The 72,089-nt window shown below is 29.6% G+C and overlaps 4 protein-coding genes and 1 pseudogene across 5 annotated transcripts in view; 3 read left to right on the top strand and 2 right to left on the bottom strand.

Annotated features, from left to right (window-relative positions):
• The first annotated feature begins 23,744 nt into the window (after positions 1-23,744).
• On the top strand, positions 23,745-25,072 carry LOC111316626 (transcription factor bHLH36-like). The gene is made up of 2 exons (XM_089766197.1): positions 23,745-24,137; positions 24,339-25,072. The coding sequence occupies exons 1-2, from the start codon at positions 23,847-23,849 to the stop codon at positions 24,681-24,683; spliced, it is 636 nt and encodes a 211-aa protein (XP_089622323.1). The 5' UTR covers positions 23,745-23,846; the 3' UTR covers positions 24,684-25,072.
• An 8,954-nt stretch (positions 25,073-34,026) lies between these two features.
• LOC111316620 (carboxylesterase 20 pseudogene) lies at positions 34,027-35,378 on the top strand (annotated as a pseudogene).
• Positions 35,379-35,465: 87 nt separating this feature from the next.
• Positions 35,466-37,156, top strand: LOC111316614 (carboxylesterase 20-like). The gene has a single exon (XM_022918636.2). It carries the CDS (start codon positions 35,970-35,972, stop codon positions 36,975-36,977), a length of 1,008 nt encoding a protein of 335 aa, XP_022774371.1. The 5' UTR covers positions 35,466-35,969; the 3' UTR covers positions 36,978-37,156.
• Positions 37,157-44,280: 7,124 nt separating this feature from the next.
• On the bottom strand, positions 44,281-46,657 carry LOC111316607 (gibberellin 20 oxidase 1-D-like). Its single transcript, XM_022918622.2, has 3 exons — positions 45,771-46,657; positions 45,302-45,623; positions 44,281-45,224 (listed from the first exon to the last, which is right to left on the bottom strand). Exons 1-3 carry the CDS (start codon positions 46,322-46,324, stop codon positions 44,961-44,963), a joined length of 1,140 nt encoding a protein of 379 aa, XP_022774357.2. The 5' UTR covers positions 46,325-46,657; the 3' UTR covers positions 44,281-44,960.
• A 21,646-nt stretch (positions 46,658-68,303) lies between these two features.
• Positions 68,304-72,089, bottom strand: part of LOC111310405 (phosphoglucomutase, chloroplastic-like) — an 8,848-nt gene continuing 5,062 nt past the window's right edge. The window contains exons 14-22 of one of the 2 annotated variants that reach the window (XM_022909842.2): positions 71,260-71,378; positions 71,112-71,186; positions 70,881-70,996; positions 69,370-69,511; positions 69,163-69,244; positions 69,025-69,071; positions 68,823-68,900; positions 68,641-68,746; positions 68,304-68,572 (exon numbers count right to left, since the gene is read on the bottom strand). In XM_022909842.2, coding sequence (XP_022765577.2) covers positions 68,505-68,572; positions 68,641-68,746; positions 68,823-68,900; positions 69,025-69,071; positions 69,163-69,244; positions 69,370-69,511; positions 70,881-70,996; positions 71,112-71,186; positions 71,260-71,378 — 833 coding nt within the window. In that variant the 3' untranslated portion in view covers positions 68,304-68,504. The remainder of the gene's footprint in view (positions 68,573-68,640; positions 68,747-68,822; positions 68,901-69,024; positions 69,072-69,162; positions 69,245-69,369; positions 69,512-70,880; positions 70,997-71,111; positions 71,187-71,259; positions 71,379-72,089) is intronic. The other variant, XM_022909850.2, reaches the window with a different exon arrangement.

Raw genomic sequence — 72,089 nt, 5'->3', positions numbered from 1 at the left:
TAATCTTGACAAGAATAGATAGGGATGATTTGCCAAATCTAGTCAATATTGATACAATAAAAAAATATTATACTTAAAAAAAGGGTAAAAAAGTAAAATAAGCTAAAAAGATATCTGAGTTGAAAACTTGAAAGGGCAACTTGGATAAACAAAAGTATTGAATGAAGTGGGCCAAATCTCAATATATGCCAGAAGATTTCATTGGTTTTGGGCTAGCTTGGTATGTTGCATTTTTGAAAAATCAAGGGCACCGATTAAGAGTTTTCATAAAAAAATTCATGATAAATTAGTTCATGATGATCTAAGTATTCATTATGTGATTACTTATTTTCTTTGTTATAATGCATGAAATACTTCTCTTTTTTACTAGAATAAAATACCTCTTTGTTTATGCTTCCTCTATCCCTCTAATTAAAAAAAATTGCAATGTGTTGTAATTGTCATGAAATTCAAAAAATGATGAAGGAACAATAATGACCATAAAAGACACACACATTATTTTGAAGGAGATTTAAAATGATAAACAAAATAGTAAAAAACAAAGATCAATGAGAAAAAAGGCCTATAAGTCATAAAAATAGTAGACATTGAATATGAAAAATATAGAGAGAAATCTTTTTTATCTAAAGTTAATCAACTGCTGGAATGCATGGGATTCAAGAGAATTAAAGAGGAAACAAACATTGAGAAATTTTAAGGATTAAAAAAAATGACAAAAAAAAGAAAAAAGATGGTCTCTTCATGTGCATCATAAATGAATTTGCATCATGGTCACCATTCATTGGATGACATTGCAAAAATATGAAAATGTCATTCATGCATGCATGTGATACAACAAATATATGGGTTTAGGACAATCCTAAACCAACAAAAAAAAAAGTCAAAAGCAAAAAAGATGTGAACCCTCTATTTAAAGGAATCTTTCAAATACCATTACCTCTAATTAAAGTTTCATTGTTTTTGGTCAAAAGAGCCATTTAAAGTTTCGTTGCCTCTAGTCAGAAGAGCTTTTTAATTTCAAGAGCCTCTGGTCAGAGGACTCTATCAAAATTAGGCATGATTTGTAAGATCAAAAGGTATAATCTATAAGTCTTATTAGATTTTTAATTTAAAGTTTGTTGCCTTTGGTCAAATCAGCCATTTAAAATTCGTTACCATTGGTTAGAAAAGCCTTTTAATATTTAAAGTTTCATTGCCTCTGGTTAAAAGAGCTTTTTAAAATTTAAATTTTTATTGCCTTTGTTCAAATAAGCCTTTTAACTTTTAAAGTTCATTGCCTTTTAATATATAAAATTCATTGCCTCTGGTCAAAGAAGCCTTTTGAATTTAAAGTTTCATTACCTCTAGTCGGATGAGCATTTTAATATTTAAAGTTTATTGGCTCTAGTCAGAGAAACCTTTTCATATTTAAAGTTCGTTGCCTCTGGTCAAAAAAGCTTTTTAATATTTAAAGTTTCATTGCTTTGGTTATAGGAACCTTTTAACATTTAAAGTTTGTTGCCTCTGGTCAGATGAGCCTTTTAACATTTAAAGTTCGTTACCTCTGGTCATTAAATTTAAAGTTTCATTACCTCTGGTTAAAAGAGCCTTTTAATATTTAAAGTTCATTGCCTCTGTTCAGAGGAGCCTTTTGAATTTAAAGTTTTGTTACCTTTGGTTAAATGAGCCTTTTGAATTTAAGGTTTTATTGCGTCTGATTAGATGAGCCTTTTGAATTTGAAGTTTCATTACCTTTGGTTAGAAGAGTCTTTTAACATTTAAAGTTTATTATCTCTGGTCAGATGAGCCTTTTGAATTTAAAGTTTCATTGCTTTTGCTTAGAAGAGTCTTTCAACATTTAAAGTTCGTTGTCTCTAGTCAGAAGAGCCTTTTAACATATAAAGTTTTGCTACCTCTGGTTAAATGAGCCTTTTAACATTTAAAGTTTCATTGCCTCTAGTTAGAGGAGCCTTTTAAATTTAAGTTTCATAGCCTCAGGTTAAAAAAACCTTTTTAAATTTTTAAAGTTTTCATAGCCTCAATTTAGAGAAGCCTTTCCAATTTTTTTTTTTAAAAAAACTTTATGTTCAATGTTTTTTTTTTTTTTTGTATGTATTTGTCCGAAAAAAATTGGTGTTTTTTTATCTTTACTTTATTCCCGATTCTAAAAAATAAACAAAGAAGGATAACTTTAGGCACCAATTTTGTTTGGTTTTTTTAAAATTAAATATAATTTTATATTATTATTATTAAAAAAACGTAAAAAAAAAACAAAGATTTGGGTTTAAATTTGGCAGCTGAAATCAAGTTGTCATAGTGGCTTTTTTTTCTTCCTAACATTGCCTAACTTGGTAGCTTAAAATCTAGAGACCAAAAGTTACCTGATAAGCCTCCAAAATTTTTCACAAAAGATCCCAAGAGATTTGAGATTTGAATATCAAAGGCTCTATAAATGGAGCCAATTTTTGTAAGCAAAATGGGAAAGAATAAAGAGAAAGACAGAGAAGCCTAGAGGTTCTAAAAAAAAAAAAGGAAAACAAGAAACACAGAAGCTAAAAAAAAAAACCTTTGTCTTTTTAATGAGGAACTAGTAGCAAATACAAAAAAAAATTCAGAAACAAAAAAAAACCCCTAAGAATAAAATTCTCAATATAAAAGGTTTCTTTGAAAAATTTAGGTTTCAAAGAGTGTTTAGAAAACAAAATAGATCAGTTTAAGGGCTTTTGGGGAATTTTTAAAAATTTTTTTGGGTCATCGAATTCTGGAAAGCTTTGAAATTTTTGGCAACCTTTGAAGTTTTCATTGATCGAAAAATGAAAATTTGGCCAAATTTTGAGATTTTTAAAAATTTTTGGGCATCAGTTTAAGTTTTCAGCCATCACTGTATGGTAACAATTGGTCAAAAACTAGGCTCCACGATGGCCAACAGAAGGAGATCAGTTTTAGAAAAAAAAGCTCTAGATTTGTGGAAAGAGAGGGAAGAAAGAAAAAATAAAAAAAAAAAGTTGAAAAGGCCTATTTATAGGCCTCCAAAACAATGTCGTTTTAGGCGTTTGACTCATGTCCGACCTGTGCAAGATTCACATGTCAACCCACACTCCGACCTAACTTGTTTTGTAAGTTTTTCTTTTTTCAATTTATTTTTATTTTCAGATTTTATTTTTATTTTTGTTTTTGTTTTTTGATTAAAATTTTTATAATATTCATATTTTTTTTAACATAAATAATTATTAATAACAATAAACAATAAAAAAGAAAAAACTAAGATTTTAATTAAAAAAAAATAAAAAGACAAACAAAATAATAATAATAACTATTTAAGGAAAATAAAATTTTATTTCAAGCAAAAATGTTATTTAAATTTCACCAAACTGTTGGAAAAATTTTAAAAATAATTTTTTCTAAAAAACAATAATAAAATTAAAAAAAGATAAATAAAATAAAAAATGATAAATTGTTTAAATGAATGTTTTAAATGTAATTTTTAGAGAAAGCTGAAAAAGTTTAGTTTTATTTAATTATTACAAGTAAAAATAATTTTTCGGATTTTTTCATAGAGTTAAAATAATCCAAAATTATTTTTACTAGAATAAATGTTTATTTAACAATATAAAAAATAAAAAATAATAATAAAAATAGTAATAATTGAAATTTTGAATAAATATTTTTTTAAATGTAACTTTATTAAAGAAAATTTAAAGTGTTCGATTTTTTTTAATGCAAGTAAAAGATTAATATTCTTAGATTTTGCTGGTGAGTTTGAAAATTTTAAAATTTTAAATAATATAATAAAAAGAAATAATAATAAACTAAAAATAATAATAACAACAAAAATAATCACAATAAAAATTAATTTATTAATTAAATCTTTTAATTATCATAAAAAAATAATTTTATTTATGACCTTGTAAGAAAGTTGGAATGACTCTAAAACTTGTTCAAAATTTTTAAGATTTTGCTAAAGAATGGAAACAATCTTAAAATTTATTTAATAAATTTTCGGATCTTGCAAAAGAGTCATGATGTTCCTGAAATTGTTTAATAAATAAAATATCTTATGATGAGATTTTGAGAATTTTTAAATGGTCAATTTTCTCAAAATATTTTCTAAATAAAGATTTTTTATACAAGATAAAAATAATATTAATTTCACAACAAAAATATTTTTTAATAAATTTTATGAAATTAAATTTAAATATAAAAAAGATTGTATCATCAAAATTAAAGGATTACACATATTTAATTGATACAATTCTTCAAACGAGTGACGTGAGGGTGCTAATACCTTCCTCTCTCGTAACCTTACTCTTGAACCTAACCCTAATTTCATAGACCTAACCTTGATTTTGCATATTTTAATTAATTTTATTAAAAAATGATATTTTTGAGTGGCCAATTAAATCCTACAAAAAAGATTGGTAGCGACTTTAAAAATTTTCACCAAGTCTAGTGATCAAATCTCTCACTAACGAAAAATCATTATAACAATGGATAATCTTACAGGTTGGCATTTTCTTCTACAGCCTCCTTTTGTTCAACTTGTTTAGGGTTTCCAAAATTTTACTCAACTTCTCTTTAAGTTTTTCTTGGACCTTTTCTATTTTTTTAAATGATTTGCATTTTCCCATTCCATTTGTCTAAATCAAGCTATAATGTTGTATTTACGGTGGGTCATTTAAGCATGGTTCTTGGACGGTCAAGCTATCCTTGAACCTTATGTACCATAATTTAGAATTGGAATGATGTCTAGCTACAAATTTATATAAAGAGAAATTATGAATGAATGAATGGATACATGCTCATAAAATAGGAAATAGAGAGAAAAAATTATTAATTAAAAATTAAAAATTATTCTAATAAGAATATAAAAAGCATTCTTAAAACAAATCCTAAAATTTATTGCCTAGTCATATACTTCAGCTTTAAGATCTTGGTGCTGCTGTAGATAAATTCTTTAACCATTATGATTAGGCAATTACCTCTCAATAATCTTGGGCTTTCCATCTTCCTTAAAACTCAACAGGTTAATTTTGATCAAACCCTGCACTTTATGTTTGAAAGTAAGGCAATTTTCTATCGAATGGCCTATATTCCTGAAGTGATAATTACATCGAGCCTCAACATCATACCATTTAGGACAAAAAGGTTTTAATGGCTTTAAAAGAACTAGTGCAATAAGATGGTTTTAGAAAAGTAGTGGGAATAACTCATTGTAAATCACAAGGATTAGATCCATAATGGTTCTCTCTTTTTTCTTACTCAACAATTTCTTAGGTTGAGCCATTAATGGACTTATAGGTACGAATTTTAGAGTAAAAATAGGTATATTGGGTTAAAGGTTTATTGGGAAATTTGATTGCTTTAAGGGTTGATAAGCATTGTTCATAACTGAGAAATAGTATAGGTTTGGGCCAATTTATAGGGGTTGAATAGGAGCAAGTATTGTTTGAGATGCCGAAAAGGATTGTTGAGGTTGGCTGATAAGGATTTAGGTATGAGCCATCTGTAAGGTTGGCGTAAAGTTAAAAGGCCTTATCTTTTTTCTGACTTGATCTATTCTTGGGCCCACTAGCATGATTTGGACCAGCATCAATATTGTGAGAGGCTTTTTGATCTTGGCAAATTAGTTGCTTCATGTACACACAAATTGATAAGGACTTTTAAGAACAAGTCGTTTCAAGATTTTACCCTTTTCACTAGCTTGGCAAGTTATATTTTCACTTTTCATAGGTCATGTACCAATTCTTCTTGGATGAGTTCTAAGGCCTAGATCCATGTTTCTAATTGATTAGCCATTTCTTCTAAACTATTATCCTAGATAAAACAAAAGATTTCTATATTATACAATACCATGATGAATGTATTCATGAATAATGATGTTTTATGAATGAATGAGATACATGGAATGAACAAAAATAGATAATCAAACAAACAAACAAATAAACAAATAAAATAATTACGAACCTAAATATGACTCTTGCAAATAGGAAGTAAAAACAAGAACATAGTAAGCATCCAATATTAAAAAAAAAGGAAAAAAATAAAATAGGTTAGTGCACAACTCACATATAACAAAAAGTATATGACTTAATTTTGGATTATTTCTACAAAAAGGAAGGACATAGCTCTACCTATGGATTAAGTTCATTACAGCTCATTATATGTGGTTTGGGATTGACTCTACAAGTTCTTAAACTGTTCTTCACATCATTGTCTATCACAAATTAGTAAGGACCCCAATCCTTGCCTATTATATACTACAAGCGAAAATGGTTTAATTTGAGTGAGAATATTTCACTAGCCGATGCAAAGACATGAAATCTCATGAAAGCATAGGTCTTTTACTCTCTCCTAAGGAACAGAGCTTGGGTGTAGAGCTTATGTTATGCACAAGCAAATGGATACCAATATATAACATGATTTAAGAAAATAAAACACAAATGGACCAAACAAAAATTTATAAATTTATTAAGTTAGACTTGAATAACATAAAATCATTTACTAGTCTAGCTCTCGACATTCCTAGTAGAGTCGTCAAATTGTTATAACGTATATATCTTTGAACCTATCGCTAAACATGACTTAAAGGAGTCACCGTTATTTTTTTTATTTAGGTGCAATTGGTTACCTAATCGAATCTATCCCATTTTAAAATAATGTCCCAACATTGACTTGGGTATCTTTAAAGGGTAGATTTTAGTTTACGAAATCAGATTTTGGTCTAAAAGTATGGTTATGTATGAAAAAAGTTATAGCACCTTCATAATCTTCATCTAAAAGATAGTACCAGTTTGATTTCATGTTATTCAAGCCTTAAAATGTGTTTGTAATTTTACCAAGTAAATTTAATATTGAAAATTGATCTTAAAGTTACTCTAATCATTTGGTAGCAATTTAAGATAATTTTTTCACCTCAGAAGTATTCACGGAGACTCATGTTTTACTCTGAAAAGGCTTCATAATTAGATTCATTAACATATTTTTCAAGAAATTAATATTTGAAAATGGTCAATAAAATCCTCCAATCATTTGGTAGGACTGAAAATTTATTTTTTTACAAAATTCATTATGAAATCCTCAATCGTTTAGTAGAATTTATAATTCAATATTTAAATTCTCTAATCATTTAGTAAGATTGAAAAGTTTCTATTCTTTTTTTTTTCACAAAAATTTTGTTATGAAATCCTCCAATTGATTGGTAGAATTCTTAACTCAAAATTTAAAATCCTCCAATCATTTGGTAGGATTAAAATTTATTTTTTTATAAAATTTTTTTATTATGAATTTTTCAATTATTTGGTATAATTCATATTTTAAAAATTCCTAAACCCATGAAAAATCCTCAAATTATTTGGTAGAATTTATGGATTTATTTTGAAAATTTCTTTTTTAAAATATCAATTAGAAAAAAAAAATAATTTACATAACCAAAATAAATAAAATAATAAAATTTATTTATTAAAATAAATTAAAATGGTTAAAATTTTAAATAACAAAATAATAGAAAACAAAAAAAAAACCAAAATAGGATTGGCTTGGCTCGGCTTAACTTAAGATATAGATCAACTAGATAGAGAAAAATTGACTGGGATGGTTAGGAATGGCTCAACTCAAGATGATGGCCATTGGGAACTAGGTTAAGGTGCCACGGGTCGAGTTGGACTTCGGGGCGATGCGAGGATCATGAGTTATCCTTACTTAAAATGGAGTCGTTTTTAGACAATATAAAAGATTGAAATTTTGGTTTTTTTTTTTTTTTAATTTTAAAATATACTTCTTTTCTTTCTACTTCCTCTCCCCCTAAAACTCTCTTTTCTATCTCTTAGTCTTATATATTACGATTACCATGATCTTCAATATTGCTAGCAAGGGTCACTAGTTTCTGGGTTAATCATTGAAAATTGGGAAAGGATCGCTAGAGGTATGTCAAATTCTAGGTGTTGTCGTCAGTCTCTAGGAATCACTCCAAAACTTGGCCGAAAATTTTAAATCTAACCAAAATTTTCAAATAAAATCAAGAATTTTCAAAATTTTCCAAAAATTGTAGAAATTTCACCAAGAAAAAACAATTTAAATCTCCTAGCCTCTTGAACACTCGGATGGCTGAATCAAAACCAAAACTCCATAAAATTTTAGAAAAAAAAAAAAATTCTTTGCTAGATGTCTCCCTATTTTACTATTCCCAATTTTTTCTACTTTCATTACTATATGTTGTTGTGCATGATTATGGTGTGACAATGAATTACAAGTCTTATTTATAGGACATAATCATAAGAACTTCATATGAATTCCAACTAAATAAAATTAGCATTACCATAAAAAATAAAATTTATCTTGAAAATTTTAAATTCAATTTAATCATGATAAAACTTATCTTCCACATTATCACCAATTTTTTTTAGCAATCCAACTTTTTTCTTTTCTTTTTTTTGTTTTTCTAAAATAATGGGATAAGATAATTGAAATTAAAGATAAAATAAAAAAGATAAAAGATATAAAGAAAGATAAATGTAAAATAGAAAATTATAATAATAATAATAATAACAATAATAGAATAGGATAAATAATATATACACACATAGATAAACAATAAAAATAAAAGGATAAGAATAATAATAAAAAAATAAAAACCAAAATTTGAAAATTGGGCTTGAATTGAGCTTAAGCCTAACTGTTTAGCTCTTTGGGCCTAAAATTAAGGTCTAGATGATTTAAACCCTGGACTAAATGGGGTGTTTACACTCATTTTACATATGTTAATTATATGTAATTATAATATAAATAGTCTAATTAAGTTATTTTCATATAATTAATTTTATAACTTTGATTTGATAATGTAGTAAGTACTAAATGGATAAGAGTTTGATGCAAAAGTCAAGATTAAGTCAAGAGTATCAAGATGAAATGGAGAATTTCTTAATTTTGCATTTGAGAATCCAAGTGAAGATAATATGATATTATGCCTATGTTTGAGGTGTGCTAATATCGATTCACAAATGCATGAAGCTGTTTTGGAACATTTAATTTGTATTAGATTTCTATCGAGACACGTTAATTGGTATTTTCATGGAAAGTCTGCACCATCAAGGTCATTGACTAGACGTTAATTGATATTTTCATGGAAAGTCTATACCATCAAGGTCATTGACTAGAGTTCTTTCAATTTCAAAGGCTTTTTAAAACCAATATGATCTTATTAGATAATATGACATGAAAGGCATGTTGCGGGATACTTTCAACATCCTTAACCAACATTTGCATAATTCATCCCACAAAATGATGGATTTAATGAGTTACACATTGAAAGAAATGATTTTGGAGAACATAGGATAGGTTTAGGTGACCAATAACTTAGTGAAAAAGTATCAAAGTTTTAAAGTTTTTTGAGGATATGAATAAAGAATTTTATAAGAGATATAAGCTTTTGAAGGTTTTTTTTATGTGCCCCTTTTTTTACTTGAAATGCTTATGTGGATAGATGAAAAACTTTTTGACTTTATTAATAGAGTTTAGGAAAAAATATTTTTTTTTATAAAAATTCATGAATCTTGTAAGAATTCAAAGAAGATGATCAAGGAGTTAGGTCTTAGATATGAGAAAATTTATAGTTGGCCCAATAACTGCATTTTGTATTGGGGTGATAAAAAAAATCAACAATCTTGTCATATGTGTGGTAGTTCTTGTTGGTTAAACACAAACCCCAAAGAAAACTTGAATGAGGATGATAATGAAGTTTATGTTAAAACAAAGCCTATAAAGATTTTATGATATTTTTTATTAATACCAAGACTTTAATGAATTTTATGAAGTGGTATCATGACGAGCGGACAGATGATGGATCATTAAGGCATCCTACTGATTCTTTAGTATAGAAATCATTTTACTCTAGGTTTTCAAACCTTACTTCTGATCCTTGAAATGTTATACTTGGACTAGCATCTAACGAATTTAATCTGTTCAAAGTGATGAGTACTTCATATAGTACTTGGCTAGTTGTATTGGTTCTTTACAATTTGCCACCATGGACTACCGTTAAGAAACATTCAATTACCTTGTCAATGATAATTCTTGGCAAAAAAAGTTCAACAAATGACAAATTTCAAGATTGAGCCATGATATCTTTATGCTATTTAAAGAAAATTTTTCCTCTAAATTTTTTTACTATTATGATACATTTAGTTATCCACCTTCCATATAAAGCAAAAGTCAGTGGACTAATTTATTATTAACGGATGTATGCTATCTAGATGTATTATATGTTAATAACTTATTAACAAGTTAGTATTTATTGTACAATTTTAGTTAAAAAGGTATATGACAAATGTTTCATGTCTTAGGTTTTTAGAAAGGTTAAATTTTTATTATTGCAACAAATGCTATTCAAAATGTTCTATTACTGAAGGATATTACCAGAAGAGTGTATGACATTTTGTTCAAGATATTTAAAAAATTTTAAAACAAGATTTAATAAACTATTAAGAAATCTTGGTATGCAACATTTAACTTTGCCTATACTTATCTATTTGAAAGTTTTGGACAATCAATAAGCAAAGCTAAAGTGGGGATTTAGATGATAAATCTTAAGCATAGGCACATCAATACATACTTTACATCATGACTCAATTGAATTGCTATGTACATAAGTTTTCTTGCGAGAAAATCATTCATTCTACTAAGTAGAATTTATTGTACTTTTTTATCTTAATACTTTATCTTGATGCATATACTGAGTATAGAAATAAGCTAAAAGCTCATGCACATTATCAATGATCAAGCCCTTCGAAGCTTAATAAGTTGTTCATTGAAAATTTTCATGAATGGTTAAGAAAAACTATAAGTAATGCCATAATTCCCAATTTTAGAATTGTACATGGAATGCTTAAGATATAAATAGAATTAATAACATATATTTTATTCCACCTTTAAAGGTTTGGAGAGGAAGGCTTATTAGTGAAGATGTAAAGTGTCTTTCATAAGCTATGAATAGGATTGTGAAATGATATAAAGGTTTTTTCATTAATGGATTTAGATTTCATACTAAATCCCATGAGAGATTTAGAAGAGCATAAAATTCTAAAGTTGTTACTTCGTCAACTACAAGCTATGCTAGTGTTAGGCACACAAACTCTGTGAAAAGAAATATTAACTATTATGGCATAATTAATAATATCATTAAGTTGAATTATTATGACAAGTGGAAGTTTGTCTTATTTCAATAAGATTAGACTAATGTGAATAGTACTAGGGTATTAAGAAAAATCAGGTTAGATTTATAATCGTGAATTTTTTTTCAATTAATTCATATCAAATAGCAACTCATCGATGAATCTTATGTTTTTTTCTCTCAAGTTAAACAAGTATTTTATTCCAAAGATCCCAAAAACACAGGTTGGTTTGTTATTCTTTCTAACACACCTAAGACTTATTTGATATGGGTTATAAACCAGAAATGATGTTGAACATGAAACTAAATGTTTTCCTTTTGCTGAACAAAACTTTGATAAAAATATCTCTAATGCCTCTATTTAGTGGGTCCGCGAAAATGCTAATGAAAACATTTATGAATCATAATGGATCATCTATATTGTGAAATTAGAATGTTCAAAACATATTATACTAAATGCTTTAATGTAATTTATTTAGCATTCGCTTTGATGTATTTAGTGTGCTGTAAATCTTATATTCTCTGTTAATTAAATTAAACTTAACTTTATATATCATTGGTTATGAATACTTCTATGTAATTTAAGGATCAAAATGATTTTATTTACCATGTTTTAACTTCTCAAATTTTAACTGATTCACTATTATGATGCACTTAAGTTAGAATGTCGAAAAGTAAATTAATGAGAGTAAATATTAGAAATATTAGTTTAGAATCGTTTGCGGCACCTGTTAATCATGGACATGGAATGAATACTTTTGAGGGAAATGTGCTTATTGTTGGTTCTCACTCAGTCACTTTTAACCTTTCCACTGATATTAAATCTGGCAATATGAGAGATCAAGGTTTAGATATTATCCTTCCAATTAATTGTACTTTTAATTTGAATATAGGTATCATAAACCTCATATTTAGATTTTGGTTATAATCATTAAAGTTTTGATAATTTAATAATTATCTTTTTTTTTTTTTTGCAGTTGATAACAATGGTTAACGTAGGATAAAAGGTCGAGAAACTTTGAAGGAATTGTTGATACTACCTTTGAACAAGCGTATTGTAGTGTTTACAAACTCTGATAGGGAATCAATTGGTGAAGAGTGTCAACTATTGGCTAGATTTCTAGAAATGATTGCTATAATGAAATGAAATTACCTATTCATTATGAAACATGACATAAAGTTCCACCCGAAGTAAAGACTAAGGCTTTAAACTTTATTGAGGTTTTAGTATAATTAATTAAATTAAGGCATTAATTATTTTAAAGCTGGTAGACCGTGTAACTTTTCTTTTTGTATTGTTACAATTAAGATTTTTACCTGAAATACCTACTTTTATTTATGCTGAAGCCATTGGGAAAGAACTAAAAAAACAATAAGCATAATTTGAAGAAAAAATATTTCGACCGAAATATTGTTATAGATACGACAATGGAAAACCTATCACGTGGTGTGATTAGCTTGCAATATGAACACTTTATTATATTTTGGTTCTCAAGGAAATGAAAGGTATTAATTTATAATTTTTAAGATTTTTTTAATAATAAAGGTGTTTTATGATTTTAGTTAGTAATATTTGCATTTATGCACTATATGCAATTGTTTTTTATGACAAGAAAAAGAATTTATTGGGATTGTTAGTAGAAACCAACAAAAATATAACCATAGGAGTGGATCAAAAAGTTTGCAAGAAAGCAAAAAAAAAAAAGTAAATTAAGCATGAAAAAAGTTATGGTTTATATGTGTTTAGAACTTTTTCTATCATTAAAGGGGAAAAAAATATAAATTTGCTGTTATATTTATGCTTTAACAATTTAGATAACTCCAACATGATGTTAAACTTGTCCAAATATTTAAACTTAGCTGCCATGCTTGATATGTGTGAAAATATTACATTTTATGTCTATGTAAGACTTTTTTATGCTGTTAAATGGCAAAAATATAAATTTGTAGTTATATTTCCATTTTAACAATCTAGATAGCTCCAATACATGATTTTAAACTTGTTCGAATGGTTGAACTTGGCCGCCACGCTTGATATGTGTGAAAATATTACGGTTTATATGTTTTTAAGACTTTTTGTGTCATCAAATGCTAAAAATGTAAATTTTTAGTTTTATATATATCTATTTTAATAGTTTAGATAGCTCAAATATATGATATTAAACTTGTACGAATGGTTAAACTTGGCTACCACACTTGATATGTGTAAAAATATTACGATTTATATGTGTTTAGGACTTTTATACTGTCAAAAGGTAAAAAGTAAATTTGAGTTATATTTCTATTTTAATAGTTTAGATAGCTCCAATATATAATATTAAACTTATCCTAATGGTTAAACTTGGTTGCCACACTTGATATGTGTGAAATGTTATGATTTATGCGTTTTTAGGACATTTGTGCTATCAAATGCTAAAAATATAAATTTGTAATTACATTTCTATTTTAACATTTTAAATAGCTCCAATATATGATATTAAACTTGTTGAATAATTGAACTTGGCTATCAAGTTTGATATATGTAAAAATGTTATAGTTTATATGTTTTTAAGACTTTTTGTGTCATCAAAGGGCAAAAATATATATTTTCAGTTATATTTCTGTTTTAACAATTTAGATAGCTCTAATACATAATATTAAAGTTGTTCGAATGATTGAACTTGATTGCCATACTTAATATGTGTGAATATGTGTTTTTAGTACCTTTTGTGCCATCAAATGGCAAAAATGTAAATTTACTATCATATTTTTATTTTAACAATTTAAATAATTTCAATACATGAAATTATATTTATCCCAATGATTAACCTTGGCTGTCATACTTGATATGCATGAACAAGTTACGGTTTATATGTTTTTAATACTTTTTATTATTGTTCATATGTGTTTTATGTAGTAGATTGAATATGGTAAAAAAAATTGAACTTATGAAATGTTTACAAAAAAATGATGATAATTTCTTGCATTCATTTTGTACAGACAATAAATTTACTATTGCAAATATATTATTAATTAATTATTAAACTTAATAGTTTTATTTGATTAATTTACAAGAGAAAATGAAATAAAAAATGACTAGTGAGATTGAAACATTATCTAATTGTTCTATTAACATTCAGGCCTAGAAGATCAGATATTCACAGAAGTTGCTAGAAAAGAAAAACATGGATAAGTCCAAGGCCTTGGATTGAGTCCAACACCATTTAGCTACTATAAACATAGTTCTCAACAATTTATATTCTTAGAAAGTCAGTCTTTATGAGACATCGCCATATTAAGAGGGATTGCAAACTATGCAACTACCTGTTAAGCAAATGAAAGTAGAAAAGGAAGTAGAGTGTGGTAGACAAAAAGATAAGCATACTAAAATTGTTGAAGAGCATGCTAGAAAGGATCAGAAGCGTGCAAAATATCAGCAATTGCATGAACGATTCAACATTCTTATGAATTTTGTGTAACAATAATTTTCAAGAACCAATCTAGGCAATCCACCACAAAAAGTATTAAATTTAGTAACTGGTTATAGTTTTTAATCTAAGTAACTTATTATTAAGTGTAAAAACTTATTTTACTTTATGCAATAAGTTTTTAAGCACGTTAGTGATCATAGGAGAAAAAAGCCTTCATCAAATTGCAATGCTTCAACTGTTGACAATAATCAATTTCATACTTTTTGAATTTTTGTTGAATTTATGTAATTGGAAAACAATTTGAATTTTATTGTATTTAATATTTTAATGTACTGAAACAAATTATGTATTTAGATATTTAAATATTTATAATATTAAATTTGTGAATTTGAATTAAGTTTTATTTTCATCATTACTTTTTTTATATATAATTATAGTAGTAAATATTAAAAAAATAAGATTTAAATATAATAAATTCTAAAATTTAGCAGTGTTTATAGTAAAAAAAATACTGCTAAATGTAAGATTTTTGGCATTTAAAATATGTTGTTGAAGAACAAAAATAGCTGCTAAATTTAATGACATTTAAGTAAAAAAATACTGCTAAATAGTTAGTGATCTTTTTCTTATAAACACCACTAAATTTAAAGGTATTTGTCTCGAAAACATCACTAAGTTTTTCGACACAAGTGTAATCAACACTATTAGCAACATTTTTATCAAACATCGCTAAATATTTGGAGTGCAAATTAACACTACTAAAAACTTATTTTCCTATAGTGCGAGAACTTGCTATAAAAACATAGGAACTAACCTTCCTCAATGGAAATATCCCTATATAGGTTCTCATTCCTAGTTAAGTAAAACTCATTCAAGTCAACAATCCCCCTAACATCCAAGTTGTATCTTAACCTCTCAACAGAATAAGAAGCTACAAAACAGCCCTACCACCACACCAATTATTCCTATATCCTTCTTTCAGCTCCCAATCTCATCCCACCATAATTACTTCTTATTGTAAGGAACACAGTGCAAAAAACAATTACCATGAAAGCGCTTAACAACCTTTTAGATTATTACTCAATCCTTAAAACACCATATAAAAAATTGATGATAGCATTATGAAACCAAGACAAAAGCCAACAAACCACCAGACCATCTTCTATCTAAACCAAACACCTAGCACTGTAAAAACATCATTTAGCCGAATTGAATCAATCTTTAAATATCACAAAATCTTGCCTTAGACTCCTAACTCAAACACCATCTATCTGCTAATAAAACAAATTGACCTTCACTAGATTTTTCATAATCTTTTCGCTAATCAACTCTCTAATAAACTAAGACACCATCCTCCATACTTACTTTCGCAAAAGAAGCCTCGATTAATAGAGATACTGCTAACATACTTGAAAACCAACCTATCACAAGGTAGAATCTTCAAAAAACATCACCAATACTAGCATCAACCACGCTCTTCCACGACTATCAAAAACTCTACAAAATTTATATTCATCACATATAAAGAAATAAAGACCAACCTTTTTCCAACTTTCCCTACAGTACCAACCATAAATTTATTTAAAACAACTCCAAAAACATATATATTACTACAAAAAAAAAAAAAAGGACTACTCCAGCGCCCTGCCAAACTTTAAATTACGTCTCAAGTATAGTCAACCCCTACATAATCGATTCAAATCAAACTTCTCTAAAAAAAGGCTTCACATTCAAACAAAAACCATTACCTTCCACCAACCAAATTCATTGAAATCACAGTCCAAACTGCAACCCAATATACATCCACCTCACTTAGATTTTTAAATATCTCAACCTATGATAAATAGAGATATTAATAATAGTAAAATAAAAACATGGGCATTAATTAACACACCTCAAATCCGTCCTAACCATCTCTTGTAGCTTCTCAATAATCAAGTGATCCTCACAGCTTACCGATAATCCCAAGAGTTTACCTACCTTCCATGTTTCTTGACCTTCCTTCAACAGAACGTTATTTCTGTTATGAAAATTCCCATTTGATAAGGACTCAATCACAATCTTTTGTCCCTGATCCTTCACACCTTTCATTTTCAGATTCTTTCCCAACTTCTTCCCACACTTCTTGTCTTTCTTTGTTAACTTATAAGCTAATTCTTATTCAATGTCTTCTAATAGCTTAGCTTTCTGACCCCTTATCCCAAGCAACATCTTCTAAGAAATACCTTGATGAGAGCCTGCCAGTTGCTGTAATTCCTCTTTCCCACTTACATTATCGATAGGGTATTCGATTTCTTTATTTTTTATTATCTCGTCTCTTTCAGTCCAAAAACGATCTAAGTCCATCCCATGGACTTTAGCATTCTCAAGGCCTAAAGTAGAAAGAGGTAAGCCCACTTTATTTTTTCCTTTTTTTTTTCGAGATTGACCACAATCTCGTCAGGCCTATGACCTCATTCAATAAACGTCTCTTCCTTCTCTTCCGTAGCTGATGGCACGTCAATACCCATACACTCTGCATTAATAGACGCTAATTTTTCTTTCTAATATTTTTTCCATGTTCCATAATCATTTTAAATTTTAATTATTTTGAAATTAAATTGAATTAAATCTTATAAAAGAAATAAATTTTTTAATATTTATTTTTTTTATTCACAAAATTTAAAATCAAAATTTTACGTAAAGAAAATTGAACTCTTACCATTTGGACTAATAAATTGGTAATAAAATCTAATTTTTCGATTATCATTCTCTCTTTCCTGCATTGAATATTATTACATAACACCAATGCATTTGTCTATTTGGTTTATTGGGAGTCAACAACCATTTCTGAATCTTTTCCTATAGAAAGCCCATCATCTTCCAGAGAGTTATAAAGCTTCACCGATTCATCATCTTCACTGGAACTAAATGATTCTTGAAGTTACTTACCTTATTCATACTTTCGTACATAACATAGTTATGAAACTGTGACACAAGTTTAGAGTCAATCTCACTTACTCGAACTGTGTATACCTTGTCACTAACTTTTAAATTAATAATTCTTCAATTTTGTGTAATGAATCTGTATATATGAGCATAACACCTCGAAGGAACGGTTGAGACCTTAAAGTTTGAGAATCTATAAATACACACTCAACCCATAAGTTGGCTATATTCTCTAATGTATTCAGATTCCAATCATACACTGGGACACTATACATAGTCACCCAAGTTTATCTTTTCAATAGTTTGAAATATATAGACCAAACTTCAACAGACTCGAACCACTTTTTTAGCCACGTCCACCCATCATTTTTCATATTTTCAAACGTACTAGGAACCTCAAAAGTGATAAGGAATTGTTTCCTTGATAATTTCCTTACCCTTAAACCAGCAACTCCCTCCATTTTGAACTGCCACCGATAGCACTACTTTCAGTAAAGCCCTTATAGACAACCACTACTGTTTGGGATAACCAATGCAACGTTTCATTATTAATTTCCCCAACAAAAAATCTCCTTCTCATAGTAGTAAGGCTATTACAGTGTTGTTGACCATATTCAGAAAACGAATAGTCACCTTGAACAGGATCTTGTACACATGGTTTTTGAACATCGTCTTTACTACGATTAATTGTTGTGCTTACAATCCTCCTCTCATCCTAATTATCTCTACCACTTCTCGTCTTCTTTGCTATTTTCGTATCAATATCAAGAACTTGATGTTTTCTCGAAAAATATTCTCTTCAAGTGAATCTTACAATATTACTTCGATTTTGTGATCCCTTAACCAGACTCCATTGAGATTTAGAACCGCTTTATTCGCCCCTCCAAAACTTCTGAATCTGACAATCGCGATCTTCTTTCCAGTTCTATTTTTATTACGGGGAATAAAAACATTATCAACACACCCAAATCTTTGAAAGATGATACCCAACCATCTCCAATGAATATTACGAGGAATTGCAGACACCCCTTCCAAAAGAAAAAAGACTTTTTTCCCCTAGTTTGTGCTTCTATATTGCTTTAAATTCTATTTAGGAGTAATTACCACAACTAAAGGAGCTGCTAAGCAACATCAAATGGTGATAAAATCAAGGAAACCTCTATTTGATTATAGGTTTTAACCAAAATAGTTCATGCACTTTCATTAAGAGATGATTTTCAACAAGATTAACATTCGATGCTCAATAATTACAAATTCTTCTTCCCCATTTCTCTTAGGCCCAGACTTCTTATGTAAAAAAATAAAACCTTTCTTTACGAATTCAGACTTTAAAATAGTATACTTAAATACATAGGACAACCCAAATGGTTTGCATGTTGGCTCTGGCTCTCGTCCAAAACCAAATGCTTGCTACTCAACTTACTCTTCTTATTAAACCCATAGAGTATAACTACAGATAATCGGACTCAAAGATATTTCCCGTAGATATCTGAGAAATTTAGATATTGCTGTGAAAATTTGTTTTGGTAAAATTCCTACTATCCCTTAATATATACCTAAACTAAATTATTATACTTTTATCATATGGTATAATCATTAAATTTTTATTTAATGGAAACATAGTTTAAATATGTTAAATTATAAAAAATAATGGAGTCAAAAATTTTATCTAGTGAAAGCATAGTTCAAATTTATTAAATTACAAAATAATAATAATAATAATAATAACAACAACAATAATAATAATAATAATAGTAGTAAAAAATTAAAACTTCCATATCCCAACATAATTATTAAAAATTTTACAATGTTCTTTGACGTTGTTTCATATTTTGAAAAAGTTGCATGATAGTTTTATTATCAATCCTTTTCAACATATATTTTTCAAATGTACACAATTAAATTATCATTTTATCTTTGATGTTTTATTTGATTATGCAAAGCAGTTATAAGAATATTCATTGATGAAAATACTCTCTCTACTTTAATAATTACTGCGGATAAAATCAATACAAGTCTTAACAACAAATAAATTGGTTCAATGAAATTCTGTTTATCTTTATCTAAGACAAAAACACATGACTTCATATATTATTATTATTATTATTATTTTTTTGGACTCAGAGAGAACTAAAAACCCCATTGCGCACAATAGGGCTCCGCCCTTGGGGATAATATAACGGTGCTAAGTAAGGAAGATATTGGAATAAAACTGAAAGAAAATACTAGATAAAAATATATGAAGTCGAAGAAATAACACACACAAAAGGCAAAATCCCGAACCTGACTCAGTAGGTCTTTACTAATTAATTAGGCAAGGCCTCTCAAACTTGCTTGACTCTTTCAAATACTATTCAAGTTTATAGGGGCTTTTTATAAAATTGAAATGTTAAATTTGAAGTGTTGAATTAGAATTCAAAAAAGATAAGTGAGGGTGTAGAAACCCCATTTCGTCTGGAAAAATTTTTTTGGGACTGAAAACGAGCCTTTGACAATAAATTGAGCCTCGATTAAAAGGATTTGGACCCAATGGGATAAAGGCCCAAAAAATTTTAATTTTGATTTTGATTTTAATTTTAATTTTAATCTTAATTTTAATTTTAATTTTAGTAAAAAAATCAAAAGTCCAAAAAAAGGAAAGTAGAAAATAAAAACGTGTGATTTTTTAAAGGAAACCTGTGATTTAATCTTGGATTCAAAATTTGGAATTAATGATTTCATATGAAAGAGGAAATCATCGAAAATTAGTTCTCAAAAAATCAAATCAAACCAAATTCAATTGAATTGATTCATTTTTTAAAATTGAAAGGGATTCAATCTCTATAAGAATAATGAATTATACATAAATCAAACACAAAAAAAGGCACACACAAAAACGGGGTAGACAAAAGGCAATAAGCAAATTCTAACTATTGGAATGTACAAAAATTTTCTGGGTTTGAATTTTGTTTGGAGATTCATTTTGGGGTTTTCTTTAACTTTTAGAATTGGGTTTTGAGGAAATCGTAATATTTGGGATTGCCAAAGTTTTCTGGAAGTTAGTGTTTTGATTCTTGGTTTTTAGTTTAGATTGAGGTTTGGGTAATTTTTGGAGTTCTAGGATTGGATTTTTTTTTTTTTTAGTGAATTTTGGATTTTATGAACTTGTTTGAATTTCTGGGTTTTCTAGGCTTTGTATGAATTTTTCAGTGATTTTTTGAATTTTTCAACTGATTACACGATAGTTGGAAGGGTTTCACGGTGGTCGATATAAGAGTTCTTGAAATTTTTTGGGTAACTTTGAATTTTTGGATGGCCAGTTGAATTTTCTATGTTTGTTTGAATTCCCCGGTTGAACGTGTAGAAAGAAGTTAGAGAAAAATTTAGTTAGAGAGAGAAAGGGGATTAAGAAAATCTGAGAAAAAAACTAAAATTTTGCCTTTCATACAGAAGAAATACGATGTCGTTTTTGCAAAGCCCAACCCATGTGTGAACCCGACGACTCGCATGTTGACCCATGCTGCAAACCCAATTCGAATCGCACGGTTTGGCTTTTCAGTTCTCTTTTAATTTTTAGTTTTGATTTTTATTTTATTCCTATTTTTTCTTTTTCTTTTTTTTTTGTGTTTTGCATATTTTTATTTTTTGTTTTTATTACGTGATTGAATTAATATGATAAAAAAAAGGGTCAAATTATTTATGATATTTTATTTATTTATTATTATTATTATTATTATTATTATTATTAATTAATTGTATGATAATTTATATATTATATTATTACATGATATACTATATTTTTGCTTGATACTGCAAGAATTTATTTGCATGATAATTTTTATTTATTTTAATTGATTGTTTTTCTTTTAAAATAAAAAGAGAGTTTTCAATTTTTTTTTAATCCTACTAAATTATTGGAGGATTTAAATATTAAATTAAATCTTATCAAACTATTAGAGGACTTAATGAATTTTCTTAAACACATATTTGTTAAAATCCTACCAACTTATTAAAAGATAATTCTTGATAGAAAATATTATCAACATTTTAGAAAACATTTCTGAAAATAAATTATTTCTTATAAAAATTAGATTTTGATTGGTTATCACAAATAAAAGTTTTTTCACAAAAATTAAATGAATTCGATGATGAAGTCTCTTCAAAATAAGATACTAGTCTCCATAAATACTTTTGAGGTAAAAAAATTATCTTAAATTGCTATCAAACTATTGAAGTAATTTTAAAATTAATTTTCAATAATTAAATTATTTGATAAATTATAAAGATATTCTAAGGCTTGGATAACTTAAAATTAAACTAGTACCGTTCTTTAAATGGGTATTATAAGGGTGCTGTAATTTTTCTCTCGTGTAACTACACTTCTAAATCTAAAATCTGATTTAGTATGTTAGAATCTACCATTTAAAAATACCTAAATCAAGTTTAGATTTCTCTTTAAAATATAATAAATTTAATTAAGTAATTAATCGCACCTAAAAAAAAATTAGTGACAACTCCTTAAGTTTATGTCTAGTAATAGGTCTATAGATTTATACATTATGATAGATGAAATTAGTGAAATATAAAAAGATTATATCATATTATGTGGTCAAATTGGCTAGCAAAACTCATTAAAATCATATAAACATTGTATCTTTATTGTTCATGTGTTTATCTTTTGGATGATTGGTTAGCGCAATTAATATTTTATAAAAGGGAAAAAATTTGTAATTGTATAGCACATTTATCTTTAAAATTAAAATGTATAAATTACTTCCATAATCTGAGTATCATTTTGATCTCTAAAATTTCAAAAGGAACATGTTGGTCCCCATATTTTGATGGTTGTGATGAAACAACCCTTTCGTCCACCAAAAAAGGTCAAAGAAAAGTTACAAAATAGGACAATAGATTGATAATATTATAAATTAAGGTTAAACGATAAAATAATTATAAAAAATAAAAATTTGATAAAATCTATTTTTTTGGATATTAAGTTTAACGTATTTTTATTGTTCTTTTTTAGGTTAATTTTTAAATTAATTAATATTTTTATTTTCTTAGGAAAAAATTTACTAAATTGTTATTAAACTTATCCATAAATTGAGCTATTAACAAAATTAATAAGTTAGGCTTGACTCGAGTTTTGAATATGATTTTTAAAGCCTAAGTTTGACTTGATCGAATTATTATTTTATTAATAAAATATTTTAATTTAATTTGTATTTTAAAATATATTTAAAAAAATATAAAAATATTAATATAAAATTTTTTAATATTTTAATTTTTAATAGTAAAATGAGCTTATTCGAATTTCAATGGATGAGTCAAATTGGACCTTAAACGAAACTTTAAAAGTATCATTCAAGTATGGCTCAGTTTTGAAAATCCTTGCTTGCGGTCCAAAATAATTAAATTCATCATTTTCTAATAATAAGTGACAGTGCGAAATGTATAATATTTCATTAAAAATTGTAAACTAATATTTTATGATGATGAAACATAATAAAATAAATGACAAATAAATGATGAAATATTTTATAATTGTTTGTTTTAAACAAATAATAAATAAATTTGAAGAAAAATAGGTAATTTTTGCTTCCAAGATACAAATTTCTTTTTTCTATTCTAAAACTATACCCCAAAAAATATTTATTTAACAAATTAAGGGTAAAAAATAATTTTATCTTTATATAATTATCAAAATTATTAGTACTAAGTAAAAAAGTTTTATTATCATTTTTTTTTTGTAATTTTAGCATTTAATGACAATTTTGTTGATGGAAGGATCATTTTGTTACGAGTATCAAAATATAGAGACTAACATGTTTTCTTTTCTTTTTTTTTTCAAGGATTAAAATGATACTCACATCAAATTTTAAGAACCTTGGAAGTAATTTACCTACTAAGAAACAACTTATCAAGATTTAGGGACCCTTGTCTTCTTTTATTGTTCTGATTGTAATATGAAAAATAACAATATTTGATTTCTTGAAAGATAAGGCTTATAAAACAATTTTTTTAAAAAATTGAGGGTAGGTGGCATAATTATCAGTTATACACATAAAATACAATGTCCACAAGGGATATACTATATAATATGGGTAGAGATATCAGTTCATATCTCATAATCTTTTTTTTTTTTTCAATAAATCTGATCATCTTATTATCCTGATTGAGGATTATAGGGAATCTTGACATCTTCGGACCCATCCAAGATCTCACACCCTAACAAACGTATCCACTGCTTTTGCCTGTCATCTTCTTGCCCACTTGGGAGAAAATCCTGTCCCCAATCCCAAAGCCAAAACAAAGTTAAAACAATCAACAGAAATTGGAAAAGGAATACTCCCAGTCCCCTCTATTGTTCCGTTTACACCGAAGTCATGGATGAGATATTCTTCCAGATTCCTTCCAATTCCGACCCTCAAAACACAACCCCACAAGATAAAATTTTGGATTATGTTCCAGAGGGTGGCAGGAGTGGTAGTAATCTGTACAGCAATATGGGAAGTAGGAGCCAGCAACGAAAATTTTTGGCAAGTGACCAGAAAGAAAATAGTAATGATGATGATAAGAAAAAGTCGATGCATAGGGATATTGAGAGGCAAAGAAGGCAAGAAATGGCCGCCCTCTATGCTTCTCTCCGAACTCTTCTCCCTCCTGAGTACATCAGGGTGAACAGCTTGTATTCGAATTGACCTTGTTTGTTCAAATATTTAGATTTACTTTTCAAATTAATGGATACCTATTTTTTGCTTTTTACATCAGTACTGCTGTATCTACTTGCTACTTTTTTTCTTCTTCTACAATTGAAGAAACTGCACTCCGGGTTTGGCATAATTATGAGTTTAGGGTTACTTTTCATGGGGTTTCAGGGAAAGCGTACCATATCAGATCATATGAACGGAGCAGTGACCTATATAAAAGATCTGCAGAAAAGGATTGATGAACTGAGTGCCAAGAGAGATGAATTAAAGAAGCTATTAGATGCGACTGGTTTTGACCAACGGATGAGCTCTAAGAACTCTTTCCCAAGCAGTGCTGTAGTTCGCCTATCTTTGGATGGCGTTGAAGTTGTGATCAGCACCGGTCTTGGAGCTCAAGCTTTGACCCTCTCAAGGGTGCTAGAACTATTGCTTGAGGAAGGACTTGATGTTGTTAACTGTATTTCTACCAGAATTGATGGAGGACTGATTCACACCATCCAATCTGAGGTATGATCTTTCATTGACTACTAGGTTAGGGTTTTTTATATGGTTATCAGGCTGCTAACCAACTGCAACCCTTTATTTGCCTGTTACAGGTCAGTGATCTGACATGCGTCGATGTACCTGGGCTGGAGCAGAAACTAAATGAAGAAATTTAGTATTTGAGTCAATTTTCCTAGCTACCAAACCGTATATATGTTCTTTATTGGAGATTTTCCCATCACAGCTCCCACGTTTTGATTATGATTTCAGTAAGGTCGTTCCTTTCCATATAATATATCTGACACATTCCATCTTTTGCGAGCTTTTTTGCTTTCAGAAAAACTTGGTAGAAATTAAGTATTAATATTATTAGATCATCCCTGAACATCTCCTGAAACGATAATGGTCCTTCGTCTACATTTGTATTGCACATTTATTTTACCTGTTATCATATGTACCAGAGGAGTGGAGTGGAGTGGAGTGGAGTGGAGTTTAATGTGGTGTTTGCTATTATACCCTCCCTTTTTAGATCAATGAAGTGATAAACTAGGCAAACATTAACTGTCTTTACATGCATTGCACGTTAATGAGAACCAGATTAACTTCATTGTTTATCCATTTTTTTTTTCTTTTTATGCTTGAGAACTGAATTTAGCTCCACCTCATGCTGATATCATCAAAATCTCAAAACTTTTTAGTTGAATGGATTGTAGGATAATTTCAGCTATAGAGAGGCTTCCTTGCTGCATAATCAGCGAAAGCTAATTGTACTTTTCTGTAATGTGGCTGACTAGACACTGATAGAATCGCTGTATTCAACTCATGACATACATCCACAATCAAGTAGGCCGGCCTTGGCTCCTTGCAGTAGAACATGATTAGAAGATTTGCAATTATAATATGTTGATATATATACAAATTAAATTTGCCATTGCAGTTTTCTTTCCCAGCCGCTAGAATTAGGATTTGATCTACTAGGTACAAGTGTTGTGCTTTCCCTTTAGCGTCAATATTTACCAGCTTCTTTCTCTCTCTCTCTCTCTCTCTATATATATATATATATATATATATATTCTAGCTTTGAGTTAATATAGTAATTTCAACTTAACTTTTTGTCAAGAAAAAGTTTAATTGACAAGTGGAAATGTTTACATGCATATGCATGTTTGTCAAGAGGTTCAAACTATCATTTGATTAACGTTCAATACTTTGAATTTTTGTTAAGATACATTGATGACTTAAAAGTGCAAGCGAGTAGCAATAATTTAGAATTGGTTTAATGTTTCTTTTAAAGGCATATGCAATTTATAAAGGAATTTCCTGTAATCTTTAAAGTTATAATAATTATATGAGAAAGTTTGCCTAATTCAGCGGCTGTTATCTCAATTGTCATATCTGCATATTGCAAGCTGCTTAAAGTCAACAAAAAAAAAGTGAGAATAAAATTTAGATAGAAAAACTTATATGAGCTCTTCAAACTTAAAAACATACCACCAGCTTGTATTTAAAGAAATTGCATTATCTTCTTCTTCTTTTTTTTTTTTTTTTGGTCATTATCTACACAAGTTGTAGTTGGATGATATATAGAAGAATAACTTTCAAACATTCAAGAGATTCGAGTTATTTGAATGGAGTTTTTTCATATATAAATCCATTTCATACGATTTTCCTAGGTCCGATTTCTATGTTCTGTTCGAAAATTTAAAGCTTAGAAGGTTGCTCCTATATGTATGTATTGAAGAGAGCAAAGAATTATTAGGTTACTGTACATTACCTTTTACCGCATGCCGAGTTTTTTTAGACTGGGGATAATTGGGGTAGATGATCCATGGTCAAAAACAACTATTAATATTAGAATCATGAGTTGTGTCAAATTTCTGGCAAGAGATTTTTAAATCCAAACTAATTAAGTTCCATTTTTTTTTTTAATGAACTGCAATGCATATGTTGTCCTACACGTTAATTTATTCCATTTTCGTTCTATTTATTGTTCAGCTTAGTGATTGCTTTCTTTGTTGACTACCAACTTTTATGCAAAGCTTGCCGACCGCCGCGTGTGATTTGTCGGTACAATGTTAAACCCTTAGTTCTACTCTTGTCATTAGTGTTTGATCCCAATAGTTTAAAGTACCAAAAAAAAAAAAAAAACTTCTATGCATAGCTGGATTCAAATTATTTTTATACGTGATTGCCAGCTAGGAAAGTTCAATATTTTCTGATTGCATATCATAGCAGATAATTAGTTAAGTATGTATAACATATTATAAGATACATCCACTCAATTAAATTCATTTTGGAAAAACATATGTGAAGCTATATGCATTTTCTGCATTTGGAATGTATGTGGTTGTTTATAGAGGAAACGCCTACGGTAATTCAACATAGATATGTACACATTTAGGGCCATTAATATATAGCATATATGTGGAACCAAAGAGTAGGGGAATGAACAAAAAAAAAAAAAAAAACTACAAATTTCGATTTCTATGTTGTGGCTTAGTTTAAGGAAATGAACTTTTTTTATTTAATTGTGTTAGTATATATATCATATATAATATTATATTACAACATACATAAAAATTTGATAAAATTTACTTATGTGGATGCTTAGATAGACAACCTATATTATTGACACGTAAGATTTTTTTCAATAACTTTATTAAATCAATTATTTAATTTTTAAAAATTTTAAAGTTTCAAAATTTTCATTTATTAAAATCTTTCAAAATGTATAAGATTTATCTTAATTTAAATCTAATAAAATATATCTTTTCATAGTTCACTCTTATCCAATTCAAATAGTTTTTAAAGGTTAAATTCCTAAATCTTAGAAATAACAAGAAATTATATACCCTCTAAATTAAAATTCATATAAATTTAAATAAAAAAAATTTATGGTTGAATCACTGTTATTTACTAAATTTTTGTCTTTATTTTTTTATAATTTAAAATAAAAAAAGAAAAATATTTTATCTTAATTTAAAATTACACACATCTAAATTTTAAATTATACTAACTTCTTTTATCTTAATTTAAAATTAAACTTAGATAAGCTAAATTTTTAAAATTTTAGATATTTTCAAATTAAATAATTATTAAATATATATTTATGATTTTTTTTCACAATCAATATTTTCTTTTTTTCGTCATAAAAATTTGATAAGATAAAGTTTCAAAATTAAATATGAAAAAGTCTTTCGTGATATATTACATGTGTAAATTTTAGTTTTTATACTAAAATAATATATTCTTTTAAAAATTTATATAATTGTGAATAAGGGATTAACTTTCTCATTGATATTTGTATATAATTTTACTTTCATAATTTAAAACTTTCATAATGCTTATTTAGAATTTTTCATAATAATTTATATATAGACAATTTTTTTAATTTTAAACTACAAATTATAAATGATTATGATTATTTTTATTTATCTATATATAATATAAAAAATAATATAAATTAAAATTTTAAATCTAATATATATATATATATATTATATTACAACATACAAGGTTATATAATCAAAATTACTTATGTGAATGTTTAGGTGGATAATTTCTTTTAATGACACATGAGATAATATTTATATTATTTTATTTATCAAATAAAATTTTTTAATAAATTATTTAAATTAAATATTTTAGATAATTATTTAAATTGAAATCAAGATCTACCTAAAATTAAAATTTTTGCATAAGATTTGAATTCAAATATATTAAATCATAATTTATCTTTTCTTTTTAAATTTAATGACAGTTTCAAATATATATACTTAATAAAATTTTATTTTTTGTCAAATAATTTTATTTAATAAATTATTTAAATTTAATATTTTTAGATAATTATTTAAATTCAATCAAAATCTATCAAAAATTAAAAATTATTTAATAGACTATTTAAATTTAATACTTTTAGATAAGTTAATAAATTATTGACTAGAAAGTATTTATTTTCAAAGTAATAAAAGCTTATATCTTTATATGAAAATATGAAACATTTGAATGTTGATTAAAAAAGTTAGATAAAAATATGTTTTTACTTTGAAAACAAATATAATGTTTTATTTATGTTCTAATTCAAATATTTTTATATTATATATTTGGTTAATTTATTTGTTTCTTCTTAGTTCATAACTATTTTTAATTTTGCTTAGATTGATTATAATTAACCTTTTGTATTATATATATTTTTGTTTTATTCATTTCTTTAATGTTTTTATTCTCTGTTAATTTATTAACATATTTGCTTTTATTATTGTAAATATTTAATATTGACAAATTAATATGTAAATTTATATTCTCTATTTTCTTTAGCTATACTTTTTATTATTAAATTTTTTTGTCTGCAATGAATGATATGAGAAGAATGATGATCACTACTACTATATCTAACTCACAAAAAATACTATCAATTATGTTAAAAATGATTAAAAATAAAAAAAAAATTCAAAAAATTTTTTAAAGCATAACATAAAGAATTATTGTTTTCCTTTTATCTAAAAAATAATTTTATTTTGTTAACATATATAGAAATAATTGTTAGCCCAATATATTTGTATCAAAATGAGAATTAATAAAAAGCAAATGGTTATAACAAAATTAATAATTGTGATTTGTTATTCAATCAAATATATATATATATATACACCACCTAATCAACATTATGATAAAAAAATTATTAATTTTAACTATTTAAATATTGATTCTTGATTTTTTATCAAACAAGAAAAAAACGATAACAACATTTTCTATATTTAACAAATAAATTGAAAAAAATATTTTTAATGAAAAAATTTTATAATTCTTGAAAATTTACAAAAGTTTAGACTTTTTTTAGATGAATAATATCATTTATAATATGTTATGTATAAATTATCAATTAATTGTAATTTAACATTTATAAATATATGATTATATATTAAATAAATAATTAAAAAATAAATTTAAATTTATGAAAAAATTTTATAAAAATCCCGTACATTGTATGGTTAAAAAAGCTAGTTTTTTTTTTATATATTTATATATTTGAGATTATCAGAGAAATCTAAATTAGTTATGAAAATTAAGAGTCCAATATTATTCACCAAACTATATAACTATTCATAGTTATATCTTTCTTCTAAATCTTGTTTCTTAAAAATGAAAATTTCAATTTCAAACACTTGATAGATATACTTATTAAACATTTTTTTATCAATTTTTTATCCAAATGAAAATTATTGAATAATTGAACCTACCACTTCTCACTATGTGAAACCTTTTAAAAAAAAAAGGTTTTTGCCTTTTATCTTTTGATGATTGTAAATTTATTTAAAGACATCCTTCATATGGCAAAATGATTTTTTATTTCCCTCTGTTCATTGCTGTTTTGTCTTAGAGTTTTGGCATATCAACTAGAGATTACAGTTAAAAGACAAAGAAATGGCTTGAAATTATGCTGAAGCTATTTTTTTGTATGTGCCAATGCCGCCAAGGAAGAGGGAAAGGAATCCACGAAACAAGTGATCAGATTTCTCGTCATTCTTATTTGTAGTATAACCAAAAAAAGTGTATCATTCATACATATAAGCATGCCTGTTTAACGTTTTCATTTTTTTTTTAATACTCGTGGGAAAAAAAACAAGAGAAACTGTATTTTATAGTCGTTAATTTCTCGATGACAATTACTTAGATTATTTATAATTCAGCAATAATCATTAAAATAAAATAAAATAAAATATTCAAAAACATAAAAGTGACAACAATACCAATCGACCCATGATAATTATTTAGATTTTATAAAATGTGAGTATTGATCAATTAATGTTATCTCATGATTGGTCACCAGTGAATAATCTAATTTAGCCTCAATTCATCGTGTGCCCATCCGCTACTTTTTTTTGGCTTAACAACATTCCATACATACCAATATTCTTTTGGGTTCAATTTATAAATGTCGTTAAGCGGTGGATGAAACTGAACTTTCCCAAAAGAGTAGGATGGCATAGGAGAAAACTAAAGCTACCAATAAGGAAAGGGTAGGGGGAAGTCGCATGCATCTAGACCTCAAGTCATTGTTTGGTATCACTTTTTTAAAAATAAAGGATGAAAGCCACTCATTGCCCACTTTCCCCATTATGGGATGCTAAACTGGCTGTGCCCAACAATCCATTTCAAAGATAAGTTATTAAAATTGAAAAGCAAGGAGTTGGTCCTAAACCAAAGTTTATGAGTTAACAAGATCCCGGATTTTATTAGTAGTTGGGGAAACATAGGGCATTAGGAACCCCATTTGCCTTAATTGATCGACTCATCCACACTGATTCAAAGCCCATACAAACTTTCAAAAAGAATTTTACTTTTTCAATAAGGGAAAGGAATCTTAAAAGATAAAGGGGTTGGCCATGATCACGAGGGAGAGTACTAGGCGAATAAATAAACAATTCAATAATGGAAAGTCTTGGGCACACTCTTTATTATGCTTCTTAGTTATTTTTTTTAAATTAATGATCATTGTTTGAGATCAAATTATAATTAAAATCAAGTGATAGTCACCCTCTCAATGACATTGGTTTCTCTTTCTAATAGCAATTAGTGCTTGCTCGATGGACATGATTAATTACATATGACCTAATTAATTTTTTTTCTAATGATAACCACTCCGTTTATAGAACATTTAATGTATACGAAACAGCTAAGCTAATGTTTGTATTTTACATTTTTTACAATCTTTATAAATCATAAGCCGGTCAAACATATATATAGTTTTTCCCATAATTATATGAAATTCGTGTGTCATTTAGATATTTGTATTGACGCTGCTGCCCTCCTCTGCCATACATAGGCATTATTTATAGATTTCTCCTCTTATAAGATCATTGCTGGGTACAATTTTAATTTTTGTTTAGCTTTTTTCTTTTTTTTTTGAGAATGATTTTTATAATAATGGATAAGGAATTTGTACCTCAAAAACAATATCTCACGTGCATGCTACATTAATTTATACAAATTGACATACAAAAATTTATGCACAGTATAAATTTTCTAGTTGTGGACAAATTCAAATTGCGGCAAAAAACGTAGTTATTGAAGATTCCTTCTTGTTTTCATTTGAGATTGTTCACACTGACAAACTTTTTATTTAGTTCCAATTTTAAAATAATATTATTCAATTTTATCATTTGCATATGATTGGTAGGTAGTATCATTGTTTGATTAGAGATTTAAAAAAAAAGACTGAGAAAGAGAAACAAGGCGTATCCGACATTATTATACTAAAACAAAGCTTGAGGACAAGAGCGCCCTTATACAAGTGTATCTTTTATTCTGTTTACTTAAACTACCATTATCCCTGCAAAGATAAGGCTTTGAACCCTGGAAGAGTCTTTGTTCAATGTTCCCTTCTAATCAACGTGATGACTTCCTGTGCGAAATCTCAGATATTCCCCACCATGAAGATTTTCTGCAACAAAATTTGAGATCTGGGGAAGCTTCCATAGAGGGAAGTAATCTCTGATATTCCTCCATCACATGTCGATTGACTTTACTAGGTTTTGAGTAGTGTTCTCAAGAAATAGCTACTCTTTACACATTGGTACATATTTATTCAAAATTAACTATCTTTGAAGTTTGGAGATCATAAGATTTTTCTGTAAGGAAATAATTATATATTGCTGGGGTTTTTCTTGATGGGGAGAGGGCGTTACAGGGGAAGCGAGCTGTGTCATGAACGAGGCAATGAATTACAGAAAATATTTGAAGAAGAGGATCCAAGAATTACATAAAAAGATGTCAAATTTGGGTGCTTTCGATCAAGGACGAGCATATACATACATACATACATATATCTATATATATATATATATATATATATATATAAAGAAAAAGAAAAAGAAGAAATCAGGATAAGCTTTTCTTGCATCCATGTTACAATTTTGAGAAGAGAATTTCTGGGTTAATTTGCTGTTGCTTTTTGAACTTTTTTTTAATTGTTTTGATTAAAGGGTGAATAAGAGAAGGGATTAACCCTGGGAAATCTACTCGCTCAAGGAGCTTCTGCACGCAGCAAACAACTTCCACATCGATAACAAGATTGGCAAAGGCGGATTTTGATATAAAGGCTTCGAGGGATTACACGCCTAAACACAGCTTGATCACTCATCTGCATGGCCAACTTGCCTCTGATGGCTAAAGTTTTGTTTTTAAATGTGTCCTTTTATTTATTTATTTTTTTAAAGATACTTGCATGATCTTGAGGCCAATCCTCATATAATACACAGAGATATAGAAGGCCAGCAAGGTTCTTAATTTTAGATAAAAGTTTCAAGCAAAAGTTGCTGATGTTTGGCTTTTTGCAAAAGTTTCCATAAATTTCTTCTATTTCCATGGCATTAGGAACTTCCCATTTAGCTTTTTACGCTGTTATTTTTATACAGTTGGCTTGCAATTTAATTACTTAGTATATTAATATTTCTCAAAATTTTTACTCTTTTTTATGTTAAGATACTTCTTTCTTTGTTCACCCCCTTTCTTTTGAGATTAGAGATGTCAATAGATAAAGTATAAATAAAATAGAAAATTTTTTATCCCTATCCTTGAATTTTTATATTATATGCATTTTTATACTCATACCAAATAAATATTTTAAATTTATTCTTATCCACATCTCTGTTAGCATTTAATGAGTAAAGATAATCTTCATACTCATAATTTTAAAAAAATAATAATAAATTTAATTTTTTTAATTTTTATCTTGTATATTTACATAATTTTTATAAATATATATTAATATATATTTTTTTAATAAAAATATATTAATTTTAATTAATCTAAAGTAATAATTTATATTATTTAATAAAAAATTATTTACTAAATATATATAAATATATATGTAGACTATAGGTACAAGACAAGTACTATATTACTTGTTTCTATCTCCTTACTCAATAAAAATTTAAAATTATATCTATCCTCATCTTCATTATTATATTTTAATAAAAAATCAAATTTCTTATTAAGTATGATAAATTGGATATCTTTGTTTGCGATTGATTTGTATAAAAACATTAATAATGATAGCTTAGAGCGACTCCATTTGGGTTTCCAAAGCCCAAATTAAGCCACCCCGTGCAAGGGCCTATTCTTCTTAGGCTTGTACTTTTAAAAGAATCAAACCTGAATCATCCATTTGGACTTCGTTTCCCGTGATGTAGTAATCATAGGCCAGGCCCTGTTCTCTGTTTGAAAAGATTTAAGATTTTTCTCCAACCTCTGTGGTTATCAGAGTATGAGAAAATGAATAAAAAGAAAAACGAAGCTTCATTCCAACTTAATAAGCCATGTGTTCTCCCAAAACGTCACTACTTGCCTTGCACGGAATTTCTAAAAAATTGTTTGACAAACATGGCCAGTGGCCACTCTGTCAGGACGAAGAGATTGGTTGAAGAATCCTTTTGACTTTCTAATATTGCTCACCGAGCAAATCTCTTAGCTGTCTTTATAATTTGAGCCACGCCATAGAGTTCAAAGAAAAAACAAAACTAGAAACCTCATCAAAATACTCTGCAATGTCAAGCCAAACACCAACAGTCCCTTCTCCCGATCCCATCATCGTCGATGATCCCTACAAGCGCCTCGAAATCACCCTTAATCCTGACGGTTCTCTTACACGCAACGCCAATAGGTATCCTAACACCTCAGCCACACCTGATCCAAACCAACCCATCCCAGTTCTATCCAAGGACATCATTTTCAACCAAGGAAAACACACTTGGGCTCGCATATTCCTGCCCCGGCGGCAAGTACTTGATACTTCTTCCAGTGCAAAGAAGCTCCCTCTCATAGTCTACTACCATGCAGGAGGGTTCATCCAATGCAGCGCAGCATCAACAATTTTCCATGTTTTTTGCTCAAACATGGCTTTGGAGCTCCAAGCTATAATTGTGTCCGTTGACTATCGTCTTGCTCCTGAGCATCGGCTTCCAGCAGCTTATGATGATGCCATGGAAGCGTTGCACTGGATCAAAACTACCCAAGAGGAATGGTTGACAAAGTATGCGGATTTTGCTACTTGTTTCCTTATGGGGTCAAGTTCAGGTGGCAACATTGTCTACCATGCAGGATTACGCACAGCCAAAGAAGTCGATGATCTTGAGCCTTAAAGATCCAAGGGCTAATATTGCACCAACCATTCTTTGGTGGGTCCAAAAAGGCTGAGTCAGAGTTAAGGTTGGTCAATGATCCCATCTTGCCACCAGGTGTGAGCGACCTGATGTGGGAACTGGCGTTGCCCAATGGCGCTGACCGTGATCACGAGTATTGTAATCCAACGGCAGGCAAGGGGTCAACGCTTTTGGAGAATCTGGTTTCCGTGCGATGGAGGGTGCTGGTGACTGGATGTGATGGGGATCCTTTGATTGACTGTCAGGTTGGCCTTGTCAAGTTGATGGAAGAGAAGGGAGTAAAGGTAGCGAGTCATTTTCATGCAGGAGATTATCATGGAGTGGATTTTACGCAGCCTGCTAAGGCCAAGGCACTTTTTTTGGTCTTAAAGCGGTTTATTTGATCTGCTGAGACTGAATTGATCGTTTTCAACTGCGATGGATGGCGTGCAGTGGCTTAAATAAATGCAGATTAGAAATTTGGTGCTGTTTTTTTAATTGAAAAGCAAGCAGAGGATAGTTAATGTGATAATTATCTATTTTCTGAAAGAAATAATAATAATAATAATAATAATAATAATAAATTATTTTAAAAAATAAAAGACCAGACAAAAAATTGATCCTACTATCAAATGCACGAAAGAAATTATAATGATAAACTGATATAGCAGTTTGCAGAAATATTTGATGGGCTACAGCCTAATAAAGCAATTATTATATAAGTTTTTTGGCCCAATTTGTTACTTCAAAAAGATTAAGACTATGAAATTAAGAAAAATCAAAATGTGAAGCATGTATATATTCAATACCTTCTACTTGTAACAATTGTCACATCAAAATTTAGAAAAAAAAGAAGTGGATCCATCATCCATACAGGATATTAATTAAAAACATGGTAGTATTTATACTCACTGAATGATAATTATATGTGGACATTTCAAGAATTATATCAATTATAGGAATTATAGCAATTAATTTATTCATTTAAAAAAACATTTTTAGCTTTTGTAACATACTTACCGATGAAAATAAAAATGTGCGAAGGCGGCAATCTTCCCCCAACCGAGGCTGGACTTCATTATAAATCCGGACTCACAGCCAAGAAAATATACAAAGTAGCACAACACTGTACAACCACAACTATCTAGTTTCAGTGAATTAATTGATCAGTATAATGTCAGGTCGAAGCCCTCTCGCACCCATCACGGATCCGTTCGAGTATCTTCAGATCGTCCTCAACCCTGATGGCACCCTCACACGCAACTTCAACAGCATCCCCTGTGTTCGGCCAAAACCAAATGATCCCCAAGGCCACACTCCAGTCCTTTCCAAAGACGTCCCTATCAACCCATCAAACAAAACTTGGGCACGTATATTTCTACCCCGTGAGGCGCTGGATAGCTCTTCCTCGGCAGACAAGTTGCCTCTCGTAGTTTACTACCATGGTGGAGGGTTCATTCTCTTGAGTGCAGACATGGTCATTTTTCATGACTCTTGCTCCGACTTGGCCAAGACTGTCCCTGCTGTCGTCGTGTCAGTCAACTACCGCCTCGCTCCTGAACATCGCCTGCCGGCGGCTTATGACGATGGTGTGGAAGCGTTGCGCTGGATTAAAACAAGTCAAGAAGAGTGGTTGACGGGGTATGCTGATCTCTCTAATTGTTTCCTAATGGGTTCTAGTGCGGGCGGTAACATAGCTTACAATGTAGGCCTACGTGCGGCAGGATTAGTTCATGAGCTAGAACCTTTGAAGATCAAAGGGTTGATCTTGCATCAACCATTCTTCGGTGGAGGCCAGAGGAGTGCGTCAGAGTTGAGGTTGATGAACGATCCAGTTTTGCCACCAGTCGTTAGCGATGTGATGTGGGATTTGTCTTTGCCACTTAATGGCGTTGACCGCGAGCACGAGTATTGCAATGCAACGGTGGATGGCGGGTCAAAGGACTTGGAGAAAATAAAGTCGCTAGGATGGAAGGTATTGGTGAATGGTTGTGATGGGGACCCACTCATCGACCGTCAGATAGAGCTGTTGAAGTTGATGGAGGGGAAGGAAATGCACGTTGTAGGAAATTTTAGAGTGGGAGGTTTTCACGGAGAAGAGGACTTTGATCTGTCCAAGGCACATGTCATGCACATGGTCGTAAAAGATTTGATTATGTCTTCAAACCGATCGCTTAATTGATAAACAAAATAAACCATTGAAATAAAATGGTGGTTCGTATTTCGTGCTGCGGCAGCTATGGTGATTTCGATGTTTTTCTTCTTCTCCTCATTTTCTATTTTAATTCGCACTAAATGTCACAGACAGTTGTACAATTTGATTTATATATATCGATACCTGCAATCTTTTGCTTTGAAAATAACGATTCCTAGACTCTTGCCTTTACGTTTTTATTTATTTGTTTTTTTGTCAAAGCCGCCCAAGAAAAGTGGTTGAGAGTGCGCATTTTTCTGTTTATGTTCCTAATTGGCATGTTAAGGAGTACGTAGAAGTTAGAAGTTGTTAGAGTTTTTTTTTTTTTTTTATATATAAAATAAAAATCAAGAAAAATTATCAGAAGTTGTTAGAGTATTTTTTTATAAAATAAAAATCAGAAAAAATTATAAAGATAGAGATTTAAAATTTAAATTTGTTAAATATTTTTAATAATATGAATAATTTAATTAAATTTTATATTCATAAAAAATTAGATCGGTGTTACTGGCAGTGATTTTAGTCCCATTCAAATCCAACAAGCCACTAGGGCAGTAATTCGTGCTGTCATTGATGAATGATGATGTTGTCTTGTCTTCATTTTTCTTGCTTGAAAGATATTGAGTCTCCCTTTCTTTCTAACGTTAACATTTCATTACGTTGGAAAGGGCAAGTCGTGGATGTATATTAACAGCTCTTAAACTTGTGTTTATATATGCTTGATAAATTCAAATTGTGACACAAATTTGGGTGCTTAGAACAAAATATTTTTTTATAATATTACACTGTTGGAAGTAGTTTTTGCTAAGTGATTATTGTTGGAATATCAGTTATAGGGCCGAAGACAGAAATTGAATAAAAGAGATGTTAAATAATAATTTTAAAGGAAAAAGGGGGCCAACATAATATTTTGATGGGCCAAAGAGATGAAAAATTTTGGGAGGGGCAGTGGCTAGTGATGTAAATGATACTTAATATTCTTAAGTTATTCGGATTCGATTCGAAGAAAATTTGAATTTGGTTCAATTATTATCGAGTTGAGCTCAAGCTCGAATAGTTCGACTTATCGATTGAACCGAATTCGAATATTTTTATATCCGGTTCAAGTAACCCACGAGCTTAATCGAGTTTTTATATTTAAATATATTTTTATTATTTTAATTAATAAAATATTTCAAATCTAAGTTTGAGTTCAAGCATAAATAATCGAACTTTTGTCGAATATATGAATCGAGCTTATTTTTATATATTAATCGAACTTAATCGAGCGAATTCGAGTAGCTCGAATTCGATCACGAATTGAATTCAAGCTTGAAAAATAAAATTTTATAGAGTTCGAGCCGAATATCGAGCCCCGAGTTGTGAGTCGAACTCGAATTCGAACTTCTCACTATATCGACTCGACTCAATTTGATTACACCCTTAACACTAGCTTCTGTTTGTCGCTGACTTCATCCTTGATTAGTTATTGTTGGTATATAATTCGTCTTATAAACTTTTCTTTGTATTTTTATCCCTTTGTCATAAATTATATTTGTTGTTGTTGGTATATTAGTTATTTAGGCACAATAAATAAGTTCAGATTTTTTTTTTTAGAGTAATTTAATAGAAGATATTATTAAGAATCTTATACTTTTGGTAAACCAAACACAAAGAATTTTATATGCATATCAGCTGAACTAAACATAGGTATGATATATTATTACTAAAAAAGTGCCTTGGTAATGAAAAATTACATTCTCAAAAGTAACATAGGATTCTTCCAACTCAACGTTTCAAGAATGATACTAGAAATTAGCCACCATGAATTGGGTTTAAGACTTAAGGTCCAATGCTTACATACCCAAAATAAGCCCAAATCTGATTTAGTCTACTACAATATACTTTACCATCAGTCTCCGATTATGAGATCAGTGATGTGCCGATCCTATTGGGCCTAGCCCAAAATCCAGGAGAGATAAGGCTATATATTTTTTATTTCCTTATGAGCCCCATCTAAATAGACCTATTCTTCAAAAAAACCCAAAAATTTGACACCAAGATTGCGTGACCATTTCTATTCTCTTATTAGTTTCTTTATATCTTCGCATGCTTGAAGTTTATAGGTCTCAACTCCCTGGCCACAAAGAAAAAGTTATTTCTTTTTGCCACACAAATTTATGAATGCCATTAAATAGAAATGTTGTGATGGTTATTAATTAATTTCTCATTTTGGTTTTTAAAAGGTCTTTAAAAGGTAATGTTGTGGTGTCGCTAAAGGATCTTTGGATTGATCGACTAACTATTAAGAGAGATTTTACTATGCTTTAATTTCTTAATATATAGAAGAAAAATTATTTGTTTTGTGAACGTAGACAAGTATAATTACATAAATTTTTGTATATCTTTGTTTGTTTAACTTGGCTGTGATTTTTCCTTTGATGTTACTTTGATAAATTTTCAATATGAAATATTTGTCTCATTGATAGATACAAACAACCAGTGGGGTTATATATATTTTGCACAAGTCGAAAAAGAAAAAAAAAAAAAAATATATATATATATATATTGTATGTATGCATTCAAATGAAGTTCTAGACTTATGTGAGTCTCATGCACTAGTTCCTATCACTTTGTAATTTTTATTTTTGCTAGATGACGGAGGAATTGAGTGCAACTATCGATTAAAAAATTAGGCAATGAAAGCCACTCGCTAATGATCTTCATCATGGAAAGTATTGATTACTACTAATTTATCAATTCTTGAGAAGGCAAGTTAGTTACGTGACAAATGCTAATCTTGTGATCTTATTATAACATAAATGTTTAATTATTGATTTATATATATGTAGAGTTTATAGAAGATAAAGAGATGGGATGGAAGTGAATATATATATATATATATATATATATATAATATCATTTGCCGTCAGCCAAAAGAAAAGACAAGGAAATAGAAGAAATAAGATTTTGGGTGATTGATCAGTTGTTGTGTGTGTTGGGCATCCTGGCACGTTATTGTGGAATAGGATCTAATGCAAGACTATCACTTAATTAATTAAAAAGAAACCAAGTATCCCAACTCGATTTGATCATGCCTTTTTTATCGTTACATGGTTTTTTTAAAGAGATACATGGTTTCCAATTGAACTCTTAATAATTATTAAATTTGATAATTCATGTATTTTTATTATATTTATTTTTTATCAAATACATATAAAAATAAAAATTATTATATTATAATTTATATTAACATATTAAACATAAAAATATATTTTTTATTTTTATTAAATTTATATATAAATTTTATCAATTTTAAACTATATATCTTTTAATTTTTTTATATAATTATAATATCATGTTTAATGTTGTCAAAGTCTAATAATTATAACCTTAGACAGCTTTCAGTGAGTTAATCTTGTAGGTGATGTTGGGTATTAAATATTATCACCCAAGTAATCAAGGGGAACTCCTGTTTTGCCTTATTGCTTTTACTACTGAAAAATCATTGTCCTTGTCGTGTTCCATGAAAGTAACAGAAGACAAAAATAAAGACGCATACAGATTTTTTTTTTTTAAATGAGCAGCCCTAGAGCTCCAGCAGATATAACTGTCCAAAAGATATATATATATATATATATATATATATAGCATTAATTGGTCTAATTAAGTTGGCTAGTTTTCTACATTAAACTAATGAATGTGGGGATGGCATATGAAATTTAGCTTTGTTTTTTTTTTTTTTTCCTCTTTGTTTATGTTTTTTTTATTTGGAATATTATCTTCTATTTTTACTTGTTTCTCGATAAGATACTTTTACCAATAAAAAGCAAGCAATCTTTGTCCTTTCTTTATCCAAATGATTAAAAATGTTCTCGTTTTTTTGGCATGGAAGAAGTGCTAAACCACTGGACAGAGAGCCTTTCATGTGCATTTTCTGAGTTGGAAGTAAATCTACCATGATTGAAGAGCCACTATATAATGAGTCTTTATGTCGTTACACATGTGGGGAGATCTTCTCAAGGTGGGAACAATTTTGTTGTTTAATTGATTCAACGGCGCACACACACAAAGACACACATATATATATATATATATACCATCTACCTTTTTGGTTTAATTCTAGGATCGAGGTCAAAAGATCAAAGCTCCAAGAAAAAGAGAAAAAATAAAAAAGTAAAAGGAGAAAGTAATACTCCTTTTAAAAATGGATGATTAATGGTATTAAAGTCATGATAAAGTAAAAATCTCACATAAATTAAATTGAAAACATTCTAGACACAAATATAATAAAAATCTCTTCACTTATTAACAATTGATTTTAAGTTATATATTTATCTGAAAATTAACAAACAGAATACTAATTAGGAGTATGCACTTAATTAAACATTATACAATCTTTTGGAATCAGCAAAGAGAATTAGAGAAGTAAGATGAAGAGAGCAATTTCCGTATGATATGATTCAGCATATTTTAGAAGGCAATGTCAATGTTAAATTATTTAGTGTTAGGAAACGCACTGACTTCAAGTCCATATTTTGATGATAAAAGCAATTTCAAAGTTGTCATTTAACAATTCGTGTTGTCATGCTCAAGTGCCTTATATATATGCGAATTAACGTAAGAATTTTAGGTTGAATTGTTTTCCACATGATGAGACGATGATATGTACATAGATGTTGATTATGATATGTGAAATTATTTTTGTTGGAAAATTATCTAAAAAAATCAATGAAAAATTATAGAGAAACCAATCAAACAAAAAACACATAAGACTTTACGTGATTTGACTACTTGCCTAAGTACATGAAGTAAATAGCTCTTTTACTATAAAAAATTTAAATATAATAAGATCCCTCTCTTGATTATCCAAATCAGCCCAAAGTGTTAGGTCAAATAGTCTTAATCTCATCATATTAGCGGAAATAAAATCAAATAATCAATCAATTATATAAGAGACAAAATTTAACATGATTTGATATAACTAACCTACATCTACGGATAAAAAAAATATTCACTAGTTGTAAAAAATTACAAATATACACCAAATCATATCAACTACTCAACAATCAATACTTATAAACATTTTCAATCTTTTCTAATTTTATGGAGTATTCTCAATCCAAATAAATATATATGCACTAATGCATCATACTTATATAGACTCTCTCAGTCTCCATTAATTAACTCACAAACATTCAAATATATATATATATATATATATATATATCCATAAGACGTAAATCTCCGATAATCTTATGGGGTGTTTATCTTATAAAATCTTATAACTCTCTTATATCTTTTTTTATTATCTAATCTTATAGAGACTCAATCTATTTATAAATATATAAACTTACCTATTAAAAATCTTTTTTTTCTTAGAATTCTTTTTCTGCAAGTTAAATTTACCTATTAAAAAATTTTTTTTTCTTAGAATTTTTTTTTGCAAGTATTTTTATCTATCAAATAATATTTAATCAATTTCAAACAAATCTGTTGTGAGATTTGGGTCACTATTCTTAACACAAATACCCAAACTCAATCTAGCTTCAACTCCTCTTAGAGCTTAAACTAAATTACATGGTATTTCTCTCTAAGTCTTGAGAAACACTTTTATAATAGAAAAGTTTCAAGTAGAATAAGATTAAAACTTGATGTGAATAAATAATAAGATTTTGAATTTTAAGTAAATTAAAACTCTAAATTTTTTTTCTTTTAAGTTTCTTATTAATTTAAAACAATGTTAATTTTTGCAAAAGGCACTAACGAGCAAAATTAAACACCTGAGTAGAGAAATAGAAAGAGAAAGGTATAAGGCGTGATGAGGAATGATCGATGTATGTTTTATGATCAGGGCATGCAGCACAGACGGAGAGGCAGTGATCCAACAAGGTGGAATAGAACAATTGAGAAGAAAGGGTAGAGCTAGGGCAGAGGTTGGGTATCCATGAAAGAAATCCCAATTTGAGATGTCGAAGAAAATGTAGATTGTTGTGCACTAATTTGAGAGTTGGGTTAAGGAGAAGGGTGGTGCCAGAACAAACAACAAATGGTTCCAAGTGATGCAGGCCTTTTGGAAGGGAGTACGGGAACGGAGACTGTCATTGTCCTTACTCGTGGCGGCTTTGTCATTAACAAACAAAAACAATCGGAGCGAGATCCAGTTTGCCCTGCATCTCTCTAATTTCTGTTCATCACCCATTGTAATTATAATCATAAATTTTTATATAAAAATCATGTAATTTATTGATAAAATCCTTAACTTTTAATTTTATGTACACGATCATGATGAGTTTTACTATAAATGAGCTATCCCTTTTCTTTTTGAAGTAAGTTAGACCAATGTTAATTTCCAAGTCTAGATGAAGCTTCATATCAAAGAGCACCAAAGATAGAGAGAAATTAAAATAAGTATCCTTTTCGGCTCTGTGTTAAACTATAAGAAAATGTTCTCATAAGAAGAAAGGAATTATCAAATAATATTTACTATAAAGTTCATGTTCATAGGCTAATTATGTTTCCACTTCATCATTCCCTAAATATAGTTTCACCTGATCCCATTAGGCTTCTAGATGCGCTGGTCAATTGGTTAACTTGCAATGCTTTAATCCGAATTTTTTTAAATAGAAGAGTTAATTATTATAGAACTGAAATTGAGAAAACTAGGCAAAGTTATAGCAATAGTTTTATTTTTTTTTTAATGGAAGTTATTGCAATAGTTATGGAAGCTATTGCAATAGTTAAGTAAATGACAATTCGATAATTTTAAATACAATATGATAATATGATATAAAAATAATATAAAAATAATTAGGGTTAAAGTTTTAACAAAAAAATATATAAATTTATATAAATATATATAAATTAAAAATATCTTGTATTTAAGTGTTTTGATAAAATTATAACACATCAATTTTTATATATATATTTAATATGAACAAACATAATATATATACACAAATTATCTTGTGTATACACATGTGAGGATATATAATTACATGGGAACTTACACACGCCCCCCATTTTCAAAAATTTGGCAGGATATTGTTTTATCATCAAAAGAATGTTGCAGCATTTAAGGACAAACACCAGGACAATGCTGCTAGTATTCCTTTGCATTCTAGCACAACCTTCCAAATCTCCAGATACAAAAAAATAATTTTAATATCCAATAAAATATTTGCAGAAGAATACATTTTTACAGTGAAAGCTCTGCCCATCCTCAATGGATTCTAGCACCCTGTTTCTCTGAATCATTCAATCGATGGGCCAGTTGCTCCTTTGGATTTATTTGACAGCATTAGCACTATCCCATGTTAGTCCAAGAACTTCAAATGAAGCAAACTTATCGGTTGATGCAAGCTATTACAACTTCGGATCAAGAAATTTGTAATAGGATGTAATCTAATGGTATCTCTCTTTTTTTATGTAATTTGATGAAGTGAACAAAAGGCTTTGATGCGCACAAATCCTATATAAAATTTATGGGTCGACGCTTATAAGGTTGCGTCGAGTTTTTGTAGATTTCAATTTGTACGAGGAGGCCATACCTCAAACGAAAAGCCTAAGCAGCGTATGAGACAAACTTAATAACTTTAGCAATAAATAAAGTTTCTTGAAAAAAAAACCCAGTAATTAAGTACCCTAATTTTGTTTTTACGTGAAGAGATCAATTGAGATACAAAAAATTCATCTGATCAAGCTCTTTATTGGGTTCTGTAGTATCCCTTGTCCTGCCTTATGTTCATCACTAAAAGCATGTCACCGGACCCCATGAACATTAAAAAAAAAAAAAAAAAACAACAACAACAACATAAAAAGAGGACTTTTCTTTTAACTTTGCCTTTTGGTCTTCCTTATAACTCGTAGCACCAACCCCTCGATCAGTTTTCTCTCATCCCATCAATGTCTTTTTCTTGGCGGAGAGGCCAGTGATATGCCAAGGTCTGTTTTGTAATGACGCCTTTACTTAACAGTAGAGACAACTACGGTTCAGCTGTTTCTCTGTTGAACCCAGTTTGAGAATACTTCAAGAGTGTTCACGTCAGCTCTGTAATACTTTTGTGTAAATTCAAGCAGCATAGGCCATGTAAAATCTGGATATATTCGGGGGCTGTACGCGTCCACCAACTCTGTTGGTGGGGTAATCACTTTATCACCCTTTGGACACAAAAAGAAAGCAAGAGATTTTCTTGGGCTGTGGCTGTTCACAACCGCCCGATGCAAGCAGCTTTTGTATCTCCCATTTGACAGAGCCTGAAAACAAAAGCACCTTTTAATCAAACATTACTACAGTTAAAGAATATGTATGGATTAACTGAAAAGTATCTTACCATGAAGGTGTCGCCAATGTTAACGACAAATGCTTCCAAATTTGGGCTAATTGAATGCCATTTATTGTCCACAAACACTTGAAGACCACCAACTTGGTCTTGGTGAAGGATGGTTAAAGACGTTGGATCGCAATGAGGCCCTGTTCCTAAAGTGAGGTCTGGTTTTTGGCAAGGCGGATAGTAATTCAGCCTCATTATTGAATCATTTTCCTCAAAAAATTCCCTGAAATTTGCTCTGCCTACGCCCAGACTAATGGCTAAAAGCTCCATGATCCCTAGAGAAAGCTTGCTCATGGCCTCGCAATAGTCCTGGTAGACCCTCCTAAAGAAAGAAACACTCAAGGTTTCAGCATTCAAGATCAAAATAACAATCAACATGACGGTCGGCAGAAAAAGGACAAAGAAAGCTTTTACAGTGAAAACATTTTTTCTCTTTATTTTTTTAAATGTTAACACCCGAATTTCTTACCCGAAATGCCTTAATTCGTCTCCCATTTTATTAACAATGAAGTCTTCAACCATCTTGGATGAGTTTTTCTCAGCTGAATAGCGAAAAGAAAGTGTTTCCTTCCATGGCAGCTTGGAGGAGAATCTGCCAGTGAAACTACTAGCATATCCACAGTGCTCACCGAGTTTTCTCTGAGCCCTTTGTTTTTCAGTGAGTGACAATTCAAAGAAGTTATCCATGTAGTTATGAGCATCAGCCAGGAGTGTTGCATCTACTCTATGATTAATTACAAGAAAGAAACCATGCTGCTGACATGCCTCGCCGACAAGCCTTGACGCTTCCATTGCAGCAACAGGGTCACCAGACAGGAAGCCTCCTAGATCAATGAGTGGTACTTGGAGTTCTGGTGCATTAGCGCAAGGCCTTTCGTGGTCAGGCCATATAAATTGTTTTGGTATGTTGGATTGGTATTTAAGCACAGAGGCATCGAAAACGAGTTGTTTTTGCTCGTCTTTTCTTTCATCTTTCCAATGGTGAGGCATAGAGGGCATGCTGGAGACGCGGTCAATTGCCATTGCATGAAGAATAAATATTTAGAGGCCTAAGAAAGATAGTAGATATATGAGTGATTTTGAGAGTAGTTAAAGTCGATAAGAGGGGGACTGAGACAGAGAGGGTAATAGTCAGTTATGGGAAAAGAAAAGGAGGGAGCGGGATAAGTTTGAGAAGTGTGATGAAAGAAACGCCAAGGCCGCTACTATTGGGGAAATCGGTGAACAAAGATTGGAATCTTATAGCCACTTTCTCCCCCTCCCTCCATCTCTCCTGATTTAATATTTTGCAAACAAGGGCTACTCAAAAGAGAGAGAATTGCAGTGTTGGTGCTTTCTCAATTGGAAAATTAGGTAACCTGCTACAAGCTCTTGGGGTATTGTCTTTTTTTTTTAGTTTGCCAGGAAAGCGTTTTCCAATGGTATTTGGCGTTTTATTTGTGAGAGATATACTAATGCCACCTTCTAAGACCTCTTTGTCCTGTAGCAAGGGGTTTTTGTGTCCTTTGTCGGACCCATAAATCTCTGTACCTAAGGGTAAAGCCCAACCTGAGACAGCTCTATGCCTTCCTTTTTGGGAAGAAATCCTTTGAACCAATTCCTGAAATTCACTTTAGTTCTGTCTTGTTATAATCTAACCAATCATCATATTCAATCTCCTTTCCAGTACGTGTATTAATTATCCTGCTAACAAGACCTAAAACATTCAGTTATACAGCGTATTAAACTTGCACGAACAGGAAGTACTTTGAATGAGACTGGCGGTGGCCTGTGGTGTTGTGACAGAACTCAAAAGTACTTGCAATAAGTAAAATATTTTAGCAGCTGTAGCTTACCAGAATGTTTGCCTATCGAACATAGTACTACAAGGAAAAGACAGAAAGATCTTTCGGTGCAACAAAATGACAGAAACTAAATAGCCTGGTAGCTAGCTTTCAAAATTCATGTGTAGGAACCACAATATTTTTGAGCAGCACGAACTCTTTACAATCTGATTTTCTGTCGATTACTCCAACTCTCAATGATTTCTGATAAGTAGAGCGCTTCATGCCTGCTATGTGTGTGGCCAAAGAGTGTGGGATGTCTATGTCTGTTTATAAGGTTCCTAGGGACTAAACTTTCAATCCAAGGCATGCATGTTTCCTAACTTTTGTTTTCCTCTGACTAGCCTTAATGTCCTTGATGACAATCTGATTTGTTGCCAACATCTCGAGTTTGCAAGTTTAATGTGTCCTGTTATAGGACTTTTGACTGAAGCAGAGAATGAGAGTAACATTGAAACTTAAGTAAACTGTGTTAATCATTATCATGTTTGGATTCTTCTGCTTTTTCATTTTGGGTTAAAAAAATTAGTGGAAATTTATCATTATTATCATTTTTATACACATTGTTATAGATTTGAATGAGCGAATCCATCATTTGAAGTAAGATATCTATGACTACTTAAAAATTAAAAAATTAAAAATTAAAGAAAATTTTTTAACATTATTTTGATCCCAAAATTAATGATAATTATATATTATAAAAAAATTCTCAAAAAAATTCTAAATTCATCATTTTAAATATAGATAATATATTTTATATGTCCTCAGTTAAACCTGCATTTTTTAAGTATAAAAATTCTACTAATGTAAGTACTCTGTTAAGCAAACATATAGATGGCAAAAGTATAAATGGTGAAACATATTTAATTTTGGTATATTAATATCTATAATAATCCAAAAAATTTAATGCAGCATTTCCCCACGGTCTTACCTCTTGCAATTCCCGTTAGACATTTGGATTATTATTATTATTATTATTATTATTTAATTCGTGTCTTCTTATTTTGGTTATTTACAAGGATTGGGAGAAAAATCCAGAGTTCACAAGGTCACTGCCCACTGAACAAATTTATTTTAACTCAAAGCAAGCTAAGGCTACAATTTTGTTTATGTAAAATTAGTAAGGTTTTTTTAGTTTAATCCATTGCTACGAGACATATTTTCTGATTTGAGTCATTGCATTTTTATTTTTCTTTATTTTGGTCCAGTAGTTGACTGTTATATCATGTTATACTACCTGCCAGGTTTTCTCTGTCAAATTTTTTTCTTGATTAGATAAGAAAAATAAGAAAATAGGCGAAATCTTTTACATATAATTTATGAAGTTTTTTTTATTAAAATTGATTAAATAAAAATTTAAATTGATAAATTAAAAGATCTTTTTAAATAGATTGAATATATAAAAATTATAAAAATTTTAATGAATTTTAATTTATTTTTGAGATAATCATTAAATTTTGATAAAATATTTTATCATTAAATAAATAAAGATTAAATTCAAAACCTCAAAGAAGAAAAGGATGAATTGAAAAGTGAGAATGAAAAACTTCGCCAAGAGATGTAGAAATTAGAAGATGACTTGAAGAAACATAATGGTTAGATCCAGAGGATTGGTCAGGAGTGAGACAAGAAGAAAAAATGTTTAAAGGTTCAATTTATACACTTTCATATACTACCACTGAGCTAGGGTACCTTTAAAAAGAAATCAGCTAATCACAAATCAAGATACAAAAATAGGAAAGAGAATATCACAAAGTTAGAGGAGAAAAAGATCACTCTAGGCATTTGTCAATGAATTAGGAGAATAGTTGTATTCCTAACAAATGATGGTAGAAAAATTGGTTGATGAATGTAGGCAGCTTCAAGTATATGCTCAGTTTCTAGATAGGGGTGAAAGATAAAGACAAGTGTTCTTGGCAAAACAAGAATATTCGAGCATCTATTTGAACAAATCAATAAAGCCATATGCAAAGCAACAAAAATAGAGAAAAAGGTGAAAGAACTAAAATTAGGAATGTATCTGATAGGAGAACAAGGGCAGTATCTACTAAACTTTTTGGATAAGGCACAAGACCAATATTGACAAATCAAGGATTTCCTTTAGAAATTGTAAATGTTAAAACTCTTCATGGATGTAATTTCGAGTCTTACATAAGACAAATATTTAATGGAGAATCCTTTTGTTAACATTTGCTATGTGGCAAGTATCTCATTATGCATTTATACAAGCCATTTAGTTTTACAAGCATGCTTTGTCTGTTTTCAAAACTTCTCCAAAATGATGGGATGGCTTTTTTTTTTTTTTTTTTTTTGCACATAGAACATACATGTAGACATCATTTTTTTATGGCACAAAAAAAGTAGTAATATAACATCCTAATTTTGAAATTGTGGTAACAAAGGTTCAAGGATAGCTTGACCTTCGAAAGCTTTAAATCAACTTGTCCATCACTCATACAATACTCGTTCATGAGTTAGAGCCATGGTAGAAAAACAAGTCAATCGGATGGATAAGATCGAAAAAGCATAAAAAGAGATAAAAAAAAAACAGCTTAATATGATGATGAAAGTTATAAGAAAAATGGACAAAGGAAAAGAAGTGGTTAGAGAACAAGTTGTTAAAAAAGGCCACTAACAATAAGATGATGAAGATCCCCCATATCCATAAGGTTTTACTTTACATCAAGCTCAGACCTCTCAAAAGGCACAACCATAAGTATTGCCATTCATTAAAGGGTACCTATATATGTATCCCAGCATACCTATAATAATAAGACCTACTCAATTTCACGGGCAAGCTATTCTTGCCTTAAGAATGAAATCTTCAAACCCAATTCATATGCCAAATCTAGATAATCCTCAAGAACAACAAAAGCTAAAAACAAATGCATTTATAGCAAAAAAAAATTTAGAGTCTCAACATAAGATGAACTTTACAGAAAAAATGCTAAAAGCCATTGAAGGAATGGACATTTATTGTTCCATGAATGCGATAGGCCTATGTCTAGTGCTTGATGTGGTTATCCTACCAAAATTTAAGGTCTTAAAATTTGAAAAGTATGATGGGACTAAATAACAGGTGATTCATGTGACCATGTATTATCGAAAAATAGTTGTGTATGCTTATGACAAAAAGTTGTTAATGCACATATTTTAGGATAACCTTATGAATGCTACCATTAGATAATATGCTCAATTAGATAGGACTGATATTAATTCTTTAGAAAAGCTTACAACAACATTTATTACCCAATACTGACATGTCATATATTTGGCTTCAGATTGTTTGTCTCTGCAGAACATTTAAAAAAAAGCAATTGAGAGCTTTAAGAAATATGCACAAAGATAGAGAGACGTAGCTGCATAAGTATAACCTCCTATTTTTGAGAAATAAATAACTATCTTGTTTGTTAATACTCTGAAAACACCATATTATGAAAGAATAATAAAAAATGCAACAAAAAATTTTACAGACATGGTGATCTCGACAAGATTATTAAGAACACCATAAAAAATGACAAGCTTGATACAAGAGAGATAAGTGGAGCAAAGAAAGGTGGAACACCCAAAAAGAAAAAAAAGTGAAGCACAAGCAATGAACATATCAAAAGTTTTACTCTATACCTTACATTAATGTACCAAACCTATTAGCCTCTTATAATATGACATCAATCCCTTATTCATATCAACCGATATAATATCTAGCTTATCCATCCCTTTTCAGCCATCATTTCAAACACCTACATGTGCGTACAACCATCTTACTATACCTACTAGACAAAATTGAAGACCTAATTAGAGCAGTGGTTTAAGAACCCCTAAAAATACCCAACAGAAAACCTTTTTTGACCCCATCCCCATGACATATATTAACTTATTACCTTAACTTGTGAAGAATTGTTTGTTAGCTCTAGTTCTTTATGAATTATTGAAACCTTTGTATCTTAAATGGTATAATCCTAATGCACATCGTGATTATCATTATAGAAATGTAGGCCATTATATGGAGAACTACATTACTTTGAAGTGTAAGGTGTAAGAGTTAATCAAAGAAAAAGTGCTAAACTTTGATACTAGCTAGCGATAGGCTTTAAATGTTAATTAAAAATCTCTACCAAATCATACTGGATTAGGACCATTTGGCTTATCAAAACTCACCAAGCTTACTCTAATCAAATATTGCACCTTGTGCTTGAAAGTAGAACAACTTTCTATTAAATGCCCCACATTCTTATTGTGCTAATCACATTTAGCATTGGCATAATACCATTTGAGATAGGGTGGTTTCAACAGTACTAGCTGAATAGATACTGCTAGGTGATTTTTAATAAACTCTAAAAATAACTCAATATATAACATGGGAATAGAATCAATACGAGCTATTTTTTATTATTTGGAGACTCCTTGAACCACTTGCTTGGTTGTCTGAGTTCATAACTGGTGTAGTGATAAGGTTAGGTACATATGTAGATGGTTGAAAAGCTAATTGGAAAACTGATATTGGCATTGGATGATAATGGGCTACTGTTATTCGAGCTTAATGCTTTTGGTAATGCTAATATAGGGTGAAATTTCAAATTTTTGCCCCTTATAAATCACAACGTGAACTTCACTTTCCTTTTTGAATGAGTGGTCTGGCAAAGTAGGAGTTTCTCCAACAACCCTTTCTTTATTCATTCTATTGAGCTTCTCTATAATCTTTGCCAACTGCTCTTTGATTTCTATTTAGCCCTTCACAACCTTTTTAAATAGGCTAGCTTTTTATTATTCTATAAGATTTGCTTGAGTGTGAATGTTATAACGGTGATGAGTAGGTTGCCTGAAATTCTTTGACGATTGAGCTATCCTTGAATCTTTTTACCACAATTAGGATGATATGTTACAAGATGTCAAGAATCATCCTAATTTTTTAGAAAAATTCTTCTATATGCATAAATGAATAGATGAATGCATGTATTGAATGTAATACACAAAAATTCAATGATGCATAAACTGATAAATAAATGAATGCACATAATAATTTAATGATGACTATATGAATGGATGTATGAGTTAATGTTTACCCCATAATAATGCATAAAAAAACAAATGATTGCCTAGGTTAACATGACTATTTTATGATACATTAATGAATGAATGCATGCATTAGATGCTAGATACATAAAAATTCAATGATGCATGGATGAATAAATGTGTTAATATTTGCCACACATGAAAAATTAAATAAACCCAAACTTTTTCAACTTCATAAAAAAATTCATACAAATGAAACTACAAAAGTTCCTTCATGTGTCTTAATTTTGGGTTGTATATTAATAATGGATGTATATGGCTTCAATGTAAGGTTGGCTTTTTAGGTTATTCTATATGCAAGGTGAGGATATTTTGATAACCTAAAGATTCCCAAATTATTCCCTATATCATTGTCTATTACAGACTAGTAAGGCACCCCAATCCTCACCATTAATAGGCTTTAAAAGGAAAAAGTTCAATTTGAGTAGGAGTTTTTGTTAACTTACATGAAGGTTATTATGTCACAAGAATATAGGTACTTACTTACTTCTAAAAAAGGATAAAGCTTAGGTAGAGAGCTCATGTATGAAATGCATATGCAGTGTGTTTTAAGGAACATAAAAATGATTTAATAAACTTTCTTGTTCCAATAAATAAATGAAACAAAAAGAACAAACAAAATAGTAAACATGAAAAAATATAACAAAACTAAGTACATTAAGTCCATCCAAATGAGGCTTGAAACAATCTAAGATTAAAAACTGGCTTGACTTTCTAAATCCCTAATAGAGTTGTCAAACTATCATAATATATATAGTCCTAGAACTAACACATTAAACACAAAAACATGGAGTCACCACCAATCTTTTTTTCACTAGATGTGATTGGTCACCTAAGTGAATCTATCCCTTTTAAGGAGATCATAGGCTTGATTAAGGGTTTCTAAAAGAATAAGTTCTGGACTTTTAAATAAAATTGGGTTCAGAAGTTTAGTTACATGTAGATAAAGTTATAGCAACCTTACAATGCCCATCCTAAAATGGTACCAATTAATTTCAAATTATTTTTTAGCCTTTATTAAAATGGTCCTTTATTCCTAATTATTTAATATTTTTTATTAATTTTAATATTAAAATATTGGATATATTTTTAGGTTTTCTCCAACATTTTGGTTAACTCCCTAAAAATATTCTTTACTTCAAGAGTATTCAAGTAACACACCCATTTCCTTGAAAAGGCTCTATCATTAGATTTATTAAATATTTTGTGAAATTTAATACACACGATCCAATAAAATACAATAATCAAATAATCACACTTCATTCAATTATAAAATCATCACAATTTGTTTCCAATTTTAATTTTTTCAAATTAGAAATAAATAAAATTTTTTTATATTGAGATTAATTTCTAAATCTTCCAATGGTTTGATCAAATTTAGAAAAAGCTCTCTCACCCAGAAATTCCTAACAAAACTACACACTCGTAACTTCCTTAGAATTTCATCATTGATTGAACTTTTATTTATTCCAAAAATATACATTTAATTTTTTCTTACCAAATTAAACTTTCTTTATCTTATTCAAATACTTAAAATCATATACAAAAATTAAATATATGAAACAATCAACTAAAAATAAATAAATAAATGGAATCAAATAAATGACAAAAAAAAAAAAAAACAGAAGCAAAAAAGCCAAATCACGTGTGAGATATTACTTGGGTTAAAAAGTTGTAGGATTTGTGATGTGGGTTTATGTAATAGTACTTGCCCACTTCAATTAATGCCTTCGTTCAAGCCTGGACCACTTTCTTTTCCTACAAGCAATGCCAACGTAGTTTCTCCTTATGTTTTTTCTCTACTTCTTTTCCCAATCCAAAATTCTTAAAAGAAAATCCTAATTAACTAAACTCAAAAATAGAAAAGACTATAAAAAAACTCTTAATTTTTTGCTTTTTTTAATTTTTTCTTTTTTTTAATTTTTTTGATTGATTCTTGATTGTTTCTATTTTTTTTCCTTCTAATTGATCCCCATGAATTGCAATGGGTTCTTTTTATAGGCCCTTAATTCAAATCATATTAAGAGAATGTTTTCTTTGTTTTAATCTCCTAATTAAAGTCAATATTGGATTTTTAATCCAAGTCCACCTTTTAACACAATACATTCCCTTTTCTAATTGAAATAACTAGACTTCAAGTGGAATCAAGCTTTTTTTTTTTTAACAAATACCAAGCCAATAAATAAATAAAATTATTTTAAAAAATTAATTCTAGACAAAATGTGGTGTTTACAAGTCTTGTTGCATTAAATGCATCACATGTACCACCCCATCTCCATGTTTGGGATTCCGACCACCTATAAGCCCATAGTCACCTAACACCTACCTAACTTGTGCAATAGAAATCATGGTGCCCAAAAGTCATTGACGAGGCTTCAATTTCTTTTCCAAATCCTAAATTTTCTAGGATTTGAATCTCCCATGGTTTTATAAATAGAGCCTCCTTCCAAGATGAACAAAAAGGATAGACATAAAGATAGATCCATACTACCAAATTCATTACAGCCCTTCTATACCACCACGAGCACATTACCATTACCAAAAAGAGGTTACCAAATATCCCACAACCCACAAAAAAAGTCCTTTCGATTGAAACCTTAAAAAACAAAAAAAAAAAAAATCCTTTTAGCTTATTGAAAAACCAAACATACAAAACCATAAAAAAAACCATATTCCTCGGAACTGAAACCACAACGCCAAACAAAAAGCCAAAAAAATATTTTGATAGAAACTTTAGGCCTCGATCTATGCCATTTAAGGCAACTTCTCGTAAAACAGAGGTTAGATTCGTATTTAGGGGATCAAAAAGAGTTTTTTGAAAGTTTTTAAAAATTCACCAACCACCTTTGGCAGCAGTCAATGATGGGATCGATGATGGCAATAGCAAGAAACTAATAGATCCTAAGTTTTCTTTTAAAGAGTAAGAGATTGTCTGATTAGGATAGAAAGAGAGAGTAGTGAGAGAAAAGAGCAGAAAAATAAAATAAAAAATTTTTTGGGTTTTGATACAACAAAAAAAAACCATAAAACGACTCCATTTAGAGCCCCAAGATCCACGTGTGACCCGTGACCCAACTTGGGGTTCACATGTCCAATCTGTAAGCCACACCCTTCTCTGACTTTGACTAGTCTTGAATTGATCGAACCACCTTGCAAATTGCTCCAAACTAGGTCAAACTGCTCCTAAACCGTTTAAATCGGTTCAGACCATGATAAATAATTGACCAACCTTTAATCAACCATTTTAAATTAGTTTTTATCGTTGACCAACCTTTAACCAGCCGTTTTAAATCAATTTTCTTCATTTTTTTAATTTTTTTTAAATTTAATTAATTTACTTATATTGAATATATGCATGTTTAAAATTTAAATTTATTAAATTATAGAAATTTTTTTGAAAAAAATTAATGATAAAGAAATTTAAATTTAAATTTTATTTATATAATAATAATTTTATCATAAAATTTAATAAATTTTAAAATAATAAAACAAATAATAAAAATAGAAATAAATATATAAAAATAATAACAACAACAAATTTTCAAATAGTTATGAACATGCAACTTATAATAGAAAACATTTAAATTTTACCATAATGATGGTGAATTTAAAAGAAAATTCTAAAATATTTATTGTGAAACAAAAATAAAAATAATAAAACAAATAATAAAAATTAAATAAAAAATAGGATAAAACCAACAATAAAAAAATCTAAAAAATTATGAATGAGTAATTTTTTTATAGAAGATTATTTTTGAATTTTAACAGAATAATGGAAAGTTCAAAAAAATAAAATAAAACAACAAAGTTAAAAAAAAATTAAACAAAAAATTAAGCTTGGGAATAATGAAAATGCCTAAATCATGAATTAAAAAAAAAAAATCATGAAACAGTGAGTTTGAGGTTCCTAAGTATGAAAATTTGTCTAAATTTTATCAGAATGTTGAAAATTTTGAAGAAAATTTTTTGCTGATGATTTACATTTATTCCTATGTTAAAAAAAATAATAAATGTCATAAAATTTTAATAAATCAAAGTAAAAAAGAATAATTGTTAATCAATAATAAGAATCTAAAGAAAATTATGAACAAGTAATTTTCTCAAAAAAAAAAAAAATTCGATCCAAATTATTCTAGAATGATTGATAATTTAAACCATTTTTAAAAAATCCTTATATCATGAAATTCTAAAGATTATGAATGAGTGATACTTAGAAGAATTTTTTAAAGAATAAGACATTTTTAAATTTTGCCAGAATTATGAAAAATTTAGAATAAAATATTTAATAAAGCTATAAAAAGTTTTAAATAAAATACTAAAAGTTTTTATCAATCTCATGACAAACCTCATCAAGGAAACTAACGAGTTTCTTAAATACTCTTAAGGTAAGAAAAATTTTCTAAAGATTTTACTTGAATGATGGAAAAATCTTACGAAATTTTTTTATATTGAAATAATTTAATTAAAAATAAAAAAATAAAAAATAAAAGACCATTTAATTAAGAGCATTTTAATGTGACACAAAGTTGTTTCCTACTATCTTTAAGCAGGTGTTGTAAGAGTGCTAATCTTTTCCTACACGTAATTGTACTTCCAAACTTAGCTTTGCAACGTAAACCAAAATTTATCATTTTTACAAAGTCCTAATTGAACTTAGGATTTCTTTAAAAGGGACAATTTTAACTTGTTGGCCAATTAAACCTCAATAAAAAAAGATTGGTAATGATTCATAATATATTACGTCTAGCAATCAAACCCTCGAAAGAAAAATTAATATGACAATTGGGATATGTTTTGCATTTGCATCTTTGTTAGGTATATTCGCATCATGAAAAAGATATTTGCATTTTAATCACTAAAAAAGGAAATTTTGCATTTGTAATCATTTGCATTGGTGTATAGAGATATTCATATTTTTGCCATTTATCTTCAGATCAGACATTTGCATCATAATTGTACTTATCAATTTTGTAAACATTAAAGAAAAAAAAAGAAATATGGACATTCTTTTGAGTTTTGGAAAGAAATAAAAGCAAAAAAGAAAAGAAAATTATCAAGGAAAAAACTTTGTCAAGGAGAAAACAAAAGAGAAAGAAGAGTTTATTAAGGGAAAAGCAAAAAAAGAAAAAAAAAAAAGAAAAGTATCAATAAAGGAAAAAAAGAAAAGCTTAGTCCAAAAAAGAAAAGTTGCCAAAAATTACAAAATATACATGGTATCCGAGAAACAAGAAAAATAAGAAAAGTTCTTTTGAGAAAAGAAAATGTTGAGAATTTTGGAAAAAATGAGGAGATTTTTAAGATGAGATTTATTCAAGATGCAAGTTTCAAGCCCAATCTACCTAAAACCCAGATTTTAAGCCCAATATAGTTGGTATCAAGATTTTACGTCTGGTTAAGTTGGCATTAGATGAGATTTTTTTTAGCCTAATCTAACTGTTATCAAGATTAGATTATTAAGCCTAGTGAGGTTGATGCTAGTTAAGAAAAATTATGTGATCAAGTTTTTGTCAAAATTTTCTCGGTGGTGATATTTTAGTATCCAAGTCTGAATTTCATTAAAAATTTATTGATGGTGATATCTAAATTCTCTTCGATGGCAGCATCTGAAGTCATTTGCATTTTCTCAATGGCTAAATCGAGTTCTTTTTAGTAGTGATATCCTAAACCTTTTTAAAGTCATTCGTTAATCATATCCTAATATTTATATTTGAATATCATTAAATTGTTTTTGGCAGGAGTTTTCATTAAACAATTTTTTATGGTGATATCCAAGCCTTTTTCAAAATCACTTAGTGGTGATATTCGAGTATTAAAGTAAAAGTTTCATTTTCTAATGGGAGTTGTCATTAAAACTTACTCAGTGGGATATCTGAGCTTTTTTGAAATCACTTGGTAGTGATTTTTTAGTTTTTTAAAAATCACTCGGTGGTGATATCCATGTATTCATGTCTAAATATCATTAAAATGTTGAACATGTCATTTCTGTTAAGTTAGTTTTTAAAGTTTAAGGTTTAAGATTTAAAGGTCAAATTATGTAGTTAGTGACAGATTTGTATCATATATTGAGAATTTTGTGATAGATTTTTAATAGATTGGTTCAAGATTTTTTCAAGATTTTTTCATATGGTCATAATATACTACAATTATGATAGAAACATGTGACAAAATTAGTAATAAATTTATATTTTATTAGAAAATGTAACAAGAAAAAGTGACAGAACTAATAATAGTATTTCACATTGTGACAAATTTAATGATAATATATGAATATTGTGACTAAATATTATGATAGAATATTATGAGAGAATATTATAGCAAGTTTTAAAATTTAATATTTTAAAAACTAGAGAATTTTTAAAAATTCAAAATATTTTTTGTATTAGAGAAACTAAATTTCAAATTTTGTGTGAGCACAAGGACCATTTGTGTAATTTAACAATTGATTTTATCATTTCCAATTGCTATGTCAGCAAGTCAATGCCACATTATTAAAGTTTACACCACATCATTGAAGTCAAAGCCATATTAGAATGGTCAATAGCCATATCAGCTAACTTAACGAAGATCAACTAACACTGTTATTAATTGGACTAATATTGTTAAATTAAATTAGTACGAGGATTTGATTTTTTTAGATTATTGTATAAGGACAAAAGTTCAAATTCAGTATAAATACATGAACTAATCGCATAATTTGACCTTATGACAAAGAGGTATGATTTAGTTTAGTTTTTTTATTAAGATTATTTAAATTTAAATAATTCATAACAAAACCTTCATTCCAATATACCTTTATTAATTTGTTTAAGGCTAAGAGTGCACATTAAAATTGAAAAGACATCTTAGATCATCTTAAGGAGATTTTGAATTGTCATGGAGTACAATTAATGCCTTATTGAGTTGCAACATATAGAGAGAAAGGCTTTGTTTAAGAAAAGTCTTATGATTGTTGAGCATACTTACAAGCCTTCATTGTTTAAAAAATTACAAAGTTTGGTATCTAAGAGCCCATTCAATGTGATAATCGTAGAGGTGAAATGAGCAAATCAAGTTAGGATTAACAAGCAATATTGTGGTTACGTTATCAAATCCACAAATGGATTACCTTATGTTTATGAAATTGTAAAGCACATAAGGTGAAAGTCTAATTTTTTTATTTGGAGTGCATTCTTATTAGAAGAAGTTGGATTTAATTAAGAGCTAAGTGGATGACATATATGAAGAATTGACCATTGCATCCAAGGTTAAGCGAATCATAAAATACGTTAACAATTGTAATGAGTTCGTTAAATTAGCCATGAAAATAGAGTTACAAGAACTAGGCGATCTATCAATAGCTTTCTTGATTCTACCACTAGAGATTGTTAAGACAAAAGGTTGCAAAGCAATTAGAGCAAATTAATCTACATAACGTGACTCATTACACTAGAGATTATGTTATCTGTATAGGATAGTACATCACCACTAACAACTATGAATTTAGAGAAAATGATGCACAGATCGATAAACTTATTTTTTAATGTTCTCATGGTAAACAAAAGATACGATATTTGTCTAATTTTTTAATGGAGTTACATCCATATATACAGACCATCATTGATGTTGAGGTAGATGGATATTGTGATTTTTGTTATATTACTAGATTGTTTGGATTGGGTATAAATGATTGGGTACAAGTGCTACAAGATTTAATTAATGAGTTGATTTGATATCAAGGTGAATATGTCCAATTATATGAATACATGAAGCACATTGAGGAATTGGTAAAATCCTTATCATTTTTTACGTTTTTGCCTCATACGAAAAATCAATGACCTTACTTGATATGGGTCATTTGATTACCTCATGATATAATTTCATGCTAGTCCACATCAATTTGAGACAATGCTTGACCTATCTTTCTATTAGATATGTATCACTTGCATCATTGGAGCACAAAGTCATTACAATTAGATTTGTAAATGATTGCCATTTTGTGTAGATACCATTAATTAGATTTGATATTTATCATTTCTATTAATTATAATCATATTATAATTGATACTTATCATATCTAACTATTTTGTACATGCACTCATAAAGTCAGTCTCATCAATATCTCAATTACATGCAATTGGAATAGGATTCGATATGAATGTGCTTGAGGATAAAAGGCTCCATATGTATTGTGCATAGAGGATTTCAAATTATTATTTGGCAAAAACTTTGATGTAGCCACCTAAGAAACAATTAAAATAGATTGATGACTTTAGATAGACATTTTTATTTATTAATATATTTTATTTGATGTTTTATATTTATATATTTAACAGATTCTTTAATGCATATTTTATTTAGCAACTTTTTTAATGCATATGTTGTATATCAATATCACATATGCCAACATAAAAATACAATATCATGCGACAATATAATTACAATAACAAAATAACAAAATTAATGTATGTCTAAGGTGTGTATATATAAATCCTACTCCCTGACTCTAGGTTTCTTAAATCAAACATATATACACTATGGTGGAATGGGAGATATTGATTCTGATGCTGGGGGATTGAGTGGTATTGCTGTCGATGCTGGAGATAAGGAGCACAAGGAATTAAATGGTGTTGTTGTTGATGCTAGAGGTAGAGAATACGAGAAATCGGATGGTGCTGTAGTCGATCTTAGAGGTGAAGAGTGAAAGGAATCGAACAGTACTACTATCAATGCTGAAAGTGAGGATTAAGTATTAAAGTAAAAAATAGACTAGGTGTCATTGTATACAATGATGGACTTGATATAGACACCCTGGTTAAACCTATCATGGATGACCTAGACAAGATGGCATGTGCTCTAGAAATCGTATCTCTTTATATATGTACTCCCTAATGTAATCCATAAAAAATATCACAATGAAGAACTATTAATGCTAGCAAGCTCACCTATAAAATTTTAACAAGGAAAATCATATCCAAAGCATGTATTTAATACTATATAACTAATTACTACTAAAGTTATGACTTACCATATCCTTGGTAGGCTTACTAACAATCGAGGTAAACTAAAACGCAGATCTATGCACTGAATTTTGAATGTGCCAATGAGAAATTGATGTATACTAAGCATTATAATCCGATGAAGACTTATTCAGTGTAGCACATCAATGCCTTTGACGATAGATAAGCAAAACATGTATATCCTATTGCTCCAAAAACTTATGTAAAAAGTTATATGCAATATCGTACGTGCTGAAAGATGTGCCTTGATCGACTCAACATAGAGCCAAAGTGGTTAGAAAAATGGTTTATACGTAACTGAATTGTTATAAAACCTTTTTCAGATGATATGGCTCAAAAATAGCCCCACACTTCATATATCCAAAAAAATAAGTAATCTCCAATAATGGGTGATGTTGTCGTTGTGTCTCATAAAGGCTGTAACACCCCCGAATTGAGGGCAAGGCATCTACCTACTCATGTAGTTGTTGTAATGAATCAATATATGTACAAGGCTTCCACCATCGAACATGAGGTTCATGATCAGAATATACCATGTTAGCTACTAGACCAATCATCGAAAAGTACTCATAAATCTATGCCTACATTTACATTAAACAAACATAAATTATATGTTATATAAAATCAAATAGACAAATATAAATAATCTATAAATCATTAAACTAATGTAATATACATAGATGAAAAAGCATGATACAATAAACAATATGATGAATTTGAACTATGCTCGTTATACCAAGTTACTTGTATAAATATGTTAAACAAGTTGACCCTTAAGTTGCTCAATAGATGTAAGTACACAATCAATACTTTATCTCCACTCTTGTTGACCCTAAGAGATGGAGTAAGAAAACTCTTATATCACATTTCACATCTTGATCAGAAATGCTATCGATAACACCATTAAATGTATCTCATAGCCATTGTAGCCTGATAGATGCATCACAAGAAATTCTAATCTTATTGGTTGCCACAACCTTTAATACTCCGAGCAATCTCACAAATAATGCATTCGCCACATCCATCATCAACTTTTGAATTGATATCATCACCTTTTTACATATATGTGAAAAATTGAGTAAGCATTATCCAACGTGATCATCATCTCATCAAATGGTAGTAAAAAGTATTTGTCTCAGGTTGCACCTTTCAACAAATGATAAAGCTATCTTATTGTTGGACAAATGATAGGTGCAATTAATCAATAGTAGCAATCTTGAACAAATAATGTTCATAGAATATGCTATCGATAAACATCTAGAGGCCAATGTTGTAACTTTGCTCATGGTTGATTGCTTTTAAGGTACCTCACTCTTATAACAATAGTAACAAATATAAACTAATTATTAACTTTACATACATTAAGTAACAAAAATAAGCATCAGTCTCATTGAATTTATTACCTGGCCATTCTGTATTTGTGTTGCAATATGAATGCTAAAACTCTAACGAAAAAAGTATCTGTTGGCTTTCCAAGAAATGGCTCTAAAGATGAACAACCAACTTTGCATGGTAAACATCTAGCTACTTTTATGGGATAAACATCTAGTTGCTCTATCGAATCAACAACCAACTCATATGCATGTTCATCGACTCATCATCTCCTCTTAGAGGTAGTCGAATGACTGCAAATATCGGTTACAGCACATCCACCACCTCGACCAACAACAACTCCTCTCATTCATCTGTTTTTACATATATTAGATGGTCAACACATTAGCTTTGGAAGTAAATATACAAAAGTTAATGTGTACATAATGATACAGGTATGAAATATAAAAGTTGTTATGAGATTTTCAAGCTTTCGAATGGAGGGTGCCAAAATTTGTAAAAGATTTTTGGACATGCATTTTTCAGAATCTTTTAAATGATTTTGGAAACATACATTTCTAAAACATCTAAAAGGATTCTGGATTTACATTTTCAAAAACTTTTCAAAGTTTTCAGAAATACATTTTCAAAAATTCTTTTAATATTTAAAAAATGTATTTTCGAAAACTTAAAAGAAATTTTAAAAATTTATTTCCAAAACCTACGAATTGCAGAATTGTAATTTTTTGGAATTCAGCACGAAATCAAATGAACTTAACACAAAAACAAATGAATGACCTTTGATTATAAGTTTTATAACTCGATTTCCTTTGAATTTAGATTGATTTTTTTTTTTTTAATTTAGGTTTAAGGCAAAAGAGAATCAGGAAGGACGTGAGGGAGAGGGAAGATGGGGTGTGAAAGTAATTATGAAAATTTGAATTTATGGTTTGGAGTGTAATAAAAAAAAAGGAAATGTTTTAAGAAATAAGGTGTTAAAAGAAATTATTGGGGTGTGAATAGAACCCCTCTTGTAAAATAAAAAAAATAATGTTTTCAAAATTTTGAAAACGTATAAACAGTGTCAATTTTAAAATTTAAACATAGAAAGATTTGATATTAAAAGAATTCAAACCTTATCATCTCACAGTTTGAAGCTTTAACCGGGTTCTCTTATAAGTTTTTATTACAAAATTTATGCAACAAAAATATTTTATATATTCGAACATATTTTGGAATGCAATAAATTAAAAATAGAATATAAATAAAACAAAACAAAAATTTCTAAAGTATAATACTTAACACATAAAATTGATCACCATGTCAGACCCCTTAGTAGATGGGAGCAAATACAAACATAAACAAGCCCGTCAAACTTGTAAATCATGAAATCAGTAGACCTTTTTTATTTTTTATATAGGTGATCTGGGAGAGAAAGAAGGAAAGAAAAACACTCAAAATTAGTAGTCCACGCCTCAAATTTATTTTCAAACCAAAAATCATATATTCTCCATCTCCCTAACCATCTCCATCAAACACTTGGATTTCACACATCCCGACAATACTCGTGAAGAAGATTGGTCACTTCTATAATGCTCGACAAAAGTAAAGCTTAGCTTAAAAGAAGAAAAAAACTCGTTCAAAGCATTCCTAATTTGATTTGATCAACCATCCTTCTAATTTGGAGTTTTTTTAGTGTTATTGACGAATATTATCTAGTGGCAGATTGAGATTTTTTTTATCTATTAATAATATCTACAACTTTCGATAAATTTATTAATTTTGTTATGAAAAAGTGTTTAGAAAAAATTTTAAAGTGTCTTTTTGAGGCCAACCTAATTCAAAAGATAGATCCACCCATGATATTGTACAAAATATGTGGACTTTCAAGAGTATAAGTCATTATTTATTAGTATAGTAATTGGAAAAGTTTTATGTATTTGTAATGCAATAATACTACATTTATCCTCGTTAAAATTGTATTGTTAGAATCAAGATAGTGAGTAGTGAGGGTGACATATACGAGTGTGGGAAAAATATCGTCTTGCATATACATTATAGCTTGTTTGTTGAGGTTGGTATAGGGGTGAGCATGATCCAAGTGATCAGCGATTCGCACATGCTCCATATGGACGATCCTAAAATCAGGAACGAGGATTACTCATAAAGTGTTACTTTTGAAAATTTCCTTTCTTACTTTTCTAGATTTTTCAATGACACTGTTTACTGTGTTTAATGAAGTATCATGTATAAACATGACACTTCTTGTACCATGAATCTTCTCAATCACAATTAGTAATTAGGCTGTAGTTTAGGCGCAGACTTGGGCTGTAATTGTTGAAGTGGACGTTGATAACTCATAAATGTACAAATATTTTTTCCGAGAATCATTCCTAAAAATATGTTTAATTTTTTCCTTGATAAATCATACACATGAACTTTTTGTTGTTTACTCTTTTTTTTTTTATTTTGGTACAAATGGATTAAAGAAGTCCACGTTAGAAGGAAGAATGCCAGGGTTGAGAATCAAATTCACATTTTTCGGGAATCCTTGGTTTTGGCAAATCTATGGTTTTTGATGGAAAAGCTGTTTCTTCTCTTTTGTCCTTGGTTAAAAAATAATGCTAAACAAATACGGTATGACCTCGATTTAATTTAAAAAATTTACTGAACTCTTTTTTTTAAAAAAAAAAAAATAAATGAGGTAGTAATTTAAGATAAAAGAATATATTGCAAAATTTAAAATTTAAAATTTATTAAAAGTAATTGTATAAATAAATTAAATTAAATTTTAGATTCTTTTTTCTTTCTTTCTTTTTGTCTCTTAATTTAAATGATAATTAAATATTTATTAATTTTCTCTTATCACATATCTTTTGTCCTTGGTAACCACTAGTTCCACTTGAGCTCGTTGAATCATTATTTAAAGCCATAATGTAGCTATGAACCGTTCATATGAAACAATCTCTTCAATACCTTGTTTCGTTGCTTGCTTTTATATAGAAGGTAATGTATGCTTTGAGTACACTTTTTTTACTAAAAATTTGTCCATGAGTGAGTTCCTGTCATATTCACCCTTTTTTCTTTCAGTTTTTCCCCAAGAATCAAGCTTAGGTGCTTCACATCACCAAATTTTAATACAATTTTCAACTATATCATTAAAAAATTTTAACTTGTCCAAACACAAACAGGTCCAAGCAAATGGCTGTCGAAAATTTAAAATAGACAAAAACTCTAGCTAGGCTTGGTTTCCCAAAATCCAAATTAGAAACACTAGAAGACGGAGGAGAAGGCGGCAAGGGAAGGGGAGGGGAGGGGAGGGTGAAGGGACATGAAAGGTCCATCTACAGGCAAGTAACATGATGGTGGAGTTATCAAAATGTCATGCAGATAAAAGGTGGGGCAAATTTAGTTTCTCTCCAAGAGCAAACGGCAAACCCCATGATATTGATAGACTTGGCTAGGATCTATATGCACAAACTATGGCTAAAGAGGTGTGTTCACAATTAGGACCAACACAGTTCCATCCTCTTATTTATCCACAAATTAAAAAAGATTTGCTTTTCTCCCTGTCTCTACCACTATTTGTTGGTGGGATTTAAATCACATTCCAATGGGGAGCCAAGACAATCCGGATTGATTTTGGTTTTGGATTTTTAAAGAAAAAGATGGGTCTCAGTGGCAATGATAACAAAAGTGTGTGTGTGGTCTCATGCCCAGCAAGGAGTTGGTATTCAACCCGGTCCAGTTTCACCCTCAATAATTCTCCTTTTCTCTTTGGTTTTTCTCTCTCCTCACGTTAATGCCTTTGAGCAACCAATCTTTCTCTACACCTTGCTTCAACCAGGGAAAAAAACCCAAAGAAGCATATTTCCTGCACATTACATTTCACGCTTGCTTCTTTGTCATGATAAGCCGATAACTACTTTGATTCCAAAATAATATTTTTTACTGAGTCACACCCGACACCTTTTTCTCGTTAAAATTTGAATTCACGTTTAAATTAAGATTATTTTAAAAAGATTGTTGCTATTTGTACTCTAAATTTTTTAATATATTTTAAAATTTTAATTTTTTAATATATTTTAAAATTTTAATTTTTAATAAAATTATTTAAGTATTTATTAGTTAATTATTTTTTGTTTTTTTACTTTTTTTTTAAAAATTTATCTTTGATTTTATGTTTTTTTTTTTAATTTTAAATGCGTAAAATTTTTTTTTGAATTTGAATTATTGGATTTAAAATTTTATAAATTTTTAGTTGAAAAAAGAGAAGAAAAGGGATGTGAGAAGATGGATACTTGAATTTTTGATAAATTTATATTTTAGATTTGAAATCCGTTAAATAAAAAAATTAAATGTTAATAATGGAATACAAAGAGAAAAAATTGAAATACAAATAACATCAGTGTTCTAAAAAACAAAATCAACTTTTTAAGTGTCCATGGAAGGAGAGAACTGTGCATGATTTGATTTTTTGTAACAGAAAGAGACTGTCACACATGTAAAGTTTGAAAATTTCATTGTCATCAATGGTACACTATTTCTGGTTGCAATCTTTGATGCTGTAGTTGGCGATGATATGGGGACAAATAAGCAGGAAAGGCGGCATCTCTTTAGATTTCCATTTGCACTGAGAAACGGAAAAGCACGTTCCTAGGACCCTCCTTGAAGAAATTTTATTTCACTGAGAGGACTTAGACACTACTGTCACATCCAGAGAAAGGTATAAAATTATCGAAGAGAGGTGACTGGTACAAATTGGAAGTTTTGGAAGCCAAGCATACTTTTTCAACATGCTTTCTCATGTTTGAGTACGTGCTGTGCCACTGTCACTTGGGCTTTTGCTGGACAGCGGTGGCTCGCAACTCATTGGAAAACCTAGTGGGTTAGCATTTTTTTTTTTTAACATTAAAATTTGCATGGTGCTCATGCTTGTCTTAGCTGTACTTTGAGGTGGCCGGGGCACTGCCATTCGATGGCTCCGAGGTCCGAATCATGGAAATCTGATCAGCCCAAATTGAATCTATGTCATCTAAACTATTAATAATTTATTAATTTATATTGTATTTTATACTAAATTTATCATAATTTATATTTACATGATAATATAAAATTAATTTTTTAATTTTTTAAACTCATAATTTTTCTTAAAATTTTGAATGATATACTTTTTTTTTTTTTTTTGGTATCATGTTACTTGTTTTAAAAAAGATGACCAATATTGTAAATCAAGACGGATCAGTCAGTTTAACCAGAATGGCCAACTGGTTAAATCAGTTATCAGATCAGATACCAAGTAAGAATGTTGCAGACTACATGCAACTGGTGATTCACTCAAAGCAACGTCCAAGAGTGACGAGGAATTTCATGAGCTGACCATTCAAGACGCATTCTGTCTTGTAAGCCTGGTCATGTTGTGCTATTGCATCGGCTCTTATCAACACTAATGTATTATTGATCCCACTTGTCCTTCACTATTTGCAGGAGAGTCAGAAAAATAATAATAATAATAATAAATGCAGATGCAAATGAAATTATACAAGGCGGAGAAAACATGAGAGGAGCATTAAAACCATAGAGCATAGAGTAAATTGGAGATTGACACCCCCCCCCCCCCCCCCTCTCTTTCAGCATCTAAAAGGGAGACGCTCAGAGCCAGGGACCCACACTTGTGCAGAGAAAAAAGGAAAACATGGTGATGAGGCTTGGTTTGCCAATGAAAACTGGCTCCGGCAAGTCAGAAGATACATTACCTTCCGCATCAGTCCAAATGGATCTTTCATCTATTTCAATCTATTTTCACTGAATCGAGCATTTGAAGCTAGACGTTTTATTTTCAGATAAATATTTCATATAAATTACATGGAGTGATTCTACAATGCCAGACTAACTAGCATAAAAACAAAACTTAACAGAGGCCAGGAAAGAAGGAATGCTCAACCATAGTAGAGTCACTTCAAATGGCATTTGATAGGTGAGGCTCAGGATGAGTGTGCTTTATGTGATGACTGTAGGTTTCTCCCTTCCTGTGAAGTCCTTCAGCTTTGATACAGACAATGCCAAATCTGAAATACAACCAAAAAATTCATTCATCAATTGCCTAAAGGAATACAAAAAATGACCACGAACATACCTATTAAAGGCTTCAATGCCACTTGGGCATCCATGTCATGTTTAGAAACATCTGGTTCAAATTGTTCAATGTAGATTCGAATGGTAGCACCAGCTGAACCAGTTCCCTATATGTATATGAAATTTAATCATATCAGAAAGAGTATGAGTATTTGAGCAAGCAAAACAAAGTCCTGCACTTACCGATAAACGGAATATAATCCTTGAACCATCTGTGAAAACAAATCGAACACCTTGCTTTGAGGCCACACTTCCATCCACCTAAAAAATCAGACAATCAATATTAAACTAACAAAGCATAACAATTTGAAGATAGTACAGTTATATGTTGAAGGTGATCAAGTTTTAAGCAAAGACCTCGAAAATATAGAGTGCTAAAACTTACAGGATCAGTGTATGCAAAGTCATCAGCAAATTTAAGGACATAATTTCCTACAAAGGAATTTTAAGCAGTCAAACAGATGCAAAATAAGAACATTGCAGTGGATGGCGCATGGGAATTAAGGTTTGGTTGCAAACTTACCATACTTTTCACCTTCCTTACTCTTTGAAACCAGATCTCTAAGGTATTCAATCATTTTATTGGCACCTTCAGATTCACATTCCTGAATAGTGACTCATGAATTAGATAATTAAACCTTCTCCAAAAACAAGGAATTCCCAAGCTGAAATGAACTAGAAACTATTAAACTCATGCCAACTTTTTTCAAAAAGCAGCTATCATGCTTACTTCATAATCATATCTAGAAAAGAAATTTCTTCCATAGGTTGCCCAGTGTTCTTTGACAACATCAGAGATAGACAACAATTTCTCTCCGGGTTTCTTATCTTTGTTTCGATATGCAATAATTGAGAGCCATGCTAAAACAGCCCTGTTATTCACAAAATTAAAAATCATTATATTTAGAATCCATGGATAAGTTAACAGTGGATGACAGCATTTATAAGCATCATAAACAAGGAACAGATGCCTTAAAATCTTATTCACAGGTCAGGTCTCTAAGGGTGAAAACATATGCGGAAGTAGCAGTAATGGAAGTATTCAGCTCCACCATGGAATTATGAAGAAACTACTAATGGATGTGCTTGGATCAAAAGAAGTTGAGGGAGAAACAAAGAGACAAATTAAACTGATTCTTTTGTTGAGATAGTGAAAAGTTAAAGAGAGATGTGAATAGAAGAGAAAAGAGTGTGCAAGTGACATTTTCTCCTTTTTCTGCCCTTTCAAAACTAATCAGATTTGAGAAATCTAGAGAAATGACACTAGCTACATTTAATTATAAAGCTATTCGAAAGTGTGCCAAATATTAGAAAATAGTAATTTTGCCTCCTAAGTTTCTCTTATTTTCTTTCTTAATTTAAAATCTCTAACATATTGTTGAGCTTTTGCGGTCATTTCACCAAAGTTTCCATTATGGTAGAATAAGTCCAGACCTACAAAAGAAAATTGATGAATAAGTACCAAATACGCTTTATACATGCAATGATATTCACTAGTAGAGAATGAAAGACCTTCCATAACCTAAAATCCAATCTGGCTGTATTACACAGTTTCAACTACCAAAATGTGCCCCACTACTAATATTCACCCAAGCCTTGCTTTGTTGCAGTAGTATTGTGGCTTAAATTAAAACTTGGCAAGTGGTCTTAATTAGAGTACACAGCATCTCCTTTTCTGCCTCCAGATATAGCTTCCCGAGATTTTGGAAGCAATTGGCAATGGTTCAGTATCATAGATTAAACAGAGACCTCAATAATAGACTTTGATTGACAAGCTAAATTGTTGAGATGTCTTCAGATGGCTATGATTTTGCTTCTATAATGCTTGTCAGGATTATGGTAACAAAAGCTTAAACTGTAAAAGAATACCATATTTAAAAAGCGAGCATAAAAATCCGCACAAGATGCTAAAAGGAGGACAATGAGGACAATAAGGAGAGCATATTTGACAGTTTGCATTATAAGGTGCACAACGGCAAAACAATGTCAAATGGAACATGGGATCAGGAAGAGTGAAAGGGGATTGAACTCAGAATACTGAAACTAGTTGATATTGGCAAAATAATCCATCTCCACCAAGGCAATGATTGAGGACATTATAATATAAATAATTCATGCAGTCAACCTTATGTTGTAACTGATGACAGTATTATGTCAACATTCCTGATGAGACGAGAAGTCTCAGTTTTAGCAAATGTAAGCAATTTGTTAAACAACCTGTGAATTAAAACAAGCAATTACCATATGCCATCCTTCTCACGAATATGATCCGAACCAGTACCAAAGCTTTCTTCCCCACAAATTGACAACTTTTCAGCATCCATAAGATTTCCGAAAAATTTCCAGCCAGTGGGAACCTGAAACAAAAAATCCAGTAGTTTGTTTGAAGAAAGTATCTTAGAATATTTTCCTTGCCCTTTTGTACAGCCTTTCTTAGAAGATTAGGATACATTAATTGAGAAAAGTGCTTACCTCAAAAAAAGGAAGACTCAACTTTTCAGCAACATGTTCAAGAGCACCACTGGTTGGCATTGATCGAGCTAAACCCTGAAAATGCTAAACGTAAGTAATCTATGTTTGGCTTAAGAAACATGAAAGCAGAGATGCTTAAATTTGGTACCTTAGGACCACTCCGAAAATATGGGATTGCTACCTGTGCATTTGCGGCAATAATTGCAACTGAGTCTGAAGGAGTAACAAAAAAGTTTTTACCTAGAATCATGTTTCTATCGCCATCCCCTGAGTAATCATGAAACAAGTTGATTGTGATTCAAAACAAGATTGTATTGACTGCACCTTATTTAGTAACATAGAACCAAGTAACTTTTGTTTACAAGCTTGGATAGGCCAGTGATTGAGAATATGTAACTACACATCTAAAACAGATTCAAACAAAAGACGCAAGTTAATTTAAATAACCATGATACAGTTCTGCTGTAAGGTACTTCTGCATGTCAACCATGTACTGAGCATTATCTCTCTCCAGAAAATTAAAACAAAAAGAAATAACAACAAAAGAACATGAAGAAAATATCGCTCTTTAGGTCCCCAAGTTCCAAATGTGATTAAGCCTCCCACCAAAATGAGTCCAATCTGCTCGAAAACAGGACATCCCCAGTAATTTATAAATTTATGCTCCCCCCCCCCCCTTTCTCTAAATGAGTATGTTTCTTTCTATTAAGTCAGATTTCTGAATCAGTGCCACTATAATTAATGTTTCAACTTTACATACAAACTTTGCAACATTCTCCTCTCTTAAAAGGTGGAACAGATACAACTGTGAGAATCTATTCTGGATTAAGAGAGGAGGACGGGTGAGACTCTGAATTGACAATCAGTAAAGAGAAGATTAGGGAAAAAGATGTAGGAGTGAAAGAGAGGATAAATAAAAGGAGGAAACTCACATAAGTTAACAAAAATAAAAACTTGCCTATGTTCAAGAAGAACCAA

This window comes from Durio zibethinus, chromosome 9, assembly GCF_047325235.1.
Source record: "Durio zibethinus cultivar Kanyao isolate XHJ-2024 chromosome 9, ASM4732523v1, whole genome shotgun sequence".
Taxonomy (NCBI): Eukaryota; Viridiplantae; Streptophyta; class Magnoliopsida; order Malvales; family Malvaceae; genus Durio; species Durio zibethinus.
The sequence above is the reverse complement of the archived record's forward strand: the minus strand, read 5'-3'. Positions and strand labels throughout refer to the sequence as shown.

Excerpts from the sequence above, each read along its gene's own strand:
- LOC111316614 (XM_022918636.2), top strand. The coding sequence starts at position 35,970 with ATGTCAGGTCGAAGCCCTCTCGCACCCATCACGGATCCGTTCGAGTAT.
- LOC111316607 (XM_022918622.2), bottom strand. The coding sequence starts at position 46,324 with ATGGCAATTGACCGCGTCTCCAGCATGCCCTCTATGCCTCACCATTGG. Across the intron at positions 45,624-45,770 it reads GACGAATTAAGGCATTTCGG|GAGGGTCTACCAGGACTATT; the intron begins GTAAGAAATTCG and ends TTCTTTCTTTAG. Across the intron at positions 45,225-45,301 it reads ACATTGGCGACACCTTCATG|GCTCTGTCAAATGGGAGATA; the intron begins GTAAGATACTTT and ends TTTTGTTTTCAG.
- LOC111316626 (XM_089766197.1), top strand. The coding sequence starts at position 23,847 with ATGGATGAGATATTCTTCCAGATTCCTTCCAATTCCGACCCTCAAAAC. Across the intron at positions 24,138-24,338 it reads TCCCTCCTGAGTACATCAGG|GGAAAGCGTACCATATCAGA; the intron begins GTGAACAGCTTG and ends ATGGGGTTTCAG.